General features: G+C 37.4%; 3 protein-coding genes across 3 annotated transcripts; 2 read left to right on the plus strand and 1 right to left on the minus strand.

Annotated features, from left to right (window-relative positions):
* The first annotated feature begins 22,840 nt into the window (after window positions 1-22,840).
* LOC129250546 (putative nuclease HARBI1) lies at window positions 22,841-24,004 on the plus strand. Its single transcript, XM_054890166.1, has 5 exons — window positions 22,841-22,844; window positions 22,918-23,027; window positions 23,096-23,240; window positions 23,296-23,456; window positions 23,999-24,004. The coding sequence occupies exons 1-5, from the start codon at window positions 22,841-22,843 to the stop codon at window positions 24,002-24,004; spliced, it is 426 nt and encodes a 141-aa protein (XP_054746141.1).
* Window positions 24,005-30,770: 6,766 nt separating this feature from the next.
* LOC129250547 (uncharacterized) lies at window positions 30,771-31,646 on the plus strand. The gene has a single exon (XM_054890167.1). The coding sequence runs from the start codon at window positions 30,771-30,773 to the stop codon at window positions 31,644-31,646; it is 876 nt and encodes a 291-aa protein (XP_054746142.1).
* Window positions 31,647-69,153: 37,507 nt separating this feature from the next.
* Window positions 69,154-70,242, minus strand: LOC129250548 (ATP-dependent DNA helicase PIF1-like). The gene has a single exon (XM_054890168.1). The coding sequence runs from the start codon at window positions 70,240-70,242 to the stop codon at window positions 69,154-69,156; it is 1,089 nt and encodes a 362-aa protein (XP_054746143.1).
* Between the last annotated feature and the right edge of the window lie 1,847 nt (window positions 70,243-72,089).

Here is a 72,089-nt window from a genome sequence, read left to right on the forward strand (position 1 = left end):
TGAAGACAAAATTAGATATTCTTATAAGGGAGAGAAGGCTGTGGATATCGCAAAGGCTGTTGGTCTGACTGCAACAACTGTCAGAACTATTGGAAATCGAGATGGAGATAAAATAAGAGAGGCTGCAAAATTTGCAGCATCATTAGATGCTAAAACGATGACTCGTATAAGGAGTGCTTTGAGATCAAAATGGGGTCCTTGCTTTCCATTTGGATTGAAAATCAAGTTGCGCAGAGAATACCTTTAAGTAAAATGATAATTTAAGCAATTCAGCAAAAAGCTTATTTGATGACATAAAAGGTTAAGCAGTATCCAACGATAATGCTAATGGTAGTAATACAGACAAGAATGAAACATTTGAAGCTTTTCAGGGCTGGTTTGAGAGATTCAAGGTTCGAGCAAATCCGCACAGCATTGCTCTTAAAGGCGAAGCAGCTAGCGCTATTATCACATCTACCGAACGCTGTCCGACAGAGTTAAAAGCATTAATTAATGAAGGTGGCTATGATCCGAAACAAGTCTTTAATGTTGACGAGACTCGGTTATTTTGGAAACGTCTACCTAACAAAACTTTCATATCTAAAACAGAAAAATCTGCCCTAGGATTTAAAGCTAGCAAGGATAGACTGACTCTTCTTCTTGGTGGTAATGCAAATGGTGATTTCAAATTTAAACCATTTCTTATTTATCAATCAGAAAATCCAAGAGCAAGGTTGTTCAAAGAATCTGCTTCCTGTCCACTGACAACATCATTATATCAAAATTGGGTTTCAACTTGTGCTAGTCCAGAAATGAAAGCTTATTGCAACGAGGAAAAATCAAATTTCAAGGCTTTGGTCCTAGTGGGCAATGCTCCTGGCTACCCAGTTTATGTTGATTAGTTGTCAGAAAACGCGAAATTTGTATTTTTGCCGCCTAATATTCATCGGATGCATCAGGGAGTAATATCGACTTTTAAAAGTTATTACCTTCGACAAACATTTAAACTTCTTTTAAGTGAGACTGATGGACAAGATAAGCCTACCATGCTAGAATTTTAGAAAAAGTTCAACATTATGAAAGCCATAGAAATTACTTCCGATTCGTGGGAGGAGATTAAATCATCTTGCATGAATGGTGTTTGGTGCAAAATATGGCCTGAATGTGTTCACCGAATATGCAGTGATGATACATCAGCTGTTCGTCACGATATTTCTAATTTACCTAGAGAGTCTAGTTTTGAAGCTATGGAAGAGACTGACATAAATTAATTGCTAACCTCGCACAACCAAGAACTCTCTAATGGAGAACTATTGCAACTGAAATTGCAATTTGCCAAAGAATTTTTCCAAAGAACGGATTTCAACCTCCAAATAAATTTGCAAAGCGATGTGTTTAACTGACGAAGCTATGGAGATGCTTTTAAAAACCGATCATGACAGCGGAAGGAGTTTTAAAGTGTCCCAGGCGATACCTACGAATATCAATTGCTACAAGGAAACTTATTTTACGTTGAAAAAAAACCTGTTCAGCAAATATTGGAGCAATTTCTTGTGAAAGAAAGCCGACTTACGACAACAGCCAACATGGACTCATCAGACAGTTATTAATTTTAATTTAGTTTTTCATAAACTAATTGAATAGTATATTTTGTTTTTTGTATGTATGTATGTAATTTTTATACTATGTTTGTAATGTTTGCAACTGTAAATTTTATATTATGTTTTTTTTTTAATGTTTACTTTGTTCAATTTTCTTTTTAAAAAATAGTAGTTTCATAACACTGGAATCTATCTTCGATCTTTACATGGTTTGTACCACGCCGGATATCACTCTAGTGACTGATAGCCTGGGTGGCGAAAGTGATCATCAGTATATCACATTCCGGATCAGTGCGAGAACTGACTCTACCCCAGCACCTAAAACAAAAGGCATTCGCAGATGGAACATGGCCAAAGTGAACACTGAAACGTTTCTAGCTCACTTTGATGCCAATATTATGCCGCACATAGGGGGTGACGCTGGCTCTCTTGCAAGCGCCATGATGCAGCGCATTGCCAAAAGCTACGACGCGTCGGCGCCCCGCGCGGGGCTACACTCAAGAAGACGACTTGTGTTCTGGTGGAGCTCCGAAATCGCAGAGCTCAGAAGAACCTGCTTCCGTAATAGAAGAAGGTACACCAGAGTCAGACGAAACGGAGAAGCAGTCAATCTTAAAAAGTGCTGAAGCAAGCAATCTTCGCCAGTAAGAAGGTGAAATGGGAGGAACTTCGAAGGGATTTAAATAGCAACTTTTGGGGCCTGTGCTATAAAATTGTAACGGGGAAGCTAAACGCCCACTCCACAGGCAACATAACAAGCAAAATGCTCGAACGCGATGACAGCTGGAACGCGGTAAAGAAATCCATCGAGAACGTACTACGGCAAAACAGATTAACATAATAAGACGAGCCTATAACATGAAAGCTAGCTACAAATTTGGTGGACCTAGGCGTGGGTGAATAGAACTGGTCCTTTATGGACGCCGTTCTGGGCCCTCCCGAAGTAATATAGAAAGCAGGGTGTCTCCCCAGAAGGAGAGGAGGGATCGGTTTAGTGGCGAAGTTGACGACGGCCGCTGTAAGTGCAAGGACATTTGAAACCCACCTCACTCACTAACAACAAAAAAAAATCAGCATGATATCTTTCATGCTGAAAAGTCTCGAACGGGTAATGGAGTTGCATATGCGTCAGAAGTCGCTGAAGGTTCACCTACTATCTCCATTTCAGCATGCCTATCAAAGCGGAAAATCCTGCGAGTCGGCATTGTAAAGCCTTGTTGCTAGGGTAGAGCAGGCCATCGCTATGGGCATCTTTTTGGACACAGAGTGGGCTTTTGATAATGCCACTTTCGACAGTATGTGCAGCTCTGCCAGTAGGCATGGCGTAGACCGGGTGCTAGGGAATTGAATTGGTTCAATGCTAGGCTGATGCAGGTTGACACACAATGGGAACTGATGCGGCCCCTGTACGTCATTGGAAAACAGAGAAGGCATGGACTTCGATCTAACGATTCTCTCCATGCCCCTTAACTCCATGCCATCAAGAGTAGTACTTGAAAAGAGGTACAGTGTCGTGCTGCCAGAGGGTCAACTGTGGTCAAACTCTGAAAATGATCCCGGCAAACACTGTTTTTGCATTTTCACGCATGACTCCAGGACCGAGCACAGCCAGTACAGGAATGATTTCATTCACCAATAATAAATAAAAATAGTTAAGTAAATTCTAAGTATAATCATGCAAAGCTGAACAAATCCAAACATATTTTAAAAATAACAAAAGATAAACATATGTATTTTAAGAATAAACATATGTATTTTAAGTATAACATAAGATAAACATATGTTTTTTTAAGAATAACAAAAGATAAACACATGTATTTTAAGAATAAAAAGAGGTAAATATGTTTTTCTTAAACAGCAATCAAAGAAACTGATATACTCGTACAAGTAGTGTACCTAAAATAGTGAGATGAGGTATAAGTATAAATACGACTATTAAACATGATGGCAGTTAGTCCAGTATTAACATAGTGTTAAGAACTACCCTAAAATTAAATAAAAAAAAAATTATATTTTTCCGAAGTCAAGCAAGTCCTTAACTATCTTCCAAGTCATATACATTGATGCTCCAGTGAGCGGACCAAAAAAATAAAAACAGTGATCTAATTCTCATAGAAAGGAGCAGATGAGAAAATCTATGGAGAAACGTAATAAACTTAATACACGAAGAAATTTGGACACAATTGACGTTATAGAACAAATCGACGTGAACACCATGATTCAGCATATGGTCAATTTGCAAGTAATGCTTCAGAATATCCAAGCAGAAAATACAACATTAAGAGCCCGGATAGATCAGATCCAAGTTAACCCAGCAATGATTCCACAAGCAGCAGGACGATTGGAACCAGTCAACATAACTTATACCAATCAAACCGAAATCAACCTGGACGTTTTTAAAGCACTACCGGTATTTGACGGCAACACTTCCAAATACGGCGTATGGAGGGAAGATGTGTCTAGACTTATGGATGTAATTAGTAATCATAGAAATTCCAACAGATACGTAGAAGCTCTATCAATCATAATATAGAAACTAAAATACAAGGTGCAGCAGCGGACGTGTTGACCAACCATAACACAATATTTAATTTTGATGCAATCAGGAATAGATTGGACTATACCTATGATGGTCAACGACCTTTATAAAGGGTGATTTTTTCAGAGCTATAGGAAAGTTTTTCAAAAAAACACACGTAAAATTTAGAAAAATGCATGCAATTTTTATTTAAATCGATAGTACAGTCCATTTAATTTAATGTTTGAAGATTATTTCATGCAAATGTTGCCCGCGACTACGCTTCAAATGGTCCATCCGCTTAGTCCAATTTTGGCATACTCTTTCCAATGTTTCGGCCGGTATCTCACATATAAATGCTTTAATGTTGTCTTCCAATTCGTTAACTGAAGCAGGCTTATCTGAATAGACATGAGCTTTAACATAGCCCCACAAAAAATAATCTAAAGGCGTTATATCGCACGATCTGGGTGCCCAATTGACAGGTCCCGAACGTGAAATAAAATGTTCACCGAACTCGCCTCTCAACAAGTCCATTGTTACGTGTGCTGTGTGGCACATGGCACCGTCTTGCTGAAACCACATGTGATGCAAGTCAAGCTCTTGCATTTTGGGCAAAAAAAAGTTGGATATCATTTCACTGTAGCGCTCACCATTCACAGTTACGTTACGATTCGCAGCATCTTTAAAGAAGTACGGTCCAATGATACCTCCAGCCCATAAACCGCACCAAACTGTGACCTTTCCTGGATACATTGGTAGCTCTTGCAATTCTTCTGGCTGATCTTCACTCCAAAATCGACAATTCTGCTTATTTACGTAAACATTGATCCAAAAATGAGCTTCGTCGCTAAACACAATTTTTCGATAGAAAGTGGATCTTCGGCCAACTTTCCAAGAACCCATTCACCAAAAATTCTGCATTGCGGTAGGTCGTTCGGCTTCAATTCTTGCACCAGCTGTGTTTTGAAAGCCTTCACACCTAAATCCTTTCGCTAAATTGTCCACGTTGTTGAGTAACAGAGGCCAAATTCCTGCGAATGGCGACGAATTGATAATTGATGGTCATCATTAACAGTGGCCGATACAGCTGCGATATTTTCTTCAGTTCGCACTCTACGTAAGCGTGTTGGCGGTTTGATGTCCAATAATGTAAATTTGGTTCTAAATTTAGTCACAATAGCTCGAATAGCCGCTTCAGTGGGGCGATTAAACTGACCATAAAATGGAAGAAGCGCGCGATAAACTTTCTTAACAGAACACGCATATTTACAATGAAATTCAATGATTTACCAGCGCTGTTCGTTTGTAAGACGATTCATAGTTAAATTATAGACCAAACTGAAGATGTTTGATAGTGAAACAAAACACGAATCGTGCGTCAGATGTTTTAAAAAATATAATAGCTAAAAAATCACCCGTTATATGTTGCAGGAGGAGATGAAGAGAGGCACACACAAGGTAAACACAATTTAAGTGAATTCCCTGATGCTAATCACGTCAAAAATATCTCTGTCTGGTTATACGGAAATCCTATAAGGGATTTAGAGCATGCATTTGCAGTAGCCCGTATCAGAGAGCACAATGACGAACATCGAAAGTTACTTCTAGGCTATGGACAACAGAACATTCATCCATCCAACAATAAACACTACTATGAGAAACAACATCTCCAGAGACGTCCCATGTATCAGCAGAAATACAACTATAACCAGCCGCCATCGCAATTACCTAAACCAGAACACATGGACACAACGTCTGGAAACTCAACATTCAGGCAACCAACTTAGCATCACCGACGTAATAGAAACAATATAAATTGGAAAAGACCACGAGGTAACAGTGGCCAGTTCACCAATCAATACCAACAACCAAAGCTGGTGCGCAACTACAACTTAACTCCGAAGAAGAGAACTCTAGCACAATTGTAGAGACAGGTAGACAAAATCATTTAGTAATTAAGTACTTAAGGGGTAACACCACTGTAGAAATTTCAAAAACTTCTTTTTTTTTTATAAGCTTAAAAAATTCTTTGAACCTTTTAAAATACAGAACAAAAAGTTTTATACGTTACCGAAGTCTATTTCATAAATATTTTAAGCGTTTAACCAAGCGTTAGTGACTGCTACCTAACGACTTCTCCAAATTTCCAAACTTTAAACGCATTTTTCTCAAAACACGTTTTCTGAAATTGGCACGCAGCATAACTCAAACAATTTTAAATATTGACGTGATAACGTCTTATAATTCGATTTAACAGGCTGCACGCACGAAAAAATGTGTCGTTACCTTGCTCATTAGTGTTACCTTGCTCATATGTAGTTACCTTGCTCATTGCCGTTACCTTGCTCATTTGTCGTTACCTTGCTCATTGCATTGAATGAACTGCAAGCGAAAGCACGGAACGAACGACAAAACAAACAAAGCAAACGAACGGCAACGTTCGACATCTTGCTCTCTCCTACTTAAGTGAGCGTATATATGTATGTATATGCGCATATGTACATATATAAATTCACGTATTTGTATTTGCATATGCCTTCTTATTGATTATTATTAATTTGATTCACTTGAAGAATTTAAAATAAAACCAAGTTTGTTAATAATACCTGTTGTTTTAATGTTATTATAATTAATTTTTTTATTATATATGAAGGAAAAAATGTATGGTAATATTTACCATATACCTTATAAGATATGTTGTCTATACTAATATTATAAAGAAGAAAACTTTGTTTGTTTGTAATGAAGAGGATTAAAAACTACTGGACCGATTTTAAAAATGCTTTCACCATTCGAAAGCAACATCCTCCACGAGTAACATGGACTATATTTTATTTTGGAAATAGGGCTCGAGATATAGGTCAAAACGTGGACCCGGGTAACCTTCGGATGTGTATGTACAATATGGGTATCAAATGGAAGCTGTTGGTGAATGCTTTAGTCCAGAGTATTTTTCATGTCGCTCCGTAACTAGGGTCTCGAGATAGAGACCAAAACGTGGACCCTAGAATGTGTTTGTACAATATGGATATCAAATTGAAGCTGTTGGTGAATGCTTTAGTACAGAGTATTTTTCATGCCGCTCCGTGACTGGGGTCTCGAGATATAGGTCAAAACGTGGACCCGGGTAACCTTTGGCTGTGTATGTACAATATGGATATCAAATGAAAGCTGTTGATAAGTGCTTTAATACGGGGTAATTTTCATACCTATTGATGACTAGGGTATGGAAATATATGCCAAAACGTGGACCCGCCGTGTCTTTGCACCGAATTAAACCAAACTTCCACACATTGTTAAGGAGGTATTGAAGATGGTTTCCGTATAGTTTGGATACTTATTGGTATACAGGGTCTCGAGATATAGGTCAAAACGTGGACCCGGGTAACCTTCGGATGTGTATGTACAATATGGGTATAAAATTGAAGCTGTTGGTGAATGCTTTAGTTCAGAGTATTTCCATCCGCTCCGTGACTAGGGTCTCGAGATAGAGACCAAAACGTGGACCCTAGAATGTGTTTGTACAATATGGATATCAAATGAAAGCTGTTGATAAGTGCTTTAATACGGGGTAATTTTCATACCTATTGATGACTAGGGTCTCGAAATATATGCCAAAATGTGGACCCGCCGCGTCTTTGAACCGAATTAAACCAAACTTACACACATTGTTAAGTAGGTATTGAAGATGATTTCCGTATAGTTTGAATACCTATTGGTAGATAGGGTCTCAAGATATAGGTCAAAACGTGGACCCGGGTAACCTTCGGACGTGTATGTACAATATGGGTATCAAATGAAAGCTGTTGGTGAATGCTTTAGTACAGAGTATTTTTCATGCCGCCCCGTGACTGGGGTCTCGAGATATAGGTCAAAACGTGGACCCGGGTAACCTTTGGTTGTGTATGTACAATATGGGTATCAAATGAAAGCTGTTGATAAGTGCTTTAATACGGGGTAATTTGTTATGTTACGTTATGTTATGTTATGTTATGTTATGTTATGTTATGTTATGTTATGGTATGTTATGTTATGTTATGTTATGTTATGTTATGTTATGTTATGTTATGTTATGTTATGTTATGTTATGTTATGTTATGTTATGTTATGTTATGTTATGTTATGTTATGTTATGTTATGTTATGTTATGTTATGTTATGTTATGTTATGTTATGTTATGTTATGTTATGTTATGTTATGTTATGTTATGTTATGTTATGTTATGTTATGTTATGTTATGTTATGTTATGTTATGTTATGTTATGTTATGTTATGTTATGTTATGTTATGTTATGTTATGTTATGTTATGTTATGTTATGTTATGTTATGTTAATGTTAACTCATTCTCTTTATCCAACAACAACCTCTTTTTTTTAATCAGATAGATAGATAATTTAAAGATAGATTAATTTAAACGATTGTTATAATTATTTAAGTGCCGTTTTTTTAGTCCAAAATAGAGTTTTTTCCTTCAAATGCTTGCTAATTCCACAAAAATAAATATTTTTTAAATCCCCTACGTGTTTCTCTAGCTATTCTTATCCAGATTAAGAAAAAAAATGTTTCTTTGTTCCAGATTAAAATTTGCACCCTCTGTGCTGCGTGCCGCGGAGCTCCTTCAAGAGAAACCACATGACAAAAATGTCTCCAATGCCGCCATTTTGTACAATTTTTCGATCAAACTTTGTAGTTTTGTATTTTAGTATATAAGTAATAACTTCCCAAATCAGAGTGATTGTTTCCCCTTTCCTTCTATACAAAAAAATTCTTTAAAAATCGTGTTTATTTTACGCGTGTACAGTGGTGTTACCCCTTAAACTAATAAACGGGTTGCCCATTATAGTAATGAACGATCGGAAAGTAAATTATAATTTTTTAGAAGATACAGGTGCAACCCATAACTATGTTAAGAAAACTTTAAAATTTAATATATGTAACCAAACAAGTAAAACTATTACAAGTGATATTAATGCATGGTAATTCTATAATTAATACGAAACAAACTATTTATGAATGAAGATTTAGATTTTTTTGAGGTAGATGAGGTAAATGGATTGGATTTGATACTAGGATGGAACGGAATAAAGAAATTGAACGCGGTTATAAATTTGAACAAGATGACATTGGCGGTGTTAAGAAAGTCGGAAATAAGTGAAAAAAATTATGCAAATTATAATACGTTCACATATAAGTAGATAATCTAATTTTTCCCGGTTAACTCGAAATCCGTGATTAAAAAGCGCGTTTTCCCATACAAAATTTCTCTCCCTAAATCTGAGATTATAAAATAATCCTAGATAATAACGATACTTTTTGACATACAACCCTCGGTTTTCTGTGTTATCGATAATTATTATTACGAATGTGAGGAGAAACATCAAAATAAAAACTAAATGAAATGGACGCCGGTAAAGAAAACAGGCCTGTAAACATAATTCTAATAAAATTTTTGTTAAATATTATTAATTATGGATCGACTTTATAGAAAAGAGCGATCGGTACAGAGAGGGAGTCGAGTTTCTTTTGCAGTTGTGGGAAGAGAAGCTGCCGCAATAACGAGGTTGCAAAAGATATATGCATTATGGTGTCCGTTATTTACCAATTTGATTATTTTTCTTGCGACGCCCCCTAAACTTTTAGTTTTCCGTCTAAGAAAAATTATCAGATCAAAATCAGCTCTTAATATTCAGAATAGACCTTGCCCCAAACACGATATATTTCCCATTTACATAACATGGGATTCTGCTACTTTTTGGAATAAACTTTTTTTTCTCTAGTATGCTAATTTACAGCTATGAAAAATACATATTCTGATGGCAATTTGAACTCTCTACAAAAAATATCTGATATAATTTTCCGATAAATTGACTCCTTTAAAAGTTAATCGAAGTTAAAGTTGAACTGTGCGTAAATTTCAGACATTTTCACTTTTGCAGCAAAATTATTATTGTTGTAGTAAACTTCTCCCGTTTATATTTAAAACTAATCAATGGACCAGAGCCAAGTAAAAATTATTCAAACATTTTTCCATTTACAGTATCTAATCAACTAATATTTCTAAAAAAATTCATCAATTTTTGTCCATTGCTATGAAATGTGATCAATTTCAATGGTATGAAGATGAAAGATGAAAAAATCCATAAGTTGAATCAAATTTATACCACCTAAGAATGCACGATTTATTTTAGTAAACATGTTTTAGTTACATTTTGAAATTTTTTTTGTACTCGCTTACAAACGTGATTACATATTGTCTGTCATCTTCACTTCTTACTAAAACGTTAATATATTCTTCCGACCATTTTACAGCTCTTTATGCATTGTCATTGACTACTCTTAAATTTCTTACAATTTCTAAACCTCTCAAATATCCAGGATCTTCTAACCATTTACTGCTGTCTAATTGAAGAAAGCTGGTATTAATATCAAATCTTTCAAAAAATTTTAAAGAATTTTCGTTTATAAAATAATCAATGTCTTTATTTATGAACCATTTGAAATCATCGGAATTAAATATGAAGCGTTTAGGAGCATCAAACTGATCGTCATCGCTCAATTTTAATGCTTCTACCATTTTTTGCTTTAAACTAATAGGACTATGAATAAGTTCGTGCGGTTTTACAACAGATGGCGTAACTTGATTATTATTCCATCGATCCACATTTCCAAACATTCATTGGAGAGCTACTGTCGTAAGGCACAAACGTCAGTATAAGTTTTTTATTTGAAGCGTAAACAACAATATTTTTACCACACTTGAAAATGTCGAATTTCGTGCCAAATAATGTGTTTTTGCGGGGAATTCTTCTTCATTATTTTAATATGAAGAAAAAAGCAGCCGAAAGTCATCGTATCTTGGTGGAAGTTTATGGTGAGCATGCTCTAGCTGAGCGAACGTGCCAGAAGTGGTTTGCACGCTTTAAAAGTGGTGATTTTGGCTTGGAAGACGAAGAACGCGAGGGTGCGCCGCCAAAGTTCATGGATACCGAATTGGAGGAATTGCTCGATCAAGATCCGGCTCAAACGCAAGAAGAGGTTGCAAAAACTTTGGGAGTTGATCAATTAACCATTTCCAAACGTTTAAAAGCCATGGGAATGATCCGAAAGGTAGGCCATTGGGTGCCGTATGAATTGAAGCCAAGAGACGTTGAACGCCGTTTTATGGCATGCGAACAACTGCTTCAACGGCACAAAAGAAAGGGTTTTTTGCATCGAATTGTGACTGGCGATGAAAAGTGGGTCCATTACGACAATCCAAAACGTCGGGCAACGTATGGATACCCTGGCCATGCTTCAACATCGACGTCGGCGCAGAATATTCATGGCCTGAAGGTTATGCTGTGTATCTGGTGGGACCAGCTGGGTGTTGTGTATTATGAGCTACTGAAACCGAATGAAACGATTACGGGGGATGTCTACCGACGACAATTGATGCGTTTGAGCCGAGCACTGCGAGAAAAACGGCCGCAATACGCCGATAGACACGACAAAGTTATTTTGCAACATGACAATGCTCGGCCACATGTTGCACAAGTGGTCAAAACATACTTAGAAACGCTCAAATGGGATGTCCTACCCCACCCGCCGTATAGTCCAGACCTTGCGCCATCCGATTACTATCTCTTCCGATCGATGCAACATGGCCTGGCTGACCAGCACTTCCGTAATTACGATGAAGTCAAAAAATGGATCGATTCGTGGATTGCGGCAAAACCGACCGAATTTTTCACAAAGGGAATCCGTGAATTGCCAGAAAGATGGGAAAAAGTAGTAGTAAGCGATGGACAATACTTTGAATATTAAATTTGTAACCATTTTACGTCAATAAAGTTTCAAATTTCGAAAAAAAACCGCACGAACTTATTCATAGTCCTATTATAAGATAAACTTTTATCGAAAAATGCTAGAGCCCCTGTTTCAGGACTTAAGTACTATAGATGATTCCGAAATTTTCTGAAAACTGCATCGGACAGATTTCTATCGATCGTTCTATATTGGTAAACAGCTTTGATGAATTCAAGGTCTTGATTCGATGCAGCTGCAGCCAGCGGTGCAGAGTACCAAAATGGAACATACACAAAAACGACGAACAATGCTATATCCCCAAAACTTTCTTCATCTTCTGCGCTTAACTTGAAACTGTCTCGAAAAATATACATTTTTAAGCAATAAATTGCTTTGGACATCCATCGAGCGTGATGGAATTCCCCCGGTTTATAAAATTTGATTGATATGTTGGCAGAAATGCTTGTAAAAATAATTGAAAAAGACATTTCATAGCAATGGACAAAAATTGATGAATTTTTTCAGAAATATTTGTTGATTAGATACTGTAAATGGAAATATGTTTGAATAATTTTTACTTGGCTCTGGTCCATTAATTATTTTTAAATATAAACGGGAGAAGTTTACTACAACAATAATAATGTTGCTGCAAAAGTGAAAAAGTCTGAAATTTACGCACAGTTCAAATTTAACTTCGATTAACTTTTAAAGGAGTCAATTTATCGAAAAATTATATAAGATATTTATTGTAGAGAAATAAAATTGCCATCAGAATATGTGTTTTTCATAGCTGTAAATTAGCATACTAGAGAAAAAAAAAATACCAGTCTAACGGTTAGACGCGACAGAAGTGAAACCTTCCGTAAAACAAACTGAGAGAGAATGAGACGAAAGCAGCATTAGGAGCGGGATAATTATAGGTTCATTATAATATTGCTATAAAGTTCATATTTTATTTTCTTCATTTTATTTTTATTCATCCTCAATGTTTTCAATTTCAACAAATGATACGAGTGGCTTATGTTTAGTTTTATTTTCTTTTTGTTTTTTTTCTGTCGAAATTCACGACACTTTTCTGCATTATTTTTCGGCATAATTGCGGTAAATATTTAAAAATGAAAATATTTACGAATATAAGAATACGGACGCAATACAGCACACGCGGTTGCTATTATGAGCGTCGTAACGCGTATAATACACAGACGTACTAACATACACGCAAACATTCGTAGGACGCTTGGTTTGAACTTTTTATATTATACATATGTATGTATGCTATACTATGGCCTAGCCTATGTACGTACATACATATTTGTGTTCTGAACTTCCAGCAAAACAATGCTTATTAATATACACATATGCATCTACATAGAACCGCACACACAGGCCACTCACTTTATTCCTGTAAATGCGTATGTCGTCCAAAGCTAAAATTCTATGCCTAGCGACTACAAGAACAAAATGCATTAATAGGCGCAGGCGTAGCGGCCATCATCGTAATTGCCATAGCGCTGAACAGTCGCGACGGCGACAGTTTCAACTATTGTACTGTGCAACAAAAACTCATCATCAAAAAATTGATTTATAAATTCGAGCTCATAGTTCTAAGAGCAAGTACTTTCATTCATAAAACGAGCCGCCCATATGCTAATTTTCTCGACAATTCGAAAATAGTCAATATTGGAATATTTCGCGTAGAATTATTTACCAATATTCAATTTTTGTCAAGTCGAGTGCCCGCGGCTCCGTAAATATGTTTGCACCCATATATGTATGTAAATATATGTTTCTAAATGCTCGACAACCGCAGCTACCTGTTCAAGGTTACTGTACATTAGGCCGGGTCGATTTGTGGGAAGGCAAAAAAATCGCCCATTGCTCTGTGAAAATCATATTCTAGGGATCAGAATAAGAAATTTTGCCGAAGGAACCATACCTCTAAAACTATTTCTGATGTCCCCCAATATGGGTCGAACTTTTTAGTTTCTTTTCTATAACTCACATTCATTAATTTACATATGTTCTGACTAAATAAATTTCTTAAGCGAAAATATAGATAACATTATAAATAAATAAAAATAAAGAAAAAACATAGCCATTTAGCTGATTTTTTCATGTAAAGGCCAAAAATGGTGATATTTTGAAATTGGGGGACATCAGAATTCGTTTTAGAGGTATGGTTCCTTCGGCAAAGTTTCTTATTTTGATCCCTAGAATACGATTTTCATAGAGCAATGAGCGATTTTTAAATCGACCCGCCCTACTGTACATGCAATGCTGTGCCTATGAATGTGCGCTGTGCCTATGAATGCGCGCTGGATCTCTTGACAAATTTTACCGTATGTTTTGCTGTGGCGAGGCACATATGTACATACACACAACATATATACATATATCCGCATATATACATACATATATAAATTCACAAATTTAAATTTGCCTATGCCATCCTTCTGTGTGCCTGGTAATGAAGCATTTTCTATACATACATATACATACGTATATCTTTTTTCTTCTTTTTTTTGGTGTCGCTTTTTCGTTTCATCGAGTCTCAAATCACTCCCAACGATTCTAAAGAAGTTTTCACTTCAAAAAGTTTATTCCAAAAAGGAACAAAATCCCATGTTATTTAAATGGGAAATATATATCGTGTTTGGGGCAAGGTTTATTCTGAATATTAAGAGCTGATTTTGATCTGATAATTTTTCTTAGACGGAAAACTAAAAGTTTAGGGGGCGTCGCAACAAAAATAATCAAATTGGTAAATAACGGACACCCTAATATGCATGTATATGCAGACATGGCCGTGGAAATGGCGACAAAAGGCTTTGTGTTCTCGTCGAGGTAATAATTGAATTATTTTTATTTCAAGTTTACAGAAGGAATTGTTAGTACTTTAAGTAGGTTTAATTATTTTAATAATAAAAAAATGAATTTAAATATAAAAATGTGAAACAAGTGAAATTTAAAGGAAGATAAAAACGAAGCGACTGATTCTTGAATTTTTTCTGCGCTGACGTTGTGGTTTTGAGTATAGTACGTAGATTCTGGTTACTCTCGTTGATTTCTTCTTCTTCTTAATTGGCGCTATAACCACTTACGCGATTTTGGCCGAGTTTCACAAAGCGCGCCAGTCGTTTCTTTCTCCTGCTAACCGGCGCCAGTTGGACACACCAAGTGAAGCCAAGTCCTTCTCCACCTGATCTTTCCAACGCAGAAGAAGCCGTCCTCTTCCTCTGCTACCACCAGCTGGTACCGCATTGAATACTTTCAAAGCCGGAGCGTTTGTATCCATTCGGACGATATGACCCAGCCAACGTAGCCGCTGGATCTTTATTCGCTGCGCTATGTCTATGTCGTCGTAAAGCTCATACAGCTCATCGTTCCATCGTCTGCGATATTCGCCGTTGCCAACATGCAAGGTTCCAAAAATCTTACGCAGAATTTTTCTCTCGAACACTCCAAGCGTCGCTTCATCGGATGTTGTCATCGTCCAAGCTTCTGCGCCATACGTTAGGTCGTGATGAGAACCTTGTAGAGTGTTAGTTTTGTTCGTCGAGAGAGGACTTTACTGCTCAATTGCCTACTTAGTCCAAAGTAGCACTTGTTGGCAAGAGAGATTCTACGTTGGATTTCATGGCTGACATTGTTATCGGTGTTAATGCTGGTTCCTCAATAAACGAAGTCCTTTACAACCTCGAAATCATAACTGGCTCCTTATCCAGTTTGGAGAAGGCAGAACTAACAGAGCGGTTGTTAAGGCCGATGATGTCAATATCAACGGCATACTCCAACAATTGTACGCTGTTATAAAATATTGTACCTGAGCGATTAAGTTCTGCGGCTCGTACAATGCTCTCCAACATCAGGTTAAAGAAGTCACTCGACAGCGAGTCACCCTGTCTGAAAGCTCATTTGGTATCAAACGTTCCGGAGAGGTCCTTCCCAATTCTGACGGCGCTGCTGGTGTTGAGCAACGTCATCTTGCATAGCCGTATTAGTTTTGTGGGGATACCAAATTCAGACATCGCGGCATACAGATAACTCCTTTCCGTACTGTCGAATTCAGCTTAGAAATCGACGAAAAGATGGTGTGTATCGATTCTCCTTTCGTGGGTATTTTTTAAGATTTGGCGTATTGGGAATATTTGGTCGATGGTAGACTTTCCAGGTCTAAAGCCACACTAATAACATCCAATCAGTTGGTTGGCGGTGGGCTTCAGCCTTTCACACAATACGCTCGCTAGAACCTTATGGGCGATATTTAGAAGACCAATCCCGCGGTAATTGGCACAGATTGCGGTATCACCCTTCTTATGGATTGGGCAGAGCACACTTAAATTCCAATCGGCAGGCATGCTTTCATCCGACCATATTTAGCATAGGAGTTAATACATGCACCTTACCAGCTCCTCGCCGCCACGTTTCAATAGCTCAGCCGGCAGTCCGTCGGCGCCTGCGGCTTTGTTGTTCTTTAGCCGTGATATCGCTTTTCTCACCTCGTCATGGTCGAGTAGCGAAATGTCAATTCCGTCGTCGACGATTGGGGTATCGGGATCTTCGCATTCTCTGTGACATGCGCAGCTATCACTGTTTAACAGGTTCGAGGAGTGTTCCCTCCATAATTTATGATTGCTCTGTACGTCACTCACCAGATCGCTGTCTTTGTTCTTACAGGAAAACGCCCCGGTCTTAAAACCTTCTGTAAGCCGCCGGACTTTCTGGTAGAATTTTCGGGCGTTGTTCCTGTTAGCCAGCATCTCAAGCTCTTCCTACTCACGTATTTCGGCCTCTCGTTTCTTCTTTCGGATAATACGTCTCTCTTCCTTCTTCCATCTATCACAACATGATCGATCTGGTTTCGTGTTTTTCGATCAGGAGACAGCCAGGCGGCTTGGCGAATCTTCTTATGCTGGAATCTGGTGCTGCAGACTACCATGTTTCGGGCCCCGCGAAGTCGATCAGCCTCTGTCCGTTACCGGATGTTTCGTTGTGCAGGCTGAATTTTCCGACTGTGGGACCAAAAATTCCCTCCTTGCCCACTCTGGCATTGAAGTCGCCCATAGGAACGTTCCAGGCGCTCATAGAAGGAATCTTTGGTCGCATCGTCCTTCTCTTCCGTCGGGGCGTGGGCGCAAATTAGCGATATGTTGAAAAATCTGGCTTTGATGCGGATTGTTGCGAGACGCTCGTCCACCGGAGTGAACGACAGTACTTGGCGACGAAGTCTCTCTCCCACAACAAATCCGACACCGAATTTGCGCTCCTTTACATGGCAGCTGTAGTAGACGTCGCAAGGTCCTAAGGTTTTCTTGTCTTGCCCCGTCCATCGCATCTCTTATATGGCAGTGATGTTAGCCTTTACTCTCACGAGGACATCAACCAGCCGGGCAGAGGCACCTTCCCCATTAAGGGACCGGACATTCCAGGTGCATGCCCTCAAATCATAGTCCTTAGTTCGTTTGCAGGGGTCGACATCAGTATAGGGAGGTCTCATCCGAGGCTTTTTTAAACTTTTCATTGGGGGGGATTTTTAAGTGGCGGGTCCCAAACCCAACGCACAACCAGCTATCCTGGAATGTTTCGCCTTCTCACGTTAGCTCACTCTCGAACGGATGTTCGGAAGCTACCCAGACGATACGTGGGCTAATCCCGGACGTTGTGAGCTGCTTGAACCATATGCAGAAGAATCGTCCTGGCCACTCCCAAGTGAATGGCGATCAGTAACTTTCCCCACTTGCGAGGACTTCTACACATGGAACCATCCTCCTCTCGTTGATTTACGAATTCGAAATTTGTTTGGCTTTTTATCCATTTGTTTTAAATGCTATCATTACGTTCATTTACAAAATTGTGCAAAATACAGCAACATTTTATTACTGACGATGCATTTTTTAGTCATTATCAATGCCTTTACCAATACTTCTAAACCTTTCTTTCAAGTTACCGAAAGCATTCTCTACGACTCTTCTAGACTTGGAAAGTTGGTAAGGTAGAGTTGTAAGGGTAAGGCTTCATTAGAAACTCTGTAAAGCGAAACGCTTACTCTCCTAGCACAACGACTGGAACATTTGTACCAAAAATTGGTTTCGTATTCTCGCTGAGAAGAGGGCTTTGAAGAATTTTGTTTAATAACGACTGCTCGAAAATTTGAGCAGCGACCGGGTGTCCCAACATTTATAGATATAAACCTATACCTATGAAAAATTAAGGTCAGTATTTTCATCGAACTTATATACAATATAAACAGTCCACCTGTAGTCAACCTAGGCTAGTAAAACATTGAGTACCAACCCTTATAGTTATAATAGTCTACAGCAGCACTGGCTGAAGGTCTTATTTCAATATGGCATCCATCTGGAGTTAATTAAACTTATATGAGATATTTGGGTATTAAGTAAAATATACACGCTTATCGACAGCACACAAACATTGTGGAAATCCAATTTTCTCAAATCCCTTAACACATTCTTCGATTTTCTCTTGGGTAAGAAATGTGCTGGGTAAATACTTAGGAGCGAGCTTATCCCAGACCGATGAACAAAAATCCTGTAAAATATTGCATACGCTTCCTTTTGATACTCCGAACAGTCTGCCGATCGTCCTGTATTCAGTTGAAAAACCAAGCGCATATAAAGCAATCGCGACACGTTTGTCTAAAGGGGTGCATTTCCTATACGTTGTATCAGTTTTTGCAATGGATATGACTTCGTTACATAAAAAGGCAAAGAAATCCCGGCTCATCCTAAAGCACTCCTTAAAAAACTGGTCGGTGCTGCCAGGCATGTCTAGCTCCCAGAACTTTCCATGCCTCACCTAGAAGACACGCGTTACTTATTATATTCACTAATAAAAACAAAAACAAACACAATTAGTTACGTGTGTCCATAAACTTTTTGGCCTGTTCCTTCTAATTATACAATGTAATACCAAATTTTGCATGCGTATTGCTGCCATAATTTTTTGCAACCTCAGTAAATGTCGCATACGGATTTGATTGAACTGTTTATTATTAGCAGCCAATCGCGGAATTAAATTAGATATTCCTTCTCCTTGTACTTTCTTCATATCGTTAATAATAATTAAAGAAACCAAAAACACCGAAATATTCCACCAAAATAATTTCTATGAAGAAAAACCTCTCAAAGCAATGTTCTCAGCTGATTGTCAGTTTTGCAGGTAATTTACCATATGTGAACGGGTAGATTCATTTGGTGGATTTATAGGTGATTAATGCATATGTGAACGTATTATTACACTATAGGGATAGACACGTACCGAGCAGAAATCGATAAGTTAATGAAGGACAATAATGTCATAGGACCGTTACCCTTCACTACAACAATTGAAGCTAGCATACGGACAGATACAAAGGATCTTATATGGACCAAACAATATACAAGTAATATAAATGACGCAGAATTCGTAATAAGGAGAGAGGGAATAATACAAAAAAGCTACGGTCCATACAATTCACCCATGTTAACCGTACATAAGAAAGGTATAGATGAGAGCGAAACCCCAAAAGAGGTATGGTTAGATTTTAGGAAATTAAACGAACATACGATACCAGACCTAAATATTACGCTGCAAAACTTTGGGAAAACCAAATTTTTCACTATACTTGATTTGGAGTCCGGTTTTCATCAAATTAAGATTAAAGAAAGTGACAGAGAGAAAACAGAGTTTTGAGTGAATTGAGGTAAATATGAGTTCATTCGAATGCCTTTCGGAGTGAAGAATGACATCCTGCGCGACTTCATAGGTAAATTCGCATATCTTTACATTGACGATGTAATCATTTACGCCTCACCCTATGAAGAGCATATGAAACACATCCGAACTATTTTTAACGCTTTAAATAATGCCTCTTTAAAAGTGTCCAATGAAAAGTCAAAATTTTTCATGGAAGACGTAGAATACTTAGGTCATATTGTAAAGCACAATAGATTTTCAACTGATCCGAATAAAATAAAAACGATAGAAAATTACCCAAAACCAGAAACCCTCAAAGGCCTCAGAGAATTCTTAGGACTTACTGGATGCAATAGAAAATTCGTAAAAAACTATGCAGCTCTAGCTAAACACTTAACTTAACATCTTAAAGTGGATAATTCTAATATCGGAAAAAATAAATGAAAGAAGGCAAAAATTAGTTTTGACCAAACAGCCATAGAAACCATAAATAAACTGAAAAATTGCTTAAAGGAGCAGGGGGAATTATGCCAGCCAAATTGTGAGAAAGCTTTTGAACTCACTACAGACGTTTCCCAGATAGTCATTGGAGCTGTATTGAGTCAAAATAAACATCCAATTTATTTTTTATCACCCCACACAGTACCACAGAACAAAATTATAGTACCAACGAGTAAGAGTTATTCGCTATTGTATTATATGGTCGCTACAAAAATTACGAAATTACATATACGGCATAGCCGACTTAACCATATATACCGACCATCAATCGCTTACTTACGCCATATCGAAAAGAATCCGAATCATAAACTAGAGAGAGGGAAAAATATTATCGAAGACTATGGAGCAAAAGTCGTGTATAAACCAGGCGCACAAAATGTTGTAGCTGACGCCTTGTCACGACAAATAATTAACACTTCTTCTATAGGTACTGCACACTCATCTGATAGTTCATACAACGACATAATCAAGGCAGTACGCCAACCGCTAAATGCCTACGGTATCCAAATTGCATTGATGGCAAACACACAACAGAATGAGACAAGTTCGCGTATTATATTTCAAAGTAAAATGCGTCACACAATAACCATTACTGACGAAAATTATCTGATAACCGAATTAAAAAGGTTTTTGCAACCGAAAAAATCGCAGCAATACATACAACAGCTGAGGATTTATTTAGATACGGACAAATTATAAAAAACACGTTCACAGATATAAAATTCGTATATACACCAAATAAACTCGAAGACATAACACAACCAGATAGACAGTTATATTAGAATTAGTTAAACAAACACACGAGCGAGCACACAGGGAATACAACTTTCATAACCCTCTGTACATACATAGGTAGTTGCCAATAGAATGATTGTAATATTTACTATATCAAGCATCCCACGCTTTTAACTCTAATTTGAATTACTCTATTTGTATCTTAATTTTTGTCATAGGCCCCTATTATGAGTTGCATTCGATCTTCGATATTCGTTGGTTGTCGAAGATCGAAAATCGAATGTCAATTTGGTATTATGAGCGGTGCAACTCTGTCGAAATTTTCGTTGAATACCGAATTTAGAGTCGAATGCCATTTTGCTTTCGATTGTGGAGCGTACTGTGGGAAAACTTGTTAAAATGTAAGTTGTTTGCGATTATTTATTGTTTTATAGTAACCAAATAATAAATATATACTAATTTTGTTAATTTTATGCAGGTCGAAAGTCGTGAATACCAAACAGCAACTAGAAAAACTAGTTGCATTAATGGAAGAGAATCCACAATTTGCAAAAGGGATTTGCAGCAAAGTACATGCAGCCAAAAAATGGGAAGAATTCACAACGGAGCTGAATTGCTTGGGACCACCAATTAGAACGGCAGCAAAATGGATTAAGGTTAATAATGGTTTTTTTTTTTGTGTGATGTTTATATAAATACATTTTTCCCTTGGCAGGTATGGGCTGACATGAAGTCAAAAGCGAAAAAAAATGTCGCAAAACAAAGCTGAGCTCCGAGCAACAGGTGGGGGCCCTAACAAACTTCAGGGACTTTCAAATACTGAAGAAAGCATAATCGGTTTGCTGCAATTTGATGTCTGCGTAAATCCGCCTGGGGTGGAATTTGGCCTGGATACAACTACCAGTGACCAGTTCACAGTTTTGTCCGCGTCAAATCCCAGCCCAGAGCTTCTGGTCCAAAACTATGAGGAAAGTGAAGCCGATTTAAATTTAAATGTTCACGAGGAGCCAGCAGGAAAAACCAGAACAAACAAAAAGTCTCAAAAAGCAGAGAGATTGAGGTTACTGGAGTTGCAGACTGATGGCCAAAAACAATTTTATGAACAAATGATATCTACATTGCACAAAATCAAGCAAAGTGCTGCAGAAACAGCGGAATACTCAAAAAAAATTTACGAGTTAAAAAAAAAACGCAACCGACGAACTCTTGCAACTAAAACGGGAGAAATTGTGCATTTACAAAGAAGAAGTTCTAAAAAAGCAACAAGACCGCAGATCAAAACTACAATTAAAAGTAGCAATTTTAGAGATCAAAAAGAAATTGCTATCGAAATAATTTTTATAGGCCCCTATTATGAGCAACATTCGATCTTCGACCGTTGTCGAAAGTGCTGATCGAACGAATTTTCATTTGGTATTATGGTGCTCATTCGTTGAAGAATAGGACTATTGTGAATTTCGATCGCTCGACGCATTTACAATAGCTAATTTTTTCTCAGCTGATACAGCAAATCAAAATAAAAGAAAAATCGGTTGTGTTGAAATTCTTTGCTAACATTATTTTTAAAAGTTAAAAAAAGTAATTTATGTGAAAATGAGTACAACGGAGTTGTGGTTCGACGATTCATCGGACGATGAAAGATTAGTGGAACTAGCTAGAAGTAGAAAACAGTTGAGGGACGCCTCCAACCCCCTATGGCTTCCACTGAGTAAGTTCAGAATTTTCAAAATGTGTTGACGTACTTAATATTACAGAAATTTCCTTACAGATTTTTAAAGAACTTTAGATTATCTAAAGAGGCGTTTGTGAACCTACTGTCACTACAGAAAACCAGTTGCAGCAGTGCACCCGAGCCAAATCGATTCCTAATATTTTAAAGCTGGCCACAGTTCTGCGATTTTGTGCTCAGGGATCGTACCAATTGAGTATTGGTAATGAAGGTATGATAGGACTTGCTCAACCCACTGTGTCTGTTGTGCTATCAGAAATAATAGATGTCCTGGAAAATTATATTTGCCAAAGATGGGTAAAATTTAGTAGCACAGAGACTGATCTGCAACAAAGAAAAGCATATTTTTATAGCAAATACTGGATTCCAGGAATAATTGGCTGTGTTGATGGCACGCATGTTAAAATTGTCGCTCCCAGGAAAGAAGTTCAGCATTTGTATTACAACAGGAAGGGATTCTACAGCATTAATGCTATGATTGTAAGTAGACATTTGCATATATTTAAATATGAGTCATAAATTCTAAATGCGAATAATGTAAATTTTAGGTTTGTGATCATACAATGAAAATAACCTATATAAATGCGAAAAATCCAGGAGCTACTCATGACTCCATGGCTTTCAACATGTCGCCATTGAAAGCGTATTTAGAGGAGCAACATCTCAATGGCCGTCGCAATACTTGGCTCCTCGGTATGTAATAAACACCAATTGAAACTCCGTTTTTAATAATTTTTGTCTGTCTCAGGTGATGCTGGATACGCTCTAAAACCTTATTTAATGACGCCGTTCAGAAACTCTGAGGAAGGGTCTCCACAAAGGACCTACAACAAACAGCATGCCAAAGCGAGAAGTATAATTGAGAGAACAATTGGAGTCCTGAAAAATCGATTTAGATGTTTGTTGCAGGCAAGAGCTCTTCACTATTCTCCAAAAAAAGCAACACAAATTATTAATGTGTGTGCAGCTTTGCACAACATTTGCTTGTTTTATAATGTTCAACTTCCGGATGAAGAGTTATCCGACGAGACCCTCAACGATGATGCTGAAGATATTGAAGTGGAGTCAAATAACGGAGAAGCAGAACACATAAGGAATGAAATTCTTAGAATATTATAAAAAAATCTAAAAAGTATTAAATAGAAACCTTTATGCCACAGTTTCTGTTTTATTTTTGTTATAAATTTTCTTTATTCAGTTATTCATCATTAGAAAAAAATATGTATTTCAGCTCTACGTATTTCAATTTGCTATTTAGTTCAAAATCAATCTCATTTCTTTAATAAAAAACATTAATTCATTTGTTTAACCTACTTTAAATATATACAGTCTTTTTTCCTAATACTAATATAAAACAAAAAATATCACTTCAGTTTCCTTAACACTAAATATAAAAATTATTTCGATAGCAATTTCTTTTTTATCTCTAAAATTGCTACTTTTAATTGTAGTTTTGATCTGCGGTCTTGTTGCTTCTTCAGAACTTCTGCTTTGTAAACGCGCAATTTCTCCCGTTTTAGTTGCAAGAGTTCGTCGGTTGCGTTTTTTTTTAACTCGTAATTTTTTTTTGAGTATTCCGCTGTTTCTGCAGCACTTTGCTTGATTTTGTGCAATGTAGATATCATTTGTTCATAAAATTGTTTTTGGCCATCAGTCTGCAACTCCAGTAACCTCAATCTCTCTGCTTTTTGAGACTTTTTGTTTGTTCTGGTTTTTCCTGCTGGCTCCTCGTGAACATTTAAATTTAAATCGGCTTCACTTTCCTCATAGTTTTGGACCAGAAGCTCTGGGCTGGGATTTGACGCGGACAAAACTGTGAACTGGTCACTGGTAGTTGTATCCAGGCCAAATTCCACCCCAGGCGGATTTACGCAGACATCAAATTGCAGCAAACCGATTATGCTTTCTTCAGTATTTGAAAGTCCCTGAAGTTTGTTAGGGCCCCCACCTGTTGCTCGGAGCTCAGCTTTGTTTTGCGACATTTTTTTTCGCTTTTGACTTCATGTCAGCCCATACCTGCCAAGGGAAAAATGTATTTATATAAACATCACACAAAAAAAAAAAACCATTATTAACCTTAATCCATTTTGCTGCCGTTCTAATTGGTGGTCCCAAGCAATTCAGCTCCGTTGTGAATTCTTCCCATTTTTTGGCTGCATGTACTTTGCTGCAAATCCCTTTTGCAAATTGTGGATTCTCTTCCATTAATGCAACTAGTTTTTCTAGTTGCTGTTTGGTATTCACGACTTTCGACCTGCATAAAATTAACAAAATTAGTATATATTTATTATTTGGTTACTATAAAACAATAAATAATCGCAAACAACTTACATTTTAACAAGTTTTCCCACAGTACGCTCCACAATCGAAAGCAAAATGGCATTCGACTCTAAATTCGGTATTCAACGAAAATTTCGAAAGGGTTACACCGCTCATAATACCAAATTGACATTCGATTTTCGATCTTCGACAACCAACGAATGTCGAAGATCGAATGCAACTCATAATAGGGGCCATATTTAGTGTTAAGGAAACTGAAGTGATATTTTTTGTTTTATATTAGTATTAGGGAAAAAGACTGTATACATTTAAAGTAGGTTATTTATAGGTATTTTTTATACTTACATAGCTTTAAGCTATGTGCCTTAAAGAAACTGAAGTGATATTTTTTGTTTTATATTAGTATAAGGAAAAGACTGTATATATTTAAAGTAGGTTAAACAAATGAATTAATGTTTTTTATTAAAGAAATGAGATTGATTTTGAACTAAATAGCAAATTGAAATACGTAGAGCTGAAATACATATTTTTTTCTAATGATGAATAACTGAATAAAGAAAATTTATAACAAAAATAAAACAGAAACTGTGGCATAAAGGTTTCTATTTAATACTTCTTAAATTTTTTTATAATATTCTAAGAATTTCATTTCTTATGTGTTCTGCTTCTCCGTTATTTGACTCCACTTCAATATCTGCAGCATCATCGTTGAGGGTCTCGTCGGATAACTCTTCATCCGGAAGTTGAACATTATAAAACAAGCAAATGTTGTGCAAAGCTGCACACACATTAATAATTTGTGTTGCTTTTTTTGGAGAATAGTGAAGAGCTTTTGCCTGCAACAAACATCTAAATCGATTTTTCAGGACTCCAGTTGTTCTCTCAATTATACTTCTCGCTTTGGCATGCTGTTTGTTGTAGGTCCTTTGTGGAGACCCTTCCTCAGAGTTTCTGAACGGCGCCATTAAATAAGGTTTTAGAGCGTATCCAGCATCACCTGAGACAGACAAAAATTATTAAAAACGGAGTTTCAATTGGTGTTTATTACATACCGAGGAGCCAAGTATTGCGACGGCCATTGAGATGTTGCTCCTCTAAATACGCTTTCAATGGCGACATGTTGAAAGCCATGGAGTCATGAGTAGCTCCTGGATTTTTCGCATTTATATAGGTTATTTTCATTGTATGATCACAAACCTAAAATTTACATTATTCGCATTTAGAATTTATGACTCATATTTAAATATATGCAAATGTCTACTTACAATCATAGCATTAATGCTGTAGAATCCCTTCCTGTTGTAATACAAATGCTGAACTTCTTTCCTGGGAGCGACAATTTTAACATGCGTGCCATCAACACAGCCAATTATTCCTGGAATCCGGTATTTGCTATAAAAATGTGCTTTTCTTTGTTGCAGATCAGTCTCTGTGCTACTAAATTTTACCCATCTTTGGCAAATATAATTTTCCAGGACATCTATTATTTCTGATAGCACAACAGACACAGTGGGTTGAGCAAGTCCTATGATACCTTCATTACCAATACTCAATTGGTACGATCCCTGAGCACAAAATCGCAGAACTGTGGCTAGCTTTAAAATATTAGGAATCGATTTGGCTCGGGTGCACTGCTGCAACTGGTTTTCTGTAGTGACAGTAGGTTCACAAACGCCTCTTTAGATAATCTAAAGTTCTTTAAAAATCTGTAAGGAAATTTCTGTAATATTAAGTACGTCAACACATTTTGAAAATACTAAACTTAACTAACTCAGTGAAAGCCATTTCTAGGGGGTTGGATGCGTCCCTCAACTGCTTCCTACATTTAGCTAGTTCCGCTAATCTTTCATTGTCCGATGAATCGTCGAACCACAACTCCGTTGTACTCATTTTCACATAAATAACTTTTATTAACTTTTAAAAATAATGTTAGCAAAGAATTTCAACACAACCGATTTTTCTTTTATTTTGATTTGCTGTATCAGCTGAGAAAAAATTATCTATTGTAAATACGTCTAGCGATCGAAATTCACAATAGTCCTATTCTTCAACGAATGAGCACCATAATACCAAATGAAAATTCGTTCGATCAGCACTTTCGACTACAGTCGGAAATCGAATATTGCTCATAATAGGGGCCATAATTCTGTTCTGAGGTAGTTGACTATGACTGATCGTTCGATTTGCTATTACTTCATTATAGGTCGCTTTGTCATTAAAATTTATTTTCTACTTTTTAGTTCGATTAGCAATAAAAGCGTGTTTTTTAGTTTTTTTTTAACTATTTTTTATTTTCTAATTTTTTAGTTTGATTAGCAGTAACAACTTGCTTTTTTAGTTTTTTTACACTATTATGTATTTAGTTTGATTTATCAATCCGTCTTATGGTGGACATGTGGTATTGAAATGTCTTACGAATCATTTCGTAATCTAATCATTTCATTTAAAGCCTCACTGTTGCATGGAGTTTTTCCAGTTAGCTTAGAGCAATCAAGTTCTTCGATCCGCATACCGTCTAAAGATCTTACACGACTAAGTGCTACATAGGCCTGTCCAGCAGCAAACAGTCGCGAGCCTAGATAAATGACTGCATGATCAACTGTACAACCTTGCATCTTGTGAACGGTCGAAGTCCAACTCAGGATTAAGGGCAACATCCGTCTCTCAGCAGTTCCATAGCTATATTTCGCTGGGAACTGTATCGATATCGGTTTAATCATGTGCACACCATCAGAACCGAAGTCGATACGGACTGACGGGATGTCTTCCGCGTATAGTTGGTCTCTGCGAAAATTTGGCCAGATGATTTCAGTGATAAAACCCATATTGCCATTCACTAAACCTTTTGACACGTCAATGTTCGACCTCAACATCACTTTAGCCCCTACGAATATTTTCAGTTCTTTCGGAAGACCTCCTGTTTTATTAATATCATTAGGTATCACAGAATTTAAGTCCTTGTTACCTAAATTACGAGTGGCATCAATAAGTTGGTCTTGTGCTTTTATTGTATAAATAACTGTCCCTTTATTCTCAAAACTCTGGAGAACTTTTTCATTGTGTCTAGCAACTTGATCATTCGTTGGGTAAATTCTTAATGCTTTCTCAATCGAAAATTCATTAGTCGCATCCGTTGAAACTTTTTCCAGAAGGATTTCAAGTTGTCTAGACGTCATTTCTCCAACTCGTAGGGCATTAAGTACATCTATAAATGTTGTGTCTCCTTGTTGACGCATGTTTTGTTTAAGTTCAACCAGACCGAACTGTCGCCACAAATGTGTAGCTGGCTTCATATGATCTGGTTGTTGAAAAACTTGATGTCCTCTAACAGGTGGTAACTGCATTAGGTCACCAAAGAGTATCACGTTTATGCCACCAAAACAAGCGTCTGCGATTTTCAGTTGTCGCAAACGAGAGTCGATCATACAAAGCATCTCAAAGGGTATCATAGAAATTTCATCTATGAACAGAAACTCAATATTTTGCCATAATTGACGCATTCCTCTCAAATAATTACCGGTAAGAAGTGGCATGCTTACAATTACTCCATCTTTTTGTACTGGTAGTTTTAACAGCCGGTGTAGCGTTGTACCACCGATTAATCGTGCTGCAACTCCAGTTAAAGCACCGACTTTTACCACCGGTTTTCCATAACATCGGTTGATATGGTTTTTCAATAGATTAAAGAGGAATGTTTTCCCGGTGCCTGCTCCACCAGTTACGAAAATTTTCTCCCGTTTCATATCACCATTGAGTTTATTCTTAATACTCTCTGTGACAAGAACAACTAATTGTCTTTGATCAACATTCATCGCATTTTGCGCTCTTTGGAATTGATCATTGCTCATTTCTTTCTCTGGTAACTCTTCCTCTTCAAGTTCAGGATTTATAATCTCTGGCTGCTCCAAAATTTCGAAAGCATGTATCTGATTGAATGCATTTTCAAGCTGTTGGTCCCGCTCTCGATGTTGGCACATATGTCTACTTGTTTCCCTTAAACGACTCTCTTGAGCTACAAAAGCTGCTTTGGCATTATCGAAGCCTTCAAGTATTTCAGTTTCCGAACGATAAGGCATATATTGAAGAAGTAAGCTGTAGGAAAAGTTTTCTGGATCCGAAGCTGCTATAAAATATGGCACTCTGACAACTGCAGGAACATTTCTCACAACCATTTTGCTTTTATCCAACAGAGTGATGAGTGGGCGACGCATGTTTGTTTGTTCCTCATAGGCATCATGGTCTACGCTTTCCTCGGTATCGCTTAACTTTTTCGGAAAATGTGGTTCAAACAACATAGCAAACTCTGTAAGGCTCATGTTCGCAAAATCGTAGTCAGGATGTTGTAATGGACGTTTTTCATATCTTTCAAAGATATTGCTGTAGTAACCAATTGCGTGTCCGCTTCTATCGAATTGCAATACTCTGTAACGCTGTTCTGGCTTTCTTGTGTTTAGGAAGACACAATGTCGCGAACTGTTTCGTAATGGGATATGACAAAGCCGATATGTACATTCGGCAGCTGATACTTGTCGTTCACGAAGAATCTTCATACATATCTTGAAGAGTTTGCGTGAAAGGTCAGTCTCTTCGCGTTGGATTTGTTGTATTGCCTGTGCAATTCCAGCATCGACACCCTCTGGTTCTGCTTTCGATAGATACTTTGCAATATAGTATGCTATCGGTTGGGGCTCCTATGCATCTAATTTGGGGCAATAGTTCATTTAAAGCTGATCTCCAATAGGTTGCAGAACCTCTCAAATTCTTGAGATAAAGGTAGACATCTTCAACAGCACCTTCTTGATTTACAATTTTCGTGCCACATGCTGATATCGTGCTTTTGATTCGATAATATTCAAAGAACGATAAAGCGTAAAAAAGATAATCGTTACGTTGGAATCTTGTGTCACTTCCCAAAATTCCAAACTGATAGTAGTCTAATGCTGTAATTTGAACAGCCCTCTGTTCTGCGAAACCACTCTTCCCATAGGGAAACAAAAAGTACCAGGCAAATTCTTCTGCTTTAAGTTCATGGCCCACATTGACGATGTTATCTCTCGTCTTGCGGGTAATTTCATTAAGGTTTGTATCTCATCTTCGACATTAGGAGGCATTACATCAATCGGTGCCATCATTGATGTCTGCAGTGGAATAGTTCGATCAGTTAAATTCTGTTGAAAAGTGATTATTGGGGATACTGCTGCTACCATCTCACTACTCTCACGTGTTTCTACCTCTTTAGAATCATCAAGTATATCCAAGACTTCAACATTGATGTAATCAAGAGTAAACTGTACATTTTTGCTGCCTGTTGTGCGTTTACATATCCTTACGAACTCGTCCAAATTATCACATTTAATAACGCAAGCTTTTCCATTATTGCCCTTTGCTGTAGCTCCCTTTTGGCCACAAGAATGTGAGTTGCTGGAGTAATATTTGTTATTATAATGCATTACTCCAAATGAATAACCCTCTGTTATTAGTATGCCTGCGTTATATACCATGAACATATCTTCCAAACTTTGGCGAAGAGTACTTCCAAGATTTCTTTCATTTAATTTCATTCAAGCTTCCACACAAACTAATTGTATTCTACACTAGCCTTAAGATTTCATATGTTGAATTTATATTAATTTTGCTATGGCAACACCGTGCTACTGGCATGAGCTGTCATTTCATTTTCAATTTGAATGTTTTTCTCTTTTTGGATCGGGCTCGTGTCGGTAACTAATTTAAAGTTGTAAATTTAATTTTCTTAACAATAAATCACAATAAATCAAAATTGGTGACCCCGAACGTTTTAAAAAAGCTATCGTATAAATTGTTGTCCATTATATTGAATTTTCGCCGCTTACTTGGAATTGCTGCCGTTTGTTTGCAAGTGCGCACATCGAAAATCCACATAACCACACCTTTCGTGGCACTTCGTGGCAAATTTTGCACACCATGTCTCTGAACGACAGCATGGCAATTAGCAATAGCGGTGCGGATGCTGCGCACAACGAAAATTATACCACAGCACCAAGAATCCCACATGGTAATAGCGGTTCGGATGCTGTGCATACCGAAAATTACAACACAGTACCACGAATTCCACTGCCGCAAATGAGTGAAGAGAACATTGAGGTCTACTTTTACGCCTTAGAATACTGGTTTCAAGCCTCGCTCATATATTCTGACTCCAGAAAATTCCATATCGTTTTAGCGAACCTTTCGCCGCCTAAACTACTTGAGCTTAGGTCGATCATCGAGACAGCACTGTCAACCGGAAAATATCGGTACATTAAGCAGAAGCTAACTGATCATTTCACTGATAGTCAGCAACGGCGCCTGCAGAAGGTGATCAAAGACATGCCGCTTGGCGACCGTAAACCAAGCGAACTTTTCAGTGAGACGAAGCGCGTTGCTGGCACCACGCTCAACGACAGCCTATTGCACGACTTGTGGGTAACGCGTCTTCCACCGTATGTACAAGCAGCTGTAATAGTAGCAAAAGTGCCTCTCGACGAAAAAGCTAAAATTGCTGATTCCATCGTGGAATCCATTGATTGGCAAAACGGTCATGTGGATGTTGTCTCTACACACAACGAAATTTCTAACCTCAAAAGCGAGATCGCAGAATTAACTCGAAACATGCAAAAGTATTTAACCTTGAAGGACCGTCCTCTTCGATCAAGGTCACCTTCTCGTGCAAGGAGCGTACGGCGCGACAACCGACATGCCACTTCGGGACATTCTTGTTGGTATCATCGGACATTTGCCGACAAAGCAACGAAGTGTCGCAAGCCATATGCGTTTTCCCAAAAACAATCATCTCAATAATGCTGCTCAGCTGCAGCGATTTCAGGTACCAGCAAACAACCTGAGATCGTTAAAAATTACCGGCTTCGTATCTTTGACTCTTCGTCGAAAATTAATTTTCTCATTGATACTGGCGCTGATGTGTCAGTAATACCGTCATATACTAGGGCAGCTAGATCTAACTCAACCGGGTTAAAATTGTTTGCCGCGAATGGTTCACCTATTAGAGTGTATGGTGAAGTCATTTTAAAATTAAATTTAAATTTACGCCGCGATTTCGTTTGGAATTTTTTGGTTGCCGACGTTTCTCATGCTATCATCGGCGCTGATTTTTTAAGTAATTTTGGAATTTTGGTCGACCTCAAGCGGAAATGCTTACGAGATAGTAAAACCGAATTAAAATCTGTTTGCGCAATTCATATGACACCTTCGGTGAGTGTCAAAACTGTCAACGCGGAATCAAATTTCGCTGATATTCTGCAAGAATTCGTTGATATCACCCGGCCAATACCAATGGGCACAACGACGAATTCCAATGTAGTTCATCGAATTATAACGCAAGGCCAGCCTGTCTTTTCGCGCCCGCGACGACTTTCGCCCGAAAAATTAGCAGCTGCCCGTGCTGAATTCGACTCACTTTTGAAATTAGGAATCTTCCGGCCATCAAGCAGCAGTTGGGCGAGTCCGCAACATATGGTGCGCAAAGCTGACGGATCGTGGAGACCCTGCGGGGATTACCGATCCCTCAATGCGCAAGCCGCGCCGGATCGTTACCCACTCCCGTTTTTGCAGGATTTCGCAAATGTCTTGGCAGGTAATAACACAATTTTTTCGAAAATTGATTTGCAGAAGGCATTCCATCAAGTCCCTGTACACCCCGATGACGTCTGTAAAACGGCCATCACTACGCCCTTCGGGCTATACGAATTTACAAAGATGACTTTCGATCTACGAAATGCAGCCCAGACGTTTCAACGCATAATAAACGAAGTTTTTCGTGGTCTTGGCACACTCCATTACCAAGGATGGCATTCGACCCCTAGAAATTCGCGTAGAAGCCCTTCGTAACTTTAAACGACCCACCGTCGCAAAAGAGTTGAAGCGGTTTCTAGCAATGCTAAACTTCTATCGGAGGTTCCTGCCGCATGCAATGGAAACTCAAAGGTTTCTCTTCGACATGATAGGCGCAAACAAGCGCTACGATTCTACTCCTCTATCCTGGTCCGACGAGGCTTCAAGTAATTTTGAAGCCTTCAAGGAGCAACTGGCGAAGAGTGCAATGCTAGCACCCCCCGTATCCAATGCGGAATTATCATTACGGGTCGACGCCTCAAATTTCGCCGCGGGTGCCGTGCTGAATCAGGTGGTGGATGGTAATATTCAACCGCTGGGTTTTTTCTCGAGGATGCACATACGACCGTGAACTGACAGCTTTGTACATGTCACTACGCCATTTTCGCTACATGGTAGAAGGCAGAATGTGCCACATCTACACCGACCACAAGCCGTTGGTGTAGGCATTTCATCAGCGTCGGACCGGCAAATAAGACAGCTCGACTTCATTTCACAAATAACGACAGATATTCGTCACGTTGAGGGTGAAAATAACGCCTCCGCTGATTTGATGTCGCGAATTAATTCGATCGACTACTCACCAATTGACTATACCCGCCTAGCTGTAGACCAAAATACGGATAATGAGATTCTGTCCCTGCTGTCAGGTAATAAGACTCATTCTCTTAAACTAACGAAATTTGCTGTCCCTTCTAGTTTGCGGAAAGAATACTGCGATTCGTCCACCAACAAAATACGTCCATTTATCACAAGCAAGTTCAGATCAAACGTCTTACATGCTATACACGATTTGGCACATCCAGGCGTAAGAGCTACTGCACGTCTTATGTCTGAACGTTTCGTGTGGCCTTCCATCCAGCGCGACAGCAGACAATTTGCCAGAAATTGCATTCAGTGTCAACGATCGAAGGTTATTCGTCACAACAGAGCAGCACTACAACGCATTACAACACCAACACAACGTTTTTCACATCCGCACATCGATTTTGTTGGACCCTTTCCTCTATCCAATGGCAATCGTTATTGCCTTACGATAATCGACAGATTCACGAGGTGGCCAGAAGCCATTCCCATGCCTGACATCTCAGCACCGACGGTGACAAAAGCCTTGCTAAGCGTATGGATCTCGCGCTTTGGTATTCCTGTGAATATAACATCTGACTTGGGTAGACAGTTTGAAAGCGCTCTTTTTCAAGAACTTCTAAGACGCCTTGGAGTTAACCACCTGCGAACAACGCCGTACCTTCCTCAAGCAAACGGTATGGTTGATAGATGGCACCGTACTCTGAAATCAGCGATTTTATGCCATAATCATGAGAGATGGACGGCGTACCTGCCTTTAATCTTGCTAGGACTACGATCAGTTTTCAAGGATGACATAAAGGCTACCCCCGCCGAGCTTGTTTACGGAACTACACTTCGGCTACCTTCGGAATTTTGGGTAGACAGCAAACCTTCAAATAACGAACACGAGATGCTTTCTGAAATTCGCCTAGTTATGCAGAATTTGAAACCTCTTGACTCCGCATGGCACTCTACACCCAAAGTCTTCATCCATCCATCACTGAAGTCCTGCGAGCAAGTCTTTATCAGAGATGATTCAATTCGACCATCACTTTCATCGCCGTACCAGGGCCCCTATAAAGTCCTGCGTCGAACGCCGAAATATTACACAATTCAAATAAGAAGCAAACACGTCAAAACTACCATCGATCGTCTTAAGCCTGCTTTTGTTCCTGCGATGCTTCTAAGAGGGGAGTAATGTGGCGTACCCACAAACTAATTGTATTCTACACTAGCCTTAAGATTTCATATGTTGAATTTATATTATAATTGTATTCTACACTAGCCTTAAGATTTCATATGTTGAATTTATATAATTTTGCTATGGCAACACCGTGCTACTGGCATGAGCTGTCATTTCATTTTCAATTTCAATGTTCTTCTCTTTTTGGATCGGGCTCGTGTCAGTAATTAATTCAAAGTTGTAAATTTAATTTTCTTAACAATAAATCTAAATATCAAAAGTGATCTGAAATCTTTTGCCGAATGCGACCAAGTCATCTTGGATGACTGCGAAGTTTCTTACTAATAGGTAGCCATCATTTTCTATAGGATGAGCCGCAAATTTTCTCTCCGTTTGAAATCTTATATTGCTATAGATTTGGTCACCTGCTATCATATTTAAATTAAAAATGTTTGTAGACCAATGTTGCGGGGAAAGAATGACAGCCCGGAGAATGTTAGCTAATGCAGAGAACATTAAATATAGAGAATTCTCAATAACTGAAAAGGCAGCACTTTTCAGGGGTACTCGTTTTGCGCGCGAGGTACACCACAGCCACATTTTTCACCAAAGTTAACAGAAATATGCTCAACTGCTGAAATTTAACAGCCTTTGAGAATTAAGAGGTTTTTTTTTTGGAAACTTTCCGTTTTGTGCCAAAGTTAGGTTATGGTGCTTTTTGTCTCTTTATTTGCATGAAAATTCATTTTTGAATTTGAATTGATTTTGCGTAATTTGCGCCAAAATTTCCATGTCAAACCAAAAGAGTCTAATGAACTTTAGTTTGAGAAAAACTTTTGATTGACGTCGCGCAATTTTTATTCGTTGTCGATTTCCTGAATTTTTTTAAACTTTTTTGATTTAAAAGTGAGCAGAACGTGTCGTGTGCGCGGGTGTTATTTAAAAAACAGTGAAGTGAAATTATTTTCTTTCCCACAGCACCCCATAATAGCAGACAAATGGAGGCAGAATCTGCATATTGCCAGGACGGAACATCTTCCACCCCACAACTCATTTGTGTGTGTAAAACACTTTGAGGCATGTGTTGTGGGGGGACAATGTTTGAAAAAGGGTGCCATCCCCACCCTTCGTTTAGGTAAGTTTTTGCGCAATACATAAGTAGGTATGTGTGTTTTTATATTTCGCTAAAGTGAACCTACAAGAATATCAAACACACATACCTACATATGTATTGCATGCATTTGATATAATATTAGGGTGGATAGGTTTTATTGCATACATTTGATATAATATTAGGGTGGATAGGTTTTATTGAGGGTGAGGTTTGCTAACTGGTAGCATTAGAGTTTTGAGGCAGGAAAGTGGAGGAAGTTAAGAAATTTAAATTATTTTTGAATGTGTATGTGCATATATTTCATAGAAAATAATTTTTTATTAATAACCATAATATTACAATACCCGGCATCCGTTACTATGCCTTGTTGAATAAAATCAAAACAACCAATCAGAAAAATATCAAGCAAAATTATTTTTATTAATTTTCTATCTCAAACCGTTTTTGAACTTTGCAATTGGGTCATAGTTGAACAGCTTATGCGGATTATGAAGTCTAGAGTGTGCTATAAATAGTGGGAAATAGGGAAAAGTATTAGTTTTTAGATTAAATTTAAGCAAATATTATTTATTTATTATTATTAAAGTCAAAACATACAACCATAGGTTATTTTTACAATGATTGACCTTAAGAATAGTTTACATAAAAGGATTAACAGTAAAATCAAAATTAAAATTAAAATTACAGATAGTAGTAAAGATAAAGTATTAAAAGGAAAGTAAGGTAAAAATAGTAGTAGTAGGAGTAGGGACTAATAGGAAGAGATTTAAAGTACATTCAGCAATATTCGATGAATGAGAGTGGTGGCGCGGCCTGGGGGCTGTGGGAAGGGAGTTCCATCATAAAAACATGCCTATAACCTTCATTGAATTATTATACGTTTATATTATATTATAAAATAAATTTTCTTAATACGGCACGACGATGACCCTACATACAGCTGTACAATTCCAAAGAAGCAACGGAGCTGTTGCGTGGTAGGATGCGTGGTGGAAAAGGGTCATACGTTGTATGAATTTCCTCGACGCGGAGAGGCTCGAAATAGTTGGGCCCTGGCTTGCAACGTGCAACCAGCAGATTCTGACAGGCTATATGTTTGTAAGCGTCACTTTAGTCCAGAGCAAGTAACTCGTTATAAAGTTTTAGATGGGGCTGTTCCATCTTTAAGATTAGAGCCAGTTACTAGAAGTCGCTCACCTAGTACTGGCTCTGATTGGGTTTGCCCGCCCGTTACTAAAGTGTACGTAAATCGTACAGTAGGTGTAGGTGTAGCAAATGATCTCACGTTAGAAGAATTCGCAAAATATTCCATGCTAGAGGAAACAAGGCAGGTACCCAAAAACAAAAACATCTGTGAGGACTTAGAAATCACAAGCAGTAGCGAACGATTTGCTCAGGCTGCTCGTTATTATCGGAGCAATGAAATAAAATTAAAAAAAAGAATTCAAGAGTTAGAAGCAGAAAATGAGAAGCTACTGCAAAAATATAAATATTTGTGTACTCGTGCAGTTCTTGCGGAAGAAACTTCAAGCAGTGATGCTGTAACTTTCGCAAGAATGATCGTCAGTGGCCAAAAAAATCGTTATAGCGAGGAGGAAAAGACATTGGCCCAAAACATCAATTATATGTCCTCCAAAGCATATACGTTTATGCGTGACGATCTAGGTTTTGCTTTGCCCCATAAATCATCCCTTTCGCGTTGGCGCCCCATCAAATATGTTGTTCCGGGGTTCGATGCCAATGTCTGTGATAATTTAAAAAAAATTGTTTCAACTATGTCCGACACCGAACGCATAAGCGTTCTATTATTCGATGAAATCATCATCAAATCGGACTTAAGCTATAATAAAGCTAGAGATGTTATCGATGGGTTTGTAGACCATGGGGAAGATCAACGCGAAAACAAAATTGGGAATAAATGTTTATTTTTTATGGTTAAGGGATTGTGCTCCAAATGGAAATACGTGTTTTCGTATTATATCTCCAGTGGTGGTATACGTACGGAGACATTGATGTCCATTTTGGAAAAAAATGTCGCACAACTAAAAAAAATTGGGTTAAATTTGAAGGGTATAGTTTGCGATCAAGGGCCCTCCAACAGTAGTATCTTTAAATCTTTAGGGATTTATGAGGATAGCCCCTTTTTCGTGCACGAAGGCACAACAATTTTTTGCATGTTCGATTACTGTCACTTGATAAAGTCCGTCCGAAATACCTTAATGAAATATGACATCTTAACATCAGATGGAGTGACAAGCTTCAAGGTGATCAAAAAATTGTTTGATATAGATCAAATGAATCCCCATTTTAAAATTTGTCCGAAACTAACGGAGGGCCATATATATCCCGGTTTTATGGAAAAAATGAGCGTTTCACGCGCGACTCAGGTCCTGAGCAATTCGGTAGCATCTGGTATCGACATGGCCTTGTCCCAAAATTTATTAGGCAGTGACGAGTACGTGATAAAATGCGCTAAGCCCACACAGATATTCGTTAAAAAAATGAATGATCTGTTCGATGAATTGGATGCAAAAAGATTCCAGTCGAAAAATCCTTCAAAATGTCCGATTAGGCGGGGTGACAGCAAAAATATTGATAGATTGAATGAACATCTAGATTTTTTGCGGTCATTCAAGTTGCCGGAAAACGCACGCGTGAAGTGCATCGAAGGTTTCCGCATAACGATTTCAGCGATGCAAAAGTTATGCGAGGAACTTTTGATTGAGCACAGCTCCCTCAAATTTATTTTCACCGGGAAAATGAATCAAGATGCGTTAGAAAACTTTTTCTATCGCATACGAGCTAGTCAGGGTATGAATACCCATCCAACAGCTCACGAAATTCAATACATAGTTGCGCGACTGATCTCAATGAAAATTTTACGCCAGAGATTTGAGAAGAAAGGTTCTAATTGTACAGATGATGACGATATAAATTTAGATTGGTACATATATAGGCCCCGAGGATCGTCATCTTGAGACAGAGGTAGGAGACCAGCGAAATGAGGATCTCGTTTTAGAAGAGATTGATGTGGAAGACATAAATTTTGCTGAAGAAAGTAATGAAGCTGAGGTGCAAGTGCATCGTTACTTCACAGGCTATGGTATTTACCAGAAAATGCTGTGCAAGTTAAAATGTGAAAAGTGCACCCACGCCATGACGAAAATTGCAATGACTTAATCGATGCCAATATCGAAGTCGTATGAGAAATTGTTATAGCATGAGAACAATTTCGTAATTCGTGCTTTCTCAATTTTATATTTTTTTTTATTTCAGGAAATGTAAAAACCTATTATTTATAGCATTGTTATATATATACATATACATATAAGATTACTTAAATTTCTGTGAATAAAAATAATTATATTTTTTTTTCATTTCAGGAAATGTAAAAACCTATTATTTATAGCATTGTTATATATATACATATATATTACCTATAAGATTACTTAAATTTCTGTGAATAAAAATAATTATATTTTATTTTCATTTCAGGAAATGTAAAAACCTATTATTTATAGCATTGTTATATATATACATATACATATAAGATTACTTAAATTTCTGTGAATAAAAATAATTATATATTTTTTTTTCATTTCAGGAAATGTAAAAACCTATTATTTATAGCATTGTTATATATATACATACACATATAAGATTACTTAAATTTCTGTGAATAAAAATAATTATATTTTTTTTTTTTTTCATTTCATGAAATGTAAAAACCTATTATTTATAGCATTGTTATATATATACATATACATATAAGATTACTTAAATTACTTGTGAATAAAAATAAAAAATTAAAATTAAAAAAATAGTATTTCATTTTCTTAAGGATAACAATATTTATTTGGTAAGAGGATCTTAAAGAAACATATACCAATAATATAATTCGACAGGATTTCATTACAATATCAATATATTCGTTCAGCTCAATAAAATAAATATCTGTATATGAAAAATCGTTCCTATGGGCATGCAAAAGCAAACGCGCATATATAGTACATAAATACATGCATACAAACTGCCATAGCCATACATACATATGAAGCTGCGAGCACTTGCGACAGAAAAAATATTTCGATTTGCTATTGCTGTCGAGAATTTAGAACACATATTTACATACATATATTGATGCATACATATGTACGGAGCCGCGGCTACTCGACTTGACAAAAATTGAAGATTTACCAAATATTGGCAAATAACACAGCCCCACAAAAAAAAAATTTTAAGTCCCAGAAACTTGACATCGGTTACTATATGTTTTTGGGGTCGCTGAATCCGAATCCGGGGTCAGTTTCACCCCATCAGGTCAATTTCAAGGTCAGTTCAAACTCTAAAAAGTAAACAGAGTGAAAAAATTTGTTAATAGCTGAAACAATGTAAAAGGTATTAAAAAAAAGAAAATAACAATATACACACAAATACAATCCCGTCCATTAAATCTATATCACAATTAGATACATTAAAATTTTTTAGAAGAATATGTATTTCACAATACTCATGCAAAATCTACTTTATTACTCTTTTTTATGATAACGAACTATTTTATTGTCAAAAGATCTACGTAGGTGGTTTCGCTTCCGCTTTTTGGAGTTCGATGGCAGATCTCTTTTTAACGACCAGCAGTAATCTGCTAACATATTTATATTCCATGTTCCTTGGTACCTCCGCTCCATTTCTTTAATATTTTGGTGAAACCTTTCTCCCTGCTCTTCGCTGTAATCTCCCAAGTTATTTGGAAAGTCATCTACGTGAGAATGTAAAAAGTGCAATTTGAGGTTCATTAAGCAGACTTGATTTTTATAACTTTCCACTAAATTCAATACTATTTGTTTGTAGTCCGGGCTTTTTCGATTTCCTAAGAAATTTTCAATTACGTTTTTGAAACACAACCATGCTTCTTTCTCTTTCTCGTCCATTTTGGTAACAAAAACCTTATCATTTATCATCCTACGAATCTGAGGTCCGTCAAAAAAATTCCTTCACGTACTTTAACATCACTTAATTTTGGAAATTGATTCCGGAGATACCTAAAACAACTACCATCTTTATTAAGTGATTTTACCCATTGTTTCATAAGTCCTAATTTTAAGTGCAGAGGTGGTATTAGAATTTTTGATGGATCAACAAGTGGTTGTTCTATTACATTCTTAGAACCCGGTTCGAGCTTTTGTCTCAAAGGCCAAATACTCTTGGAGTAATGATTTGTCCGATCCCTACTGTCCCATTCACATAAAAAGCAAGGGTATTTTATAAATCCCGATTGTTGCCCTAGAAGTATTGTTAGAACCTTAAGATCCCCACAAATTTGCCATTGGTGTTCTTTGTATTTAATTCTATCTAATATTACTTCCATGTTGCAGTATTTCTCATCCAATATTACCGAATATCCTATGGGAACAGCTGCATAAACATTTGTATTGTGTAAAACAGCTTTTAAACTTCTCTTTGACGAATCGATGAACAATCTCCACTCGTTAGCTTTATAACATCCTTGCTTGAAGCGATTCATCAATCCAACTATATCTTTGCAATACACCAGAGAGTATTCTGCATCATTAGCGAAATATTCACGAAATTCCTTATCCCTATCTCGATAGTAAGAAACTTTAATTTGATCAGCTACATTAGTATTTCCTTTTAGCCATGATGCTAGGTACTCTGCTCCGTCCTTTGGTAAACCCAAACATGATGCAAAGAATAATGAGATGGCGCCCCTCGTGGTCCCGTTACTTTGCGCTCAGCGAATTTGACAAATAGTTACGTGATTTTAGCTCCAGTATGGCCAGATTACCATTTTCGTAACTTGATTTAGCATTTTTTTTGTTGTTATTTTTATTATTTTTTGTCTCGGAGTTTTAGTTCTTTCTTCATGACATTTTTCTAGCTGTTCTAATTAAAATGTCATGTTTATAATTTTGTAAAATATACATTTTTTAATAATTATTTAAATAATTCACTCAGTTTTATTTAGCTTTACTTTTTTTTAACATCTGGTGGCATTGCTCGCGATTGCAGGGGTTGTTGGTGTTCTTCTGCTTTCGGCAGTCAAATCTCTCTCTCGCTACTGCAGTGTTGCCTAGCTTTGGATATAAACTTAAAGAACTTTGTATGCGTGACAAATTGTCTTTAAAATGTGCGTTTTTTTTCAATAAATGTGTTATGCTTATGTACAATTTAATTTATTGGTTTCTTTTGTTAAGCGAGACTCTTTTGTTAAGGGAACGAGTTATTTGCTATATTTGAGGTTATGTAACTAGATAAGGTATTCTTTTTATAAAAATGTCATTATGGTTTCTTAAGTATTTTCTGGTATTTTGTTGCTTATTTTTACTATGAATACACCTCTTGATGCTCTATGTCTCACTAAGGATTGATGACCGGAAGAAACGATTACACCTCTATGGTTTCAATTCGCATTCAATAAATTCAAAGGCTTTTTAAAATGTGTAAAAAGGTTTTCAATCTTAAGAAGAGTTGAGAGAGGGGCATTTAATATTTTTGCATAGCCTTAAATGGAGCCAAACATTAAATTTGTACTTTCAAATATCAAATTTTATAAGAGTAAAAAAAATTTTCATTAGCACTAAAATCTTCTCAGAGTGGCCTTTCTAAAACTTCTTTTGTATAACAATACAGTTTTTTTTTCAACCTAAAGTCTCGGTAGCCTTAAATTAAAAACAAAAAGAAACAAACAACAAACTTAAAAATTGTCGCATTTTCGGTATAAAAAAGTACTAAATTTATTGCGAAGAGCAAATGGTTGGCAATACTGCACAACTCTGCAAACGTGACGTCACGTACGCTCTGATGGGCGCAATCTTCTTTCTATCACTATTGAAACCCAAATCACGTATGAGATCATTCACATGTTCTTGTGTAATTGGACCTTTGCTATTCTCAGCATTATTTGGAGTGTACTCTTCGTCATCACTAGCACTAACAACGTCAGTGTCATCATCAATCGATTCGTCATTTTCTGTAAATCCTTCTTCATCAGGTACTCTTTCTATTTCTTCTACCAAAGTCTCATCTGCATCAGTTTCCAAATTTTGCTCAACATCCGTATGTTCACTTGCAAACGAATCCAATAATACTTCTTCTTCCTGAAATCGAGATAAGTAAACCGGTTTCGTGACACTTTTAACATTAGCGTACTCAATTTTTGATGATTTGACCTTGAACTGACCTTGAAATTGACCTGATGGGGTGAAACTGACGCCGGATTCGAATTCAGCGACCCCAAAAACCCCAAGATAGTATGGTTAGGGTCCATTTTTACAGATTTTGATGATTTGACCTTGAACTGACCTTGAAATTGACCTGATGGGGTGAAACTGACCCCGGATTCGGATTCAGCGACTCCAAAAACCCCAAGATAGTATGGTTAGGGTCCATTTTTACAGACTTTGATGATTTGACCTTGAACTGACCTTGAAATTGACCTGATGGGGTGAAACTGACCCCGGGTTCGGATTCAGCGACCCCAAAAACATATAGTAACCGAGGTCAAGTTTCTGGGACTTAAAATTTTTTTTTTTTTTTGTGGGGCTGTGTAATTCAACGCGAAATATTACAATATTGACTATTTTCGAATTGACGAGAAAATTGTCATATGGGCATATGAGCATATGAGCTCGAACTTAGTGTTATAGAATATTTTGGATTTTTCAGCGTCGTTGCGACTAAAAAAATCTGACCGCTGCGACTGCGCCTATGAATGTATTTTGTTCTTGCAGTCGCTAGGCTTATAAGTTTAGCTTTGGAAACATACGCGTGCAGAGGCATAAAGCCAGTGCTTTGTGTGTGCTGTTGTATGTACATACATATGTATGTGTATACTAATAAGCATAGTTTTACAGGGAGTCGAGAATGTATGTATATGTATGTACCGACATACATACAATAGGGCATCAATATGCCAATACGTGAGGTAGGTCATGGCTGCTTCAGTGCATTGAACTTTTGATTAATTGTTTCCTACATGTGTATGTATACATGTACATACATATGTATGTAGTAAGAAACAGTTTAAACAGATTTTGTTACTAATCCAAATATACATACTTACGGTAACATACGAATATGCTTTTTTATCCTATAAAATATGTAAATATGGAGGATATCTTGGGTTTGTTAAAATTATTCTTTTATTTATTTTGAATATTAAAACTTGTATACAAACCATGCTTGTATACCTCCTGCAATAGGATGTGGATGAAAAATTACAGAACAGAAATAAAAACGTAATGCCTTGCAAAATGCTGTCGGTCAATTTTATTTCAAGCAAATGTATAACAATGCCTATTTTCTTTTTGTCCAAAAATAACCCTGAATAAGTTCGTGCGGTTTTACAACAGATGGCGTAACTTGATTATTATTCCATCGATCCACATTTCCAAACATTCATTGGAGAGCTACTGTCGTAAGGCACAAACGTCAGTATAAGTTTTTTATTTGAAGCGTAAACAACAATATTTTTACCACACTTGAAAATGTCGAATTTCGTGCCAAATAATGTGTTTTTGCGGGGAATTCTTCTTCATTATTTTAATATGAAGAAAAAAGCAGCCGAAAGTCATCGTATCTTGGTGGAAGTTTATGGTGAGCATGCTCTAGCTGAGCGAACGTGCCAGAAGTGGTTTGCACGCTTTAAAAGTGGTGATTTTGGCTTGGAAGACGAAGAACGCGAGGGTGCGCCGCCAAAGTTCATGGATACCGAATTGGAGGAATTGCTCGATCAAGATCCGGCTCAAACGCAAGAAGAGGTTGCAAAAACTTTGGGAGTTGATCAATCAACCATTTCCAAACGTTTAAAAGCCATGGGAATGATCCGAAAGGTAGGCCATTGGGTGCCGTATGAATTGAAGCCAAGAGACGTTGAACGCCGTTTTATGGCATGCGAACAACTGCTTCAACGGCACAAAAGAAAGGGTTTTTTGCATCGAATTGTGACTGGCGATGAAAAGTGGGTCCATTACGACAATCCAAAACGTCGGGCAACGTATGGATACCCTGGCCATGCTTCAACATCGACGTCGGCGCAGAATATTCATGGCCTGAAGGTTATGCTGTGTATCTGGTGGGACCAGCTGGGTGTTGTGTATTATGAGCTACTGAAACCGAATGAAACGATTACGGGGGATGTCTACCGACGACAATTGATGCGTTTGAGTCGAGCACTGCGAGAAAAACGGCCGCAATACGCCGATAGACACGACAAAGTTATTTTGCAACATGACAATGCTCGGCCACATGTTGCACAAGTGGTCAAAACATACGCACGAACTTATTCATAGTCCTATTATATAAAAATACATACGTTTCTTTGAAGTTTTCTTTTATTTATTTTAAATTTCAAAGTTTTATACTATCTATAAAATGCATACATATATTATTCCATGTAATAAATCTAAATTGAAAAAAATTTCGTTTGCAAAGGAACAAATGAATGCATATTCAAATGTAAATATGATATATACATACATATGTAACACTATAAGAATTGAAGATCCAATTGAACTTTTGCACAAACATAGCTAACATAATACATATACATATGTATGTATATATTGATATACATATATTTACATACATATGTCAAAACACCAAAGCACTTGTATGTAAAAATTTTCATCAAATTTGTATAGTTTTCAATTTACTAAAATGCACATACCAAGATGTGAGAGGTCGTTTTATAATGCATTTTTTTAAATTAAATCAAAATATTAAAGTTACTTTGATTTGAAATGTTGGCGCATATAATAAATATTCAAATTATTCATCAATAATCATTTAGTTGAATAAATTTTCATTCATCAAGGGAACATATGTAGAAATGAACAAGCAAATTCTTTGCAAAATGCCGTCGGCTAATCGTCAATTTGATTTTCTACAGAAGCAAAAGCAGAGAACGTTATGATATACAGAGAACGTTCTCTGTGTGCAGAGCCAATATAGGAAGAGAGAATTCACTGCAATCAGCTCTGTTAAAAGTTTGCCATACCCCGGCCGCGGTTAGACTTCATTTTTGACAATTCACACCATTCGTAGCTCGTGAGAATTCTCTATATTTAATGTTCTCTGGCTAATGCCATCGCACAACATTGAACTCCTGCGAATCCTGATGTGAATATGAGATCGTTGCTTTGATACCATGATGCACGTACAATTCTCGTAGAGTCATTAATTTCCATGTAAGCACTAGCATCCTCAGTAGGTTCATCATTGGTCTCTACAGCAATCTCGGCAGGTGCATCTTCTACTCTTATAATATCATTTTCTTCAATTACGACGTCCTGATCGACTGTAACATCTTTGTAAAGTGGATTGTTAAAAATTAGCCAATTGAGTGCATCGTGTACTTTTTGTTTAGATATCGAAAACTGTCGTGTTATGTTAATATTCTCTAAACGCTCAGTAATGACGACTATTCCGGCATTATTTGCGGCTCTGGGTAACATGTTTGCAAGGTTTTCGGTAACCTCAAAAACATCTTGTGCGAACAATACCGCTTGGCCACGAAAACTATGTTGCCCGAATACGCCACTTAGCTTGATAATTTTTACAAATGGAATAACGCGTGAAATCAGCCGTTGTTCGGCGTGTTATAATTCCGCTATTACATTTGGAACGGATCCTTGGTCCAAATTGTTCCAATAAGATCTGGACGGTGCAACATTTTTCTTTGAACTCAAATTAGTCTTACACCGTTTACAAACCATCAAGCAATTTGTTTGTTTTAATTCGCTAGGCAAATATGGTGCTGATTTGGTGTCTACAATCCACTTAGAGATCTGATTTTGATAGCACCGTTTAGTGCAAATCTCACAGATCTTGTCACAAAACGTGTTAATTGACTGCATGAAGCCGGTTATGCTGGCTCTATTCAATCTCCTCGCCTCTGCGTTTCGTTGACGCATTTGCAGCAAACGAATTAATCTGTCTCTTTCTGACTGTGAGGCTCGATATTCAGCGCTATGTTGCCTTATTTGCTGTAATCGGGCAACTCTGTCTTCTTCTGACTGTGAGGCTCTATATTATTTCATATATAGTCGCTTTTTGGTTTTCCTCTCGACGATTTCGTCATTCGTCCATCCTGAAAATTTTTCTTTCAATTTTTGTCTCTTTTTCGCTAATCTCCTCTTTCTTTGTGTTCTTTTTTCCGCCAATCTCCTCTTATTTTGTGTTGTAGTTTCAAGCGTAATTTTTATTCCCACGAATAGTTGTTGGGTCGTTAAGCGGAAAAGCTCGAATATCACGTGAAATCTGTATTGCATAGATAATAAGATGTGAAACTCTTACATTTTGAGAGAGAGCGCGCCCATGAGGACGTTTCAAAACTTGGCAGCACTCACACATTATGGGATTTTGAACAGTTGATGGGCGAAATGCCAGGCCGCCGGAAGAAACGCGCCAAAAATAACTGACAAAAACAGTTCGTTTTTGCTTAATGGAGAAATGACGTGTTGAAATGTTTATAATTATTTGTCTTAAAATTAATTCAATTGAAATGTAAAATTTGAATTGAAGTGAGTTTGTAGAATCCAAAGCTCGTTATATCCTTTTCGACTTCTACTTTTAATTAGTCTTATGTAATATACATAATGTAATTTTATTGAAAACTGTGTGTTGGTTTATGTAAATTTGTATATACGTAAATATTCTATGGTTGAAAAGCGTAGGTAAGGGAACTGAATTTGTGTTTAAGATGTTTTACAAAAATTAAAGGTAATCTGCTTCAACTTATTCTGTGCGTTGCTTGAGATTTTTTTTTTTTTTTTGTTACCCACTTTCTGTGTTATATTAAAAAATCGCAATAAGTCATGTTTTTAATTATAACTTATGTTTTTCGGGTTCATAACTTTATTATTATTAAATTACTTATGTATATCAGTTTTAAATAATTTCATTTACATATAATGGTGTGGAAACTAAAAATACCAGACCTTTGTTTAAAAAATACCCAATTCATGTTTCTACCGGTGTGGCAATATTGGCAAATGTTATAAAAAATGCACATTTTTCAGCGCTCTCGCGAGAAAAAGAGTTTCACATCTAGTCATCTATGCTGTATTGTGTGTCATAAATAATAAGATGTGAAACTCTTTCATTTTGAGAGAGAGAGCGCCCATGAGGACGTTTCAAAACTAGGCAGCACTCACACATTATGGGATTTTGAACAGCTGATGGGCGAAATGGCAGGCTGCCAGAAGAAACGCGCCAAAAATAACTGACGAAAACAGTTCCTTTTTGCTTAATGGAGAAATGACGTGTTGAAATGTTTACAATTATTTGTCTGAAAATTAATTCCATTCAAATGTAATAATTAGAATTGAAGTGAGCTTTTAGAATCCAAAGCTCGTTATATCATTTTCGACTTCCACTTTTAATTAGTCTTATGTACATAATGTAATTTTATTGAAAACTGTGTGTTGGTTTATGTAAATTTGTATAAGCTAAGGCATGATACCGAAACCTAATATAGCAACACCATTTCATTGCACATACCTCACATACCCTACCGCTTTTTCTGTAAGCTCAGTGCTGACATCTAAGCTCAGTCGATGCAGCCTGACAACAGACTAGTATGATGTGATCACTTGCCTAAAAAACCCCATTGCCAACAGCCCCAATATGCTCGCCACCTGCCTAACAAAATTCATTGTGATATTGTTGCCTTTTATAATAACAACAAATTATGACAGCATAGCAACATCAATGCTCGAGTTTGATATGCAGCCCAACACCAACAAACATGATGATCACTACCTGCGCTTACCTTAGCAACAGCATGCTGGGCAGGCAGCGCAAATAGAAAGACTCTCGCCTGGCCTCACAAAACAACCCACTGCATAACAACAAACAGTGATCACTGCTTGCGCTTAGCTTGGCAACAGCATGTTAGGCAGGCAGACCAAAACACAACAATTGTTGTCTGGCCCAACTAAACACCCTCTGCATAGCAACTCAATTGTGTGGTACCATTGGCCTGCCTACCAAGCATGTCAACCATGTGTTGGGGGGATGAAATTGATTTACAAGAATAAATAAATATTTTTCATTTTACAACCAAATTCACCTTACTTTTTGCCCACAGTAGTAAAAAAAGAAAATATTAATCCTGGCAATCCTAATAAGGATAATGAAAAACTTTTATCAAATTATTGCATTGTCATCGGTCCTTGATAGGTGTGCAAAATTCCAACACGATCAGATTTTTAGAAGCCAGTGAAAATTAAGCTCAAAGATTCCGTTACATACATACAACCCGAGCTAAAAAAAATCCAGAAATACCGCTGCTGCTCAGCCACGGCTCCTGGATCAGAACTATAGCAGCTCCACCTTGAACAAGGTAGATATGCGGACGCTGCCTTAGAGTGCTGAAGATTTGTCTGAAGAATAATCATCTTCGAGAATCCTCCCCAAGGTCGGTGTCCTCACTCTCCGAGGCCAGAAGCCTCTCCTCCTCCGCCCTGTCGAAGAATGACCCGATGCTTATGACGGACCCTAGTCGTGAGAGGGCGTCACCAGCACTGGCAATTTCCGACGTGACGGAGTCTATCTCCATGTCCACAGGAGCTTCCTCAACTGTGGGCCCTTCTCCCTCCAGCACCTCCGGATGTGCAGAGGCATCCACCCTGGTATCGCTTTGGTAGACCTTAAGCACTACCTTTTCGAAACCGTAGCCTATAGTCCATCGGTCCAGGGTTTTCCCTTACTACCCTCATGAAGACGGCGGAAATGGCGGGCGCTACTCTCTTCCATTCCTCCCTGGAAATGGCTCCGTCCTCCCTACCGCTGTCCATGACTCCAAGAGTGATGTAGCCTGCCTGTTTAGCGACTTCGCTAAATGATTTGGCCAGACCGCCGTTAGTCCTGGGTCTCTTTTCGAAGGAGGCGTCCCATTCCTGGGATCGTTGCCTCTTTATCCCCGAATCCACTTGTGGCGCACTCACTCCCTTTCCTCTGCCTTCTTTCGCCTCACGCAGAACCTTCCTGGCCCTTTCGAGCATCTGAGAATGTTTCTCAGATAGCTGAGGAACATTTTGATCGCCATAGCGTTCCAGGATTTTGGTAGCGAGACGAAGGTCGGAGAAAGACCGTTTGCTTTGCCCTGCCTGCCGTTTAGGCTTAACAGGGGGTCCCCGAAGAGGCAACCCCGAAGCCCCCGGAAAATTGAGGGAGGACCCCTTACTGGTACTGGCCACCATATCCAGTTCCGCTAAATTAGGAAACGCCAACCTACCATAAGCGGGTTTCCGCTTGTGACCCCCAAGCTCTTGTTGAAAGTCGGTTCCGACTTCCCCTCAGGGTCCCCCTTGTGCTCTACCCTACTAGTCGATTCCGACGTTTTGCTGCCACTGGGAACCTCAGCCCTCAGGATTGTACACGGGATTGTACACGCCCCTTGCGTCCTACGAGAGGTGGTTTTAGGACTCGACTTTGAGTTCCCGCTACCACCTGAAGTTTTTGGTATTTATTTTGTTGTGCTTGTATTTATATTCATGTTTGTTTTAACCGGTTCCCCACTCGAAACCGCTATCCAAAGCTCGTCAAGTGTAGTCGTCCCTTAGGGGTCCCATGGTTGTCTATGCAGACCGGACGCAAAGACGGGAGTCATCTCAACCGCACTTACACCGACAACCCAATGGCGACAGGTTTGGAACGTACTCCGAGACCTGCCAAGGTTTCAACGGGACGGGGCGGTCACGACATTAGCCCACCAGCCATTTCTGTTAAGTTTCACCCTAACATACTCAGGTGGCAGAATGCCGCAACCACCAGCACAGGGGTCAGAAGATTCCAAATCGTAAAAAAAAAATAAAAGAAGGGTTAGTCCAAAGACGAATGCAAGGGTCGTCACCGTTCAGGTTGTCAAAAAGGCCGTTAAGGCCGCAGATCATTTGGCGCTATCCAGGGTGCACCACGCGGAGGCGATCTGCTCTACACCCCTTATTCTACGTAACTAATTCACAAAAAACTACCACATCATACGAACAAATAGTTAATAAGAAATAAAAATCCTATCATTGATATTTACAAAGATGCTATCATAGGTCTACGTGGAATCCGGCGGGACAAAACTGCACTTGCTCTTGCAATGAGTGCATCTGTGTTTCAAACGTAGGTGCATGCTGTTCAAGAAGTGATGAACTTTGTTATGGAAAACAGATGGAGAGGCAGATCTATATATGTCTGCAGCGACAGCCAAGCTGCCCTCATGGCCTTAGACCGCCTCACAACCACATCAAAAGTAGTCGAGTCCTGTAAATCTATGCTGAACTCTGTCGGTAGACCTAATAGCCTGATGCTAACACGGGTCGCGGGACACATGGGTGTCGTGGGTAACGAGACCTCTGACTCTTTAGCTAGGATGGTCTCTGAGGCCAACTTCTTGGGGCAGGAACCCGTTCTGCCACTCCTTTCTGCAGCCATCAAAGCCAAGGTTATCATATGGGTTACCACAACCCAGAAGCAAACTTGGCAGGCTTGAGGCAGATGGACTAAACTGATGTTATCTGTCATGTCGGAAATCCTGCTCTCATTAATCAGAAAGGACTGCAGACGGCTGGTTGGGTTGATGACGGGCCACTTTCTGTGGACGAAGCACATGGGAAAGGTTAGCATTTCAGACAGTGTACTCTGCCCAGCTTGTGAAGAGGAAGATGAGAGCCGGGACCACTTTCTGTGCGTCTGCCCCGCCTTCGCTCGAATCAAAGTTAAGGTCTTTGACACTGATGTGTTAAGAAGCGACCACCTTGGCTCCTTGGCACCACAAGATCTACTCAGATTTCTGCGGAGGACAGATAGATTTAAAGAAAATTAAAAGGGAATTCGAGTGCAGACTTAATTGTGTCCGAGTGCTGTACTTGTTACAGACAAAGAGCGAAATCCCCAAAAAAGTGCCAATCAAATGGCGAAAGAACAAAATAGCTGACCGTAGCATCCGCCGTATACTGAAAACTGATCTCAAAGTCAAGCCTTACAAGATCCAAAAGGCGCATGAGCAGCAACCAAAGCATACCAAAACAACAACATGTCAGACTTGAGAGAGCGAAGGAGTTGGTTCGCTTGGACGAAAGTGGTCAATTTCTGAACATTGTGTTTTCTGTCGAAAAAAAATTTTCAAATTGAGAAATTCGTAAACTCCCAAAACGATAGGGTTTGTTTGCCCGTTCATGCGAGAATTTGAGTCATCGATTGGCCAAGTCACATTCGGGCAGCTTGCGATTCGTTTCTGGACCGTCTCAAGGCCATAGTCAAGGGAAAGGTGGTCATATCGAGCAAAAGTAAATTGATTTTTAATTTTCACACATTATTTTCATAAATTTTTTACTTTGAATTGAATAAAGTAATTTTCCAATCTAAATTTATGGCCTTTTTAATTGGTTTCACTTCGAGTGCCGGACGGTGTACACTTCTGCGCGCACTTGACGCAGAGAACGTAAATTCATAGAGAAGACGCAGTCCCGGCCCGTTCCTCATTTTGGGATATAACAAAACACGAGTAAGAAATTCAACTCAAAAATTACTTCACCAAAAGTTAACAGTAGGAAATTAATTAATATGGCTGCCGGAGAGAAATGAGAGGGAGAGAGTGATACGCAGATGTGAAGAAATGTAGTTTACATTAGCTAACATTTGTTTGCGTACAGAATAGATTTGTTCATTTGGTATGTCCATATGATTTGTATGCATGTTTACAGATTTGTTCTTTTTGGGTTTTTTATGAAAATTGCGCGTAATTGTATGTAAACATATATTAGCATAGGACATATGTATATAATTAGGTTATGAAAATTGCGCGTAATTGTATGTATGTATGCATGTTTATATACATATATTAGCAGTAATCCTTAGGGTAAGTAAAACCAGCGATTTTTTTAACACAGTTTTATTAGGTCGGGTTGTATGTATGTATGTATGTATGTATGTATGTATGTATGTATGTATGTAACAGAATCTTTGAGCTTAATTTTCACTGGCTTCTAAACATCTGATCGACTTGAAATTTTGCACACCTATCAAGGACCGATGACAATGCAATAATTTGATAAAAGTTTCCCATTATCCTTATTGGGATTGCCAGGATTAATATTTTCTTTTTTTACCTGTGGGCAAAAAGTAAGGTGAATTTGAATCTTTGAATCTTTTTTAACACACTTTTATTAGGTCGGGTTGTATGTATGTATGTAACGGAATCTTTGAGCTTAATTTTCACTGGCTTCTAAACATCTGATCGACTTGAAATTTTGCACACCTATCAAGGACCGATGACAATGCAATAATTTGATAAAAGTTTTCCATTATCCTTATTGGGATTGCCAGGATTAATGTTTTCTTTTTTTACCTGTGGGCAAAAAGTAAGGTGAATTTGAATCTTTGAATCTTTTTTTAACTCACTTTTATTAGGTCGGGTTGTATGTATGTATGTATGTATGTATGTATGTATGTAACGGAATCTTTGAGCTTAATTTTCACTGGCTTCTAAACATCTGATCGACTTGAAATTTTGCACACCTATCAAGGACCGATGACAATGCAATAATTTGATAAAAGTTTTCCATTATCCTTATTGGGATTGCCAGGATTAATATTTTCTTTTTTTACCTGTGGGCAAAAAGTAAGGTGAATTTGAATCTTTAAATCTTTTTTTAACACACTTTTATTAGGTCGGGTTGTATGAATGTATGTATGTATGTATGTATGTAACGGAATCTTTGAGCTTAATTTTCACTGGCTTCTAAACATCTGATCGACTTGAAATTTTGCACACCTATCAAGGACCGATGACAATACAATAATTTGATAAAAGTTTTCCATTATCCTTATTGGGATTGCCAGGATTAATATTTTCTTTTTTTACCTGTGGGCAAAAAGTAAGGTGAATTTGAATCTTTGAATCTTTTTAATACACTTTTATTCGGTCGGGTTGTATGTATGTATGTATGTATGTATGTAACGGAATCTTTGAGCTTAATTTTCACTGGCTTCTAAACATCTGATCGACTTGCAATTTTGCACACCTATCAAGGACCGATGACAATGCAATAATTTGATAAAAGTTTTCCATTATCCTTATTGGGATTGCCAGGATTAATATTTTCTTTTTTTACCTGTGGGCAAAAAGTAAGGTGAATTTGAATCTTTGAATCTTTTTTTTAACACACTTTTATTAGGTCGCGCTGTATGTATGTATGTAACGGAATCTTTGAGCTTAATTTTCACTGGCTTCTAAACATCTGATCGACTTGAAATTTTGCACACCTATCAAGGACCGATGACAATGCAATAATTTGATAAAAGTTTTCCATTATCCTTATTGGGATTGCCAGGATTAATATTTTCTTTTTTTACCTGTGGGCAAAAAGTAAGGTGAATTTGAATCTTTGAATCTTTTTAACACACTTTTATTAGGTCGGGTTGTATGTATGTATGTATGTATGTATGTAACGGAATCTTTGAGCTTAATTTTCACTGGCTTCTAAACATCTGATCGACTTGAAATTTTGCACACCTATCAAGGACCGATGACAATGCAATAATTTGATAAAAGTTTTCCATTATCCTTATTGGGATTGCCAGGATTAATGTTTTCTTTTTTTACCTGTGGGCAAAAAGTAAGGTGAATTTGAATCTTTGAATCTTTTTTTAACACACTTTTATTAGGTCGGGTTGTATGTATGTATGTATGTATGAATGTATGTATGTAACGGAATCTTTGAGCTTAATTTTCACTGGCTTCTAAACATCTGATCGACTTGAAATTTTGCACACCTATCAAGGACCGATGACAATGCAATAATTTGATAAAAGTTTTTCATTATCCTTATTGGGATTGCCAGGATTAATATTTTCTTTTTTTACCTGTGGGCAAAAAGTAAGGTGAATTTGAATATTTGAATCTTTTTAACACACTTTTATTAGGTCGGGTTGTATGTATGTATGTATGTATGTATGTATGTATGTGTGTATGTATGTAACGGAATCTTTGAGCTTAATTTTCACTGGCTTCTAAACATCTGATCGACTTGAAATTTTGCACACCTATCAAGGACCGATGACAATGCAATAATTTGATAAAAGTTTTCCATTATCCTTATTGGGATTGCCAGGATTAATATTTTCTTTTTTACCTGTGGGCAAAAAATAAGGTGAATTTGAATCTTTGAATCTTTTTTAACACACTTTTATTAGGTCGGGTTGTATGTATGTATGTATGTATGTATGTAACGGAATCTTTGAGCTTAATTTTCACTGGCTTCTAAACATCTGATCGACTTGAAATTTTGCACACCTATCAAGGACCGATGACAATGCAATAATTTGATAAAAGTTTTCCATTATCCTTATCGGGATTGCCAGGATTAATATTTTCTTTTTTTACCTGTGGGCGAAAAGTAAGGTGAATTTGAATCTTTGAATCTTTTTTTAACACACTTTTATTAGGTCGGGTTGTATGTATGTATGTATGTATGTATGTATGTATGTATGTAACGGAATCTTTGAGCTTAATTTTCACTGGCTTCTAAACATCTGATCGACTTGAAATTTTGCACACCTATCAAGGACCGATGACAATGCAATAATTTGATAAAAGTTTTCCATTATCCTTATTGGGATTGCCAGGATTAATATTTTCTTTTTTTACCTGTGGGCAAAAATTAAGGTGAATTTGAATCTTTGAATCTTTTTTTTAACACACTTTTATTAGGTCGGGTTGTATGTATGTATGTATGTATGTATGTAACGGAATCTTTGAGCTTAATTTTCACTGGCTTCTAAACATCTGATCGACTTGAAATTTTGCACACCTATCAAGGACCGATGACAATGCAATAATTTGATAAAAGTTTTCCATTATCCTTATTGGGATTGCAAGGATTAATATTTTCTTTTTTTACCTGTGGGCAAAAAGTAAGGTGAATTTGAATCTTTGAATCTTTTTTTAACACAGTTTTATTAGGTCGGGTTGTATGTATGTATGTGTGTATGAATGTATGTATGTAACGGAATCTTTGAGCTTAATTTTCACTGGCTTCTAAACATCTGATCGACTTGAAATTTTGCACACCTATCAAGGACCGATGACAATGCAATAATTTGATAAAAGTTTCCCATTATCCTTATTGGGATTGCCAGGATTAATATTTTCTTTTTTTACCTGTGGGCAAAAAGTAAGGTGAATTTGAATATTTGAATCTTTTTAACACACTTTTATTAGGTCGGGTTGTATGTATGTATGTATGTATGTATGTATGTATGTATGAATGTATGTATGTAACGGAATCTTTGAGCTTAATTTTCACTGGCTTCTAAACATCTGATCGACTTGAAATTTTGCACACCTATCAAGGACCGATGACAATGCAATAATTTGATAAAAGTTTTCCATTATCCTTATTGGGATTGCAAGGATTAATATTTTCTTTTTTTACCTGTGGGCAAAAAGTAAGGTGAATTTGAATCTTTGAATCTTTTTTTTAACACACTTTTATTAGGTCGCGCTGTATGTATGTATGTAACGGAATCTTTGAGCTTAATTTTCACTGGCTTCTAAACATCTGATCGACTTGAAATTTTGCACACCTATCAAGGACCGATGACAATGCAATAATTTGATAAAAGTTTTCCATTATCCTTATTGGGATTGCCAGGATTAATATTTTCTTTTTTTACCTGTGGGCAAAAAGTAAGGTGAATTTGAATCTTTAAATCTTTTTTTAACACACTTTTATTAGGTCGGGTTGTATGTATGTATTTATGTATGTATGTATGTATGTATGTATGTATGTATGTATGTATGTATGTATGTATGTATTTATGTAACGGAATTTTTGAGCTTAATTTTCACTGGCTTCTAAACATCTGATCGACTTGAAATTTTGCACACCTATCAAGGACCGATGACAATGCAATAATTTGATAAAAGTTTTCCATTATCCTTATTGGGATCGCCAGGATTAATATTTTCTTTTTTTACCTGTGGGCAAAAAGTAAGGTGAATTTGAATATTTGAATCTTTTTTAACACACTTTTATTAGGTCGGGTTGTATGTATGTATGTATGTATGTATGTATGTATGTATGTATGTATATAACGGAATCTTTGAGCTTAATTTTCACTGGCTTTTAAACATCTGATCGACTTGAAATTTTGCACACCTATCAAGGACCGATGACAATGCAATAATTTGATAAAAGTTTTCCATTATCCTTATTGGGATTGCCAGGATTAATATTTTCTTTTTTTACCTGTGGGCAAAAAGTAAGGTGAATTTGAATCTTTGATTCTTTTTAACACACTTTTATTAAGTCGGGTTGTATGTATGTATGTAACGGAATCTTTGAGCTTAATTTTCACTGGCTTCTAAACATCTGATCGACTTGAAATTTTGCACACCTATCAAGGACCGATGACAATGCAATAATTTGATAAAAGTTTTCCATTATCCTTATTGGGATTGCCAGGATTAATGTTTTCTTTTTTTACCTGTGGGCAAAAAGTAAGGTGAATTTGAATCTTTGAATCTTTTTTTAACACACTTTTATTAGGTCGGGTTGTATGTATGTATGTATGTAACGGAATCTTTGAGCTTAATTTTCACTGGCTTCTAAACATCTGATCGACTTGAAATTTTGCACACCTATCAAGGACCGATGACAATGCAATAATTTGATAAAAGTTTCCCATTATCCTTATTGGGATTGCCAGGATTAATATTTTCTTTTTTTACCTGTGGGCAAAAAGTAAGGTGAATTTGAATATTTGAATCTTTTTAACACACTTTTATTAGGTCGGGTTGTATGTATGTATGTATGTATGTATGTATGTATGTATGTATGTATGTATGTAACGGAATCTCTGAGCTTAATTTTCACTGGCTTCTAAACATCTGATCGACTTGAAATTTTGCACACCTATCAAGGACCGATGACAATGCAATAATTTGATAAAAGTTTTCCATTATCCTTATTGGGATTGCCAGGATTAATATTTTCTTTTTTTACCTGTGGGCAAAAAGTAAGGTGAATTTGAATCTTTGAATCTTTTTTTTAACACACTTTTATTAGGTCGCGCTGTATGTATGTATGTAACGGAATCTTTGAGCTTAATTTTCACTGGCTTCTAAACATCTGATCGACTTGAAATTTTGCACACCTATCAAGGACCGATGACAATGCAATAATTTGATAAAAGTTTTCCATTATCCTTATTGGGATTGCCAGGATTAATATTTTCTTTTTTTACCTGTGGGCAAAAAGTAAGGTGAATTTGAATCTTTGAATCTTTTTTTTAACACACTTTTATTAGGTCGGGTTGTATGTATGTATGTATGTATGTATGTATGTATGTATTTATGTAACGGAATTTTTGAGCTTAATTTTCACTGGCTTCTAAACATCTGATCGACTTGAAATTTTGCACACCTATCAAGGACCGATGACAATGCAATAATTTGATAAAAGTTTTCCATTATCCTTATTGGGATTGCCAGGATTAATATTTTCTTTTTTTACCTGTGGGCAAAAAGTAAGGTGAATTTGAATCTTTGAATCTTTTTTTTAACACACTTTTATTAGGTCGCGCTGTATGTATGTATGTAACGGAATCTTTGAGCTTAATTTTCACTGGCTTCTAAACATCTGATCGACTTGAAATTTTGCACACCTATCAAGGACCGATGACAATGCAATAATTTGATAAAAGTTTTTCATTATCCTTATTGGGATTGCCAGGATTAATATTTTCTTTTTTTACCTGTGGGCAAAAATTAAGGTGAATTTGAATCTTTGAATCTTTTTTTTAACACACTTTTATTAGGTCGGGTTGTATGTATGTATGTATGAATGTATGTAACGGAATCTTTGAGCTTAATTTTCACTGGCTTCTAAACATCTGATCGACTTGAAATTTTGCACACCTATCAAGGACCGATGACAATGCAATAATTTGATAAAAGTTTTTCATTATCCTTATTGGGATTGCCAGGATTAATATTTTCTTTTTTTACCTGTGGGCAAAAATTAAGGTGAATTTGAATCTTTGAATCTTTTTTTTAACACACTTTTATTAGGTCGGGTTGTATGTATGTATGTATGTATGTATGTAACGGAATCTTTGAGCTTAATTTTCACTGGCTTCTAAACATCTGATCGACTTGAAATTTTGCACACCTATCAAGGACCGATGACAATACAATAATTTGATAAAAGTTTTCCATTATCCTTATTGGGATTGCCAGGATTAATGTTTTCTTTTTTTACCTGTGGGCAAAAAGTAAGGTGAATTTGAATCTTTGAATCTTTTTTAACACACTTTTATTAGGTCGGGTTGTATGTATGTATGTATGTATGAATGTATGTATGTAACGGAATCTTTGAGCTTAATTTTCACTGGCTTCTAAACATCTGATCGACTTGAAATTTTGCACACCTATCAAGGACCGATGACAATGCAATAATTTGATAAAAGTTTTCCATTATCCTTATTGGGATTGCCAGGATTAATATTTTCTTTTTTTACCTGTGGGCAAAAATTAAGGTGAATTTGAATCTTTGAATCTTTTTTTTATTCTTGTAAATCAGTTTCATCCCCTTCAAAATATTGCCCTCTCGATGAAATACACTTATGCCAACGATTTTTCCAATCCCCGAAACATGCCAAATAGTCCAGTATAGACAATTGTGTGGTACCGTTGGCCTGCCTACCAAGCATGTCAACCATGTGTTGCTATGCAGAGGGTGGTTAGTTGGGCCAGACAACAATTGTTGTGTTTTGGTCTGCCTGCCTAACATGCTGTTGCCAAGCCAAGCGCAAGTAGTGATGACTGTTTGTTGTTATGCAGTGGGTTGTTTTGTGAGGTCAGGCGAGAGTCTTTCTATTTGCGCTGCCTGCCCAGCATGCTGTTGCTAAGGTAAGCGCAGGTAGTGATCATCATGTTTGTTGGTGTTGGGCTGCATATCAAACTCGAGCATTTATGTTGATATGCTGTGATAATTTGTTGTTATTATAAAAGGCAACAATATCACAATGAATTTTGTTAGGCAGGTGGCGAGCATATTGCGGCTGTTGGCAATGGGGTTTTGTAGGAAAGTGATCACATCATACTAGTCTGTTGTCAGGCTGCATCGACTGAGCTTATATAATCTATGCAATACAGATTTCACGTGACATTCAAGGTTTTGCGCTCAACGACTCAACAACTATTCGCGGGAATAAAAATGACGCTTGAAACTACAACGCAAAATAAGAGGAGATTGGCGGAAAAAAGAACACTTGAAACTACAACACAAAGAAAGAGGAGATTAGCGAAAAAGATACTAAAATTAAAAGAAAAATGTTCAGGATGGACGAATGACGAAATCGTCGAGAGGAAAACCACAAGGCGACTATATATGAAACAATATAGAGCCTCACAGTCAGAAGAGGACAGAGTTGCCCGATTACAGCAAATAAGGCAACATAACGCTGAATATCGAGCCTCACAGTCTGAAGAGGACAGAGCGGCTCGACTAAAGCACATGCGGCAACATAGCGCTAAATTACGAGCCTCACAGTCTGAAGAGGACAGAGCGGCTCGACTAAAGCACATGCGGCAACATAGCGCTAAATTACGAGCCTCACAGTCTGAAGAGGACAGAGCGGCCCGACTACAACACATGCGGCAACATAGCGCTGAATATCGAGCCTCACAGTCTGAAGAGGACAGAGCGGCCCGATTACAGCACATGCGGCAACATAGCGCTGAACTACGAGCCTCACAGTCTGAAGAGGACAGAGCGGCTCGACTACAGCACATGCGGCAACATAGCGCTGAATATCGAGCCTCACAGTCTGAAGAGGACAGAGCGGCCCGACTACAGGACATGCGGCAACATAGCGCTGAACTACGAGCCTCACAGTCTGAAGAGGACAGAGCGGCTCGACTACAGCACATGCGGCAACATAGCGCTGAATATCGAGCCTCACAGTCTGAAGAGGACAGAGCGGCTCGACTACAGCACATGCGGCAACATAGCGCTGAACTACGAGCTTCACAGTCTGAAGAGGACAGAGCGGCTCGACTACAGCACATGCGGCAACATAGCGCTGAATATCGAGCCTCACAGTCAGAAAGAGACAGATTAATTCGTTTGCTGCAAATGCGTCAACGAAACGCAGAGGCGAGGAGATTAAATAGAGCATAACCGGCTTCATGCAGTCAATTAACACGTTTTGTGACAAGATCTGTGAGATTTCCACTAAACGGTGCTATCAAAATCAGATCTCTAAGTGGATTGTAGACACCAAATCAGCACCATATTTGCCTAGCGAATTAAAACAAACAAATTTCTTGATGGTTTGTAAACGGTGTAAGACTCATTTGAGTTCAAAGAAAAATTTTGCACCGTCCAGATCTTATTGGAACAATTTGGACCCAGGATCCGTTCCAAATGTAATAGCGCAATTATCACACGCCGAACAACGGCTGATTTCACGCATTATTCCATTTGTAAAAGTTAGCAAGCTAAGTGGCGTATTCGGGCAATATAGTTTTCGTGGCCAAGCGGTATTGTTCGCACAAGATGTTTTTGAGGTTACCGAAAACCTTGCAAACATGTTACCCAGAGCCGCAAATAATGCTGGAATAGTCGTCATTACTGAGCGTTTAGAGAATATTAGCATAACACGACAGTTTTCGATATCTAAACAAAAAGTATACGATGCACTCAATTGGCTAATTTTGAACAATCCACTTTACAAAGATGTTACAGTCGATCAGAACGTCGTTATTGAAGAAAATGATATTATAAGAGTAGAAGATGCACCTGCCGAGATTGCTGTAGAGACCGATGATGAACCTACTGAGGATGCTAGTGCTTACATGAAAATTAGTGACTCTTCGAGAATTGTACGTGCATCATGGCATCAAAGCAACGATCTCATATTCACATCAAGATTCGCAGGAGTTCAATGTTGTGCGATGGCATTAGCTAACATTCTCCGGGCTAGCATTCTTTCACCACAACATTGGTCTACAAACATTCTTAATTTAAAAATGATAACAGGTGACCAAATCTATAGCAATATAAGATTTCAAACGGAGAGGAAATTTGCGGCGCATCCTATAGAAAATGATGGCTACCTATTAGTAAGAAACTTCACAGTCATCCAAGATAACTTGTTCGCATTCGGCAAAAGATTTCAGATCACTTTTGACGAAGAACCAGGTATATTTGGATGCTTGAATGACAAGTTAAATGAAAGAAATATTTGAAGTACTCTTCGCCAAGGTTTGGAGGATATGTTCATGGCATATAACGCAGGCATACTAATAACAGAGGGTTATTCATTTGGAGTAATGCATTATAATAACAAATATTACTTCAGCACCTCACATTCTTGTGGCCAAAAGGGAGCTAAAGCAAAGGGCAATAATGGAAAAGCTTGCGTTATTGAATGTGATAATTTGGACGAGTTCGTAAGGATATGTAAACGAACAACAGGCAGCAAAAATGTACAGTTTACTCTTGATTACATCAATGTTGAAGTCTTGGATATACATGATGATTCTAAAGAGGTAGAAACACGTGAGAGTAGTGAGATGGTAGCAGCAGTATCCCAAATAATCACTTTTCAACAGAATTCAACTGATCAAACAATTCCACTGCAGACATCAATGATGGCACCGATTGATGTAATGCCTCCTAATGTCGAAGATGAAGTACAGGTCTCACGAAACCTTAATGAAATTACCAGCAAGACGAAAGATAACATCGTCAATGTGGGCCATGAACTTAAAGCAGAAGAATTTGCCTGGTACTTTCTGTTTCCCTATGGGAAGAATGGTTTCGCAGAACAGAGGCCTGTTAAAATTACAGCATTAGACTACTATCAGTCTAGAATTTTTGGAAGTGACACAAGATTCCAACGTAACGATTATCTTTTTTACGCTTTATCGTTCTTTGAATATTATCGAATCAAAAGCACGATATCAGCATGTGGCAAGAAAATTGTAAATCAAGAAGATTCTGTTGAAGATGTCCACCTTTATCTCAAAAATTTGAGAGGTTCTGCAGCTTATTGGAGATCAGCTTTAAATGAACTATTGGCCCAAATTAGATGTATAGGAGCTCCAACCTATTTTGTGACATTTAGCTCAAATGATCTCCACTGGTTAGACCAACGAAAGGCTTTATTAATAGCCGACGGTAGACTTGATGTTGATCCAAGTACAATTGACATTTATGAGACCCAACGTCTTATCGAAAAGTACCCAGTGATTTTGAGTCGACATTTTATGATCAGAGTCAATGCTCTAATGAAATTCATTCAAAATAATGATGAAGTATTTGGAGGAAAAGTAAAAGAGTTCTGGTGGCGTATTGAGTTTCAGAATCGTGGTAGTCCTCACCTCCATATGGTAGTTTGGATTGAGAATCATCCAGCATTTGATACAGAAGAAGGAATACTTCTACTTGATCGTAACTGCTGGTGTAAAATTCCAACAGAAGAAGAAGATCCAGAGCTCTTCGAGCTTGTGAAAAAATGTCAAATTCATCGGCATACACAAACTTGTACAAAGAATATTACCTCTCTAAGATGTCGATTCAATTTTCCACGTCAAGAATGTCATGAGACACGAATAATATCACATTCTTCAGACGATTTTCTCCGCAATGGGGGCAGAATTTCCTTACTTAAGCGTCGTAAAGAAGATGCTTGGATAAATAATTACCACCCAGAGTTATTGTGACTGTGGACAGGTAATATGGATATTCAACCGTGCGGATCGAACGAAGCGATAGCTTACTATATTGCAAAGTATCTGTCGAAAGCAGAACCAGAGGGTGTCGATGCTGGAATTGCACAGGCAATACAACAAATCCAACGCGAAGAGACTGACCTTTCACGCAAACTCTTCAAGATATCTATGAAGATTCTTCATGAACGACAAGTATCAGCTGCCGAATGTGCATATCGGCTTTGTCATATCCCATTACGAAACAGTTCGCGACATTGTGTCTTCCTAAACACAAGAAAGCCAGAACAGCGTTACAGAGTATTGCAATTCGATAGAAGCGGACACGCAATTGGTTACTACAACAATATCTTTGAAAGATATGAAAAACGTCCATTACAACATCCTGACTACGATTTTGCGAACATGAGCCTTATAGAGTTTGCTAAGTTGTTTGAACCACACTTTCCGAAAAAGTTAAGCGATACCGAGGAAAGTGTAGACCATGATGCCTATGAGGAACAAACAAACATGCGTCGCCCACTCATCACTCTGATGGATAAAAGCAAAATGGTTGTGAGAAATGTTCCTGCAGTTGTCAGAGTGCCATATTTTATAGCAGCTTCGGATCCAGAAAACTTTTCCTACAGCTTACTTCTTCAATATATGCCTTATCGTTCGGAAACTGAAATACTTGAAGGCTTCGATAATGCCAAAGAAGCTTTTGTAGCTCGAGAGAGTCGTTTAAGGGAAACAAGTAGACATATGTGCCAACATCGAGAGCGGGACCAACAGCTTGAAAATGCATTCAATCAGATACATGCTTTCGAAATTTTGGAGCAGCCAGAGATTATAAATCCTGAACTTGAAGAGGAAGAGTTACCAGAGAAAGAAATGAGCAATGATCAATTCCAAAGAGCGCAAAATGCGATGAATGTTGATCAAAGACAATTAGTTGTTCTTGTCACAGAGAGTATTAAGAATAAACTCAATGGTGATATGAAACGGGAGAAAATTTTCGTAACTGGTGGAGCAGGCACCGGGAAAACATTCCTCTTTAATCTATTGAAAAACCATGTCAACCGATGTTATGGAAAACCGGTGGTAAAAGTCGGTGCTCTCACTGGAGTTGCAGCACGGTTAATCGGTGGTACAACGCTACACCGGCTGTTAAAACTACCAGTACAAAAAGATGGAGTAATTGTAAGCATGCCACTTCTTACCGGTAATTATTTGAGAGGAATGCGTCAGTTATGGCAAAATATTGAGTTTCTGTTCATAGATGAAATTTCTATGATACCCTATGAGATGCTTTGTATGATCGACTCTCGTTTGCGACAACTGAAAATCGCAGACGCTTGTTTTGGTGGCATAAACGTGATACTCTTTGGAGATCTAATGCAGTTACCACCTGTTAGAGGACATCAAGTTTTTCAACAGCCAGATCATATGAAGCCAGCTACACATTTGTGGCGACAGTTCGGTCTGGTTGAACTTAAACAAAACATGCGTCAACAAGGAGACACAACATTTATAGATGTACTTAATGCCCTACGAGTTGGAGAAATGACGTCTAGACAACTTGAAATCCTTCTGGAAAAAGTTTCAACGGATGCGACTAATGAATTTTCGATTGAGAAAGCATTACGAATTTACCCAACGAATGATCAAGTTGCTAGACACAATGAAAAAGTTCTCCAGAGTTTTGAGAATAAAGGGACAGTTATTTATACAATAAAAGCACAAGACCAACTTATTGATGCCACTCGTAATTTAGGTAACAAGGACTTAAATTCTGTGATACCTAATGATATTAATAAAACAGGAGGTCTTCCGAAAGAACTGAAAATATTCGTAGGGGCTAAAGTGATGTTGAGGTCGAACATTGACGTGTCAAAAGGTTTAGTGAATGGCAATATGGGTTTTATCACTGAAATCATCTGGCCAAATTTTCGCAGAGACCAACTATACGCGGAAGACATCCCGTCAGTCCGTATCGACTTCGGTTCTGATGGTGTGCACATGATTAAACCGATATCGATACAGTTCCCAGCGAAATATAGCTATGGAACTGCTGAGAGACGGATGTTGCCCTTAATCCTGAGTTGGACTTCGACCGTTCACAAGATGCAAGGTTGTACAGTTGATCATGCAGTCATTTATCTAGGCTCGCGACTGTTTGCTGCTGGACAGGCCTATGTAGCACTTAGTCGTGTAAGATCTTTAGACGGTATGCGGATCGAAGAACTTGATTGCTCTAAGCTAACTGGAAAAACTCCATGCAACAGTGAGGCTTTAAATGAAATGATTAGATTACGAAATGATTCGTAAGACATTTCAATACCACATGTCCACCATAAGACGGATTGATAAATCAAACTAAATACATAATAGTGTAAAAAACTAAAAAAGCACGTTGTTACTGCTAATCAAACTGAAAAGTAGAAAATAAAAAATAGTCAAAAAAAAAAAAACTAAAACACACGCTTTTATTGCTAATCGAACTAAAAAGTAGAAAATAAAAAGTAGTTTAAAAAAACTAAAAAACACGCTTTTATTGCTAATCGAACTAAAAAGTAGAAAATAAATTTTAATGACAAAGGGACCTATAATGAAGTAATAGCAAATCGAACGATCAGTCATAGTCAACTACCTCAGAACAGAATTATAACGAAAATTAAGATACAAATAGAGTAATTCAAATTAGAGTTAAAAGCGTGGGATGCTTGATATAGTAAATATTACAATCATTCTATTGGCAACTACCTATGTACAGAGGGTTATGAAAGTGAAGCAAAATGCATCCTACGCTTTTAACTCTAATTTGAATTACTCTATTTGTATCTTAATTTTCGTTATAATTCTGTTCTGAGGTAGTTGACTATGACTGATCGTTCGATTTGCTATTACTTCATTATAGGTCCCTTTGTCATTAAAATTTATTTTCTACTTTTTAGTTCGATTAGCAATAAAAGCGTGTTTTTTAGTTTTTTTAAACTACTTTTTATTATTGTTTATTCTAATATGTATTTATTTATATTTATTTTTCCTATTTTCCAGATTTTTTTTTTATTTTTCAGGTTTTTCTCTATCTTTCAGGTTTTCCTTTTATCTTCTTTTTCAGGTAGCACCTGAGCCTAGATTTTTAAACCACTACAATTTTCATTTAATCACGATGGATTGAGAGTAAAAAAAAAATAAATAATTCGCGCGTACACTTCTGTTAGGTGTTTGGCCGAGCTCCTCCTCCTGTTTGTGGTGTGCGTCTTGATGTTGTTCCACAAATGGAGGGACCTACAGTTTCAAGCCGACTACGAACGGCAGATATTTTTATGAGGAGCTTTTTCATGGCAAAAATACACTCGGAGGTTTGCCATTGCCTGCCGAGGGGCGTCCGCTATTAGAAAAATGTTTTTTTTTAATTTTGCCTTCACCGAGATTCGAACCAACGACCTCTCCGTGAATTCCGAATGGTAATTCACGCACCAACCCATTCGGCTACGGCGGCCGCCATGGATTGAGAGTAGTGTAGTAAAAATCAGGTAAATCGCTTTGACTTATCGAAGTCGTGTGAGAAATCGTCTTTAAATAAGCAGACATTTTCGCAATTCGTGGTTAAACAGAAAATTTTATTTTATTATAAAAATTATTTTTCGTATCTCATAAAAATAATAAACAAAAAATAATATTACCATAAGTTTTTTCATTCGTGTATAATAATAAACATCTTAAAACGACTGACATTATTAACAACTTGTCGTCACTAATTATAAATGATGATGATGATGATACAATTGGTTTTATTTTAAGTTCTTCAAGCATATCAAATTAATAATCCCCATAGAGAAATGATGCAGACACACAAGAAGATGACATATCCAAATACAAATATGTGAATTTATATTCATATGCGCATATACATATATGTATAATATATGCTGTGTGTGTACGTGCACTAGCCATAGCAAAAAAAAATTTTACGATTCCATAAAACTTCGCAATAAATCCAGCGCACATTCATAGGCACACAATTGTATGTACTCGTACAGTAACCTTCAAATATGTACAGTAACCTTCAATTACTCTAATTTCAGAATAAGTTTCTAACCTTGCAGATATATGCATATGTTTTTGTGCCCTTTTTATAAATTGAAGGACTACATACATAGGTACATACATACGTAAAGTAATATACTAATTAGTAATTAACTATTTACCTACTATCAGAGAACATAAAATAATTGTTTCGAAATTTATTCCTAGTATTGAAATGTCCGACACAGAACTTTTTTATAAGCTACTTATGTAGTTTTCTGCAACTTACTGTATGCTCATACGCGCACTTGACGCACGGCAACCGCGGCTGGCGAACATTTAGAAAGACATATTTACATACATGTATTAAAGCATACATATGTACGGAGCCGCGACCACTCGACTTGACAAAAATTCAAGATTTACCAAATATTGGCAAATACAGTTAGTAACAGAAATAAGTATACACCGGATACGTTTTCAATTTTCCCTCAATCGATTCTTTCCAACAACGTATAGTCCAGTCAAAAGAGGATTTAACTTCGTAATTTTAGGAGTATGCGAGTTTATGGTTTTATTATGTAAAGCCCATCACTGTGAACTTAAGTTTGAGTTTTCGGGGTCGGGGGTTGTGTCCCGCGGCCGCCATCTTGGAAATAAGGGTGCAACTGGTTTTTTGCGATTATCTCGTGAATTTCGAAAGTTACGAAAATTTTGTAAAATACTTTTTTGTAGATAATAATATTATCTACAACTTTCATTCAAAACGTGAAAAATTAAGGGATGCATTGTTTTAAAGCGTAATAACTTTTTTTTTATTGATTTTATGGAAAATATACATCAGAGCTTTTTTATAGAGCATTCTTTTGTGAACATTTTTGTCAAAAAGTTTTTTCCGCTATCTTTATTTAGTCGTATGATTTTGAGCTGCTAAGCGGAGCAACCAATATATTAGCGAAGCGCGTACATGATTACACAGGCCGACACCCTTTAACCAACATTCAGACCCAGAAACCAGACTATATATTTCCGAAGGTTTATGATGCGCTGAATCCAAATCTGGCCTCAGAATTGCTCTATCAGCTCTGGTTTTCGAGATATCCTAACCTAAAAGTGCAAAAAACACCATTTTTCCCCATATTTGAGGTTATGTAGCCTTGCAGATGTTTTCTTTCACCAAAATTAAAGGATGGCATCTTTAAACACAATCCTTCTTTTTTCAAATGGCGTTCTGTTTGCTCAAATATCATTTTTTTTCGCAGAGATATCGCATTTTGAAATTTTCATTTATAACGAAAATTAAGATACAAATAGAGTAATTCAAATTAGAGTTAAAAGCGTAGGATGCATTTTGCTTCACTTTCATAACCCTCTGTACATAGGTAGTTGCCAATAGAATGATTGTAATATTTACTATATCAAGCATCCCACGCTTTTAACTCTAATTTGAATTACTCTATTTGTATCTTAATTTTCGTTATAATTCTGTTCTGAGGTAGTTGACTATGACTGATCGTTCGATTTGCTATTACTTCATTATAGGTCCCTTTGTCATTAAAATTTATTTTCTACTTTTTAGTTCGATTAGCAATAAAAGCGTGTTTTTTAGTTTTTTTAAACTACTTTTTATTTTCTACTTTTTAGTTCGATTAGCAATAAAAGCGTGTGTTTTAGTTTTTTTTTTTTTTTGACTATTTTTTATTTTCTACTTTTCAGTTTGATTAGCAGTAACAACGTGCTTTTTTAGTTTTTTACACTATTATGTATTTAGTTTGATTTATCAATCCGTCTTATGGTGGACATGTGGTATTGAAATGTCTTACGAATCATTTCGTAATCTAATCATTTCATTTAAAGCCTCACTGTTGCATGGAGTTTTTCCAGTTAGCTTAGAGCAATCAAGTTCTTCGATCCGCATACCGTCTAAAGATCTTACACGACTAAGTGCTACATAGGCCTGTCCAGCAGCAAACAGTCGCGAGCCTAGATAAATGACTGCATGATCAACTGTACAACCTTGCATCTTGTGAACGGTCGAAGTCCAACTCAGGATTAAGGGCAACATCCGTCTCTCAGCAGTTCCATAGCTATATTTCGCTGGGAACTGTATCGATATCGGTTTAATCATGTGCACACCATCAGAACCGAAGTCGATACGGACTGACGGGATGTCTTCCGCGTATAGTTGGTCTCTGCGAAAATTTGGCCAGATGATTTCAGTGATAAAACCCATATTGCCTTTCACTAAACCTTTTGACACGTCAATGTTCGACCTCAACATCACTTTAGCCCCTACGAATATTTTCAGTTCTTTCGGAAGACCTCCTGTTTTATTAATATCATTACGTATCACAGAATTTAAGTCCTTGTTACCTAAATTACGAGTGGCATCAATAAGTTGGTCTTGTGCTTTTATTGTATAAATAACTGTCCCTTTATTCTCAAAACTCTGGAGAACTTTTTCATTGTGTCTAGCAACTTGATCATTCGTTGGGTAAATTCTTAATGCTTTCTCAATCGAAAATTCATTAGTCGCATCCGTTGAAACTTTTTCCAGAAGGATTTCAAGTTGTCTAGACGTCATTTCTCCAACTCGTAGGGCATTAAGTACATCTATAAATGTTGTGTCTCCTTGTTGACGCATGTTTTGTTTAAGTTCAACCAGACCGAACTGTCGCCACAAATGTGTAGCTGGCTTCATATGATCTGGTTGTTGAAAAACTTGATGTCCTCTAACAGGTGGTAACTGCATTAGATCTCCAAAGAGTATCACGTTTATGCCACCAAAACAAGCGTCTGCGATTTTCAGTTGTCGCAAACGAGAGTCGATCATACAAAGCATCTCATAGGGTATCATAGAAATTTCATCTATGAACAGAAACTCAATATTTTGCCATAATTGACGCATTCCTCTCAAATAATTACCGGTAAGAAGTGGCATGCTTACAATTACTCCACCTTTTTGTACTGGTAGTTTTAACAGCCGGTGTAGCGTTGTACCACCGATTAACCGTGCTGCAACTCCAGTGAGAGCACCGACTTTTACCACCGGTTTTCCATAACAAGGTTGACATGGTTTTTCACTAGATTAAAGAGGAATGTTTTCCCGGTGCCTGCTCCACCAGTTACGAAAATTTTCTCCCGTTTCATATCACCATTGAGTTTATTCTTAATACTCTCTGTGACAAGAACAACTAATTGTCTTTGATCAACATTCATCGCATTTTGCGCTCTTTGGAATTGATCATTGCTCATTTCTTTCTCTGGTAACTCTTCCTCTTCAAGTTCAGGATCTATAGTCTCTGGCTGCTCCAAAATTTCGAAAGCATGTATCTGATTGAATGCATTTTCAAGCTGTTGGCCCCGCTCTCGATGTTGGCACATATGTCTACTTGTTTCTCTTAAACGACTCTCTCGAGCTACAAAAGCTTCTTTGGCATTATCGAAGCCTTCAAGTATTTCAGTTTCCGAACGATAAGGCATATATTGAAGAAGTAAGCTGTAGGAAAAGTTTTCTGGATCCGAAGCTGCTATAAAATATGGCACTCTGACAACTGCAGGAACATTTCTCACAACCATTTTGCTTTTATCCATCAGAGTGATGAGTGGGCGACGCATGTTTGTTTGTTCCTCATAGGCATCATGGTCTACACTTTCCTCGGTATCGCTTAACTTTTTCGGAAAGTGTGGTTCAAACAACTTAGCAAACTCTATAAGGCTCATGTTCGCAAAATCGTAGTCAGGATGTTGTAATGGACGTTTTTCATATCTTTCAAAGATATTGCTGTAGTAACCAATTGCGTCTCCGCTTCTATCGAATTGCAATACTCTGTAACGCTGTTCTGGCTTTCTTGTGTTTAGGAAGACACAATGTCGCGAACTGTTTCGTAATGGGATATGACAAAGCCGATATGCACATTCGGCAGCTGATACTTGTCGTTCATGAAGAATCTTCATAGATATCTTGAAGAGTTTGCGTGAAAGGTCAGTCTCTTCGCGTTGGATTTGTTGTATTGCCTGTGCAATTCCAGCATCGACACCCTCTGGTTCTGCTTTCGACAGATACTTTGCAATATAGTAAGCTATCGCTTCGTTCGATCCGCACGGTTGAATATCCATATTACCTGTCCACAGTCACAATAACTCTGGGTGGTAATTATTTACCCAAGCATCTTCTTTACGACGCTTAAGTAAGGAAATTCTGCCCCCATTGCGGAGAAAATCGTCTGAAGAATGTGATATTATTCGTGTCTCATGACATTCTTGACGTGGAAAATTGAATCGACATCTTAGAGAGGTAATATTCTTTGTACAAGTTTGTGTATGCCGATGAATTTGACATTTTTTCACAAGCTCGAAGAGCTCTGGATCTTCTTCTTCTGTTGGAATTTTACACCAGCAGTTACGATCAAGTAGAAGTATTCCTTCTTCTGTATCAAATGCTGGATGATTCTCAATCCAAACTACCATATGGAGGTGAGGACTACCACGATTCTGAAACTCAATACGCCACCAGAAGTCTTTTACTTTTCCTCCAAATACTTCATCATTATTTTGAATGAATTTCATTAGAGCATTGACTCTGATCATAAAATGTCGACTCAAAATCACTGGGTACTTTTCGATAAGACGTTGGGTCTCATAAATGTCAATTGTACTTGGATCAACATCAAGTCTACCGTCGGCTATTAATAAAGCCTTTCGTTGGTCTAACCAGTGGAGATCATTTGAGCTAAATGTCACAAAATAGGTTGG

The sequence above is a fragment of the Anastrepha obliqua genome, chromosome 6, assembly GCF_027943255.1.
Source record: "Anastrepha obliqua isolate idAnaObli1 chromosome 6, idAnaObli1_1.0, whole genome shotgun sequence".
NCBI lineage: Eukaryota > Metazoa > Arthropoda > Insecta > Diptera > Tephritidae > Anastrepha > Anastrepha obliqua.

Bases quoted from the DNA above. Each gene is read 5' to 3' on its own strand.
- LOC129250546 (XM_054890166.1), top strand. The intron at 23,028-23,095 runs GTAAGTAGACAT...TGTAAATTTTAG, and splicing joins ACAGCATTAATGCTATGATT to GTTTGTGATCATACAATGAA. The intron at 23,241-23,295 runs GTATGTAATAAA...TGTCTGTCTCAG, and splicing joins TCGCAATACTTGGCTCCTCG to GTGATGCTGGATACGCTCTA.
- LOC129250547 (XM_054890167.1), top strand. From the start codon at position 30,771: ATGTCTCTGAACGACAGCATGGCAATTAGCAATAGCGGTGCGGATGCT.
- LOC129250548 (XM_054890168.1), bottom strand. From the start codon at position 70,242: ATGCGTCAATTATGGCAAAATATTGAGTTTCTGTTCATAGATGAAATT.